We start from the raw sequence: 72,089 nt of genomic DNA on the forward strand, positions 1-72,089 counted from the left end.
AATTTTCCTCATTCATAAAATAGAAAGTGTATTTGTCCTTCCCAGTGCACATGTTGGTAAAGGAAAAAAGCATGTGATAATATTTGTAAACATAAAGCACTGCCTAAAACTAAGGTACTAAAGATTTGAAAAAAAAACTTTGTTTTGCTGTTATTTCAAATCAAAGATACATATGTCCAAATGGAAGTTCTATTTTTAAAAAGGACCATTTTGTGGAGAAGAAAAAAAAATTAAGGAATGGGATGCATGGTGTTATTAAAATATACATATATATGTGTGTATATATATATATATTTTTAATAAAAATTCAGAATATATGTATGTATTGTGAAATTAATAACCTAGCACTCTATTTTTCATCAAATAATTTTCTAACACAAATTCATTTTATTGTGGTTGAGATTTCAGTTAGATATTAATAGAAATGTTACATATCTACACTAATAAAAGAGAAACTTGCAAATTGGCGTCACTCCGCTACACCCACCAGCCGATCAGAGTGACTATGCAAATTAAGCCAACAAAGATGGTGGTAAATTTGCATATGCAGGCAGGGCAAAGACCGAAGGCTCTGGCCGGAGTGAAAACTGAAGACTGAAGACTGAAGATTAAAGACTGAAGACTGAAGAGGCTTGTCTTCTCCACTGTGGATGCAACAGAGAAGCCAAACCTCCCTGCAGCCGGACCGAAGGCTTGGGTCCCGAGCGCCAGAGAAAAACCGGTGCCAGCAGCCAGGGGAAGGAAGGCCTATTGCGCGAATCTTCACGCAATGGGCTTCTAGTATAAATATAATATTATACATAGAAATATTATATAGAGAGATATGCTATAATTTACAAATAGAAATATATTCTTTTCTATACATGAAATAATAACTTTTGCTAAATTGTTATTTCTTAACCCAAATAGCTCTTTGGATTTAGTTTTTCTCTTTATCAATTTTTTGAACTACAGAGAACAATTTTTTTTGATATAGTTGTGAAACTGGTCCCAAGGCATAACAATTATTATTCCATAAAGTTCTTTATTTGTCATAAAAATATAAATCTAATACAACAGAGTTATAGAGGCCTTTTTCTTTACAGTTGGTATAAATAAATATTTTCCTATAGGAATAAATGTAAAGAATGGAAATACATTATGGGAGTATATAATTTTTAAAACTATTGCAATGTACTTTTGTTATCTGTTTTATTATTTTTCACTCTATTATCTATATTTCTCAGTATATTTTCTGTTGAATTAACTACATAGTTGTTTTAATATTTTGATGGTGTTTTATCACTTTAAAAATTTTTAATCCTCATTAATTCTCTGAGTTTTAGAGAGAGAGGAAGGAGTGAGAAACATTGATTGGTTGCCTCCAGCCCTAAGGATCAAACCAGCCACCTGGGTATAATTCCTGATAAGGAATTGAACCTGCAACTTTTTAGAGTGCAGGATGATGTTCCAACCAACTGAGCCACCCAGCCAGGGCTGTTTAATCACTTTTAACACCTATTCCAAAATTTTATTTGGAAAAGTATATTTTAAGCTCTAGCACCACCACTTAGGAATATCTAGATGTAGTTTTGTTCAGATTATCTTTAATTGATTTTTTTTTTAGAGAGAGGGAGAGAGATAAATATTGATGTGATAGTAAAGCATCAACTGAGTGATCCTGCATGCCCAAGTCCATAACCTGGGCATGTGCCCTGACTGGGAATCAAACCTGCAACCTTTCGGTGCATGGAATGTCATTCAACCAACCCACCTACACAGGCCAAGGCTAGTTTCAATTTAAAAAACAACAAAACAAACCTTCAAATTATGGCAGCAGTGAACACTACAGTAGCAGTAGTCATGAGCATCACTCACAGAAGCCTTGGTGCAAGCACCAAGTGTACTGTGTACCTGTTGCTGGCACAATGGCAGTTCCTTATTAATAGCTAAGTTGTACAACCACAAAAACCATGGCATGACTTGACAGTCTTCAAGCCAGCTCAGTCCCAGTTTTAAATATCTGTGCATTTTGTTGTTTTTTATTTTATTTTAAGTGGGACTTTGTTATTATATTTATCTCAATCTTTTTCAAGTTTCCATACATGCAAATAGGCTACATTTTCTGCTTGAGGCATTTTTTAAATTTCTCTATTTATAGTCTTTCCTTCTTTAGTATGACTTTATTTGTGAACATTCTCTAAATTGGCAACTCAGATACTCCCTCTGTGTACAATAACTGCCCTCTACGGCCTATTGATTGGGAATCGGAATCTCAGGGGGAAGTCAGTTCTGTTTCAAGCTTTTCTAATTGTTGGAGTGAGTGCTTTATATCAGGACAAATGGTCTTCCCATAACCTTCATCCACTATGATGGATACAGTTCACAGGGGAAATAAACCAATCATTGTAATGGTTAGTAAGACGTATTTCCTCTTCAAAATATAAAAGTTTGCTTTGGGTTCTAAAAATAATGAATATGGTGTTCAGTTATCTCTTACTCTTTGCAAGGAAAATGTATGTTTCTTTCCTAGTAATTACTGATGCTATTCAAAATGTATTTAACTGTCGTGTATTAAGCAAAACAAAATAACACAAAAACAAAACAAAACAAAAATGTGACAGGATGATCTTTTCTTGGTATTTACTAGACCAGGAGGCAGGTAGGTATCCAGAGAGTGAGAAGCCCTATGTAAACTAGAAATAGAGAAACCTGCCTGTGTCACTCATCAGCTGTGAGAGCTTGAAGCTGTTTTGTCTTGTGTGTTTTTTTTTCATGTGAGGTTGCTCTAAATAATTCAATTTTTAAAAATTGTTTAAAATATTACATATGTCTCCTTTTTCCCCCGTTGACCCCTCCCTAGCCACTCTCACCCCCAGGACAGGCCCCCACCACCCCAGTGTCTGTGTCCATCAGTTATGCTAATATGCATGCATACAAGTCCTTTGATAGCTGGTTTTTTAAAATCTATTCTGAGCTCCTGTTTTCCCTCTGTATATTGGAGAGATTTGAAGCTGACTCGGGATGAATTCATTAAACAAGTTCTGGAAAAGGGCCAAGCACATTGATTGGCACAAGTGGGTATTCAAAAAATATAGTCTTTTCTTTAAAAATCTACAGCCAATATGTTAAAATAATATAACCCAAATATATGCATATGAGTCCTGTATTTCTGATGCAGTTTGATGCATGCCCTGATGAATTGGCCTATAATTTTGTAATACTAAATATGTACTCGGCTAAAGAGAATTCACTGTCAGCCTTACCACATGACTGCATAGGGAGAAACAAATGTCACACATTATTTTAATGGAAACTAATTAATATTAGATATTCTTTCATTATACTGTTATGAATAATTTTGTTTGGACAGTTTTTTAATTGGAAAATATCTATATCATTTTTTAAAACTGTAGGCTACAAACAAGGTCATTACATGGAATTTATTGTAATTATTTAGCATAAATTGATCTTTTGCTTTACTAATAAAATCTCTACTATGTGCTAAGCAAATGACATGGCAAGGAAAACCTGGGTTAGTCATTTGTGCATTTCAGAACCATAGTGAACTATATTTCTGGAAATGTACATTTTAAAGTATAAAGATTTTTAAATTTCTATCTTATTTTCAAAATCTATTTTTAGGTATGATGATATGAAATTTCTTTATAAATAATGGAATATATTTGTGAATGATCCTACGTCCCACATGGTTCAGGGTTCGGGATCTGGAGAAGGAGCCACATGCAAATGAAAGAGACGAGACAAGAAATAATAATTTGGAGATTGGGCGGCAGGCGGGCAAGCCCAATGCAAGAGAAAGGACTTCCACTGGTGCCCAGGCCTTGCCAATCTTTTATTCAATTTTGGATACACACCTAGCTCTTAGGCAGGTAATTGCAGTAACAGACAGACTGTCTGAAAGGTCAGTAAATATTAGAAGGTTTTACTCTGAGACTATTTGGTCAGGAAATAACTTGAGCCCCCATTGTCCGGACTAGACAATCAGCGCATAGCTCTGGCCCTTGCCACGGGCTCAAGATTCACCAGTGTTCAGGGATCCTTGTTTACACTTCTCTGATAGCAAAGACAAGGGTGCCTTCTTGCAATATTCTCCAAATTAAAAGCCTGATATCTATAGCTATTACCTATTTAATGAACATCCTATTTCAGATGAGGTAAATATCATCTGTAAAATTAACCTTATTAACCTAACATTTTTGAGCACCACCTATATGCATCCCATGTCACAGAATTTGCAGGAGAAAAATGAAAGGAGGGCTAGGTTTCAAGGATTGGGGAATATTTCTTTAGACACTATGCATTCCAAAGGCAAATAGGACCATATTATACTTAATAGCTTACTACATTACACACTCAATTAATATTTAAAGATTTCAAAGGATGTTTTGAGAAGGAAAAAAAAATTCTGTGTTATGTATATCCAAAAGATGCAATGTATGTTGTATAACATATCTGTATTGGTACATACTGATTCAAAGAGCTTAAATAGTGTATTGTTTAATAAAAATTTATTGGAAGCTATGTGGACACAGCTTATAAACTATGCTATTACCTCTTGCCATTACTTAACTGTGAAGCTAAGTAGTGCCAATAGGTATTTTCAACTGAAGATTAATAGCCATTAGATAAGTGAATACAGTAGAGTGTTTCACCGGGACTCACATAAAGCAGTTTACTTGCATAGGTAATTAACACTTCTGTCGTTCTTCTCATTATCATTTTGTTCCAATTGAAATGCTTGTTAGCAACCTATGCTGTAGAAGGAGCAGATAACTTATCATTACAATAGTTGACACAAGGCAGCCTTCAAGTATGTGACACTAATTAAATTAAAACTTCAAATTACAAATAGACTTCTTACAACTAATGATGAATGACCATCTTCACAAAACAACATTAACTTTTTTCAAGAGTCACAAATCCTGCTTTTAATGTTATATTCAATCAGAAAGAAATCCATTAACAAAGCTTTTATGACTGTCTTTCCAAAGGGAAAGAATATTAACATTTGAGCCTTTTCTGCAGACTAAGGGGTTTTCTTCTCTCTCTAATCACAATGACAAATGATTATGAATTTCTATCAGCATAACTAGGGATGTCACCCTTCCCAAGCAGCTAGATTATGATGCAATCTTTAGAGGCAACGCAATGTTCTAGAAGTTTGAAAATCAGTATTTTTAGGACAGCAGTTGGTGTATAGAGAGTGCCCAATAACTGGTATTGGTATATTATTATATACTGAACTAGAGGCCCAATGCACGAAATTCGTGCAAGGGGCCTGGCCCCCCGCTGCGGCTGCCTCTGCCTTGTCCCCGCCATGCTGCTTCATCCAAAAGGTCATCTGGAAGGACGTCCAGAAGGACATCTGTTCTAATTAGCATATTACACTTTTATTATTATAGATCTGTGGTTGGCAAACTGCGGCTCGCGAGCCACATGTGGCTCTTTGGCCCCTTGAGCGTGGCTCTTCCACAAAATACCAGGTGCGGGCACGCATGTACAGTGCGATTGAAACTTCGTGGCCCATGCGCAGAAGTCGGTATTTTGTGGAAGAGCCACACTCAAGGGGACAAAGAGCCTCATGTGGCTCGCGAGCCACGGTTTGCTGAGCCACAGTTTGCCGACCACTGTTATATATAGTCCTTGAAAGGGTGACCTGAGCCTTAGCAACCACAAGTGTGCTCTATGAACTGCAGTTAAACAGGGTCTAGGCACATACAAAGGATGCTCAGAGAACAGCACTGATGCTGTTAGAACATCCAGAGAATTAACCCACAGGACAGCCTTGAAAGAAATTGGTCTACAAAACAGAATGTTACTAATTCTCAAAAGACGAATACAGACTAAATTAGCTGATTAGCTCATATTTTCCACTTATAAAATTTACTTTATAACTAAAAAACTAAGATATAATTACAATATTGCTTGGTGAGGACAGAATATGAATTAAAATGAAGAATATGTGTTGAATAATTACAATGGCTCTTGTTATAAAGTTCTGAAGCCTATGGTAATATTTTTAATCAGTAGATTTAAATTCACACTTTTACTATAAACATTGCATGGTATGGGATCAACTTTAATCAATCTGTACAATGTATTTTTAGTGCATACAGGAACAAGCAAGTATGTACTGTTGCAGCAATGTATGTCAGAAGTATATTTGAGCTTAGCAGACACTAAAATATGTTTCTCACCCTAAGAAATAAGAGGGTTAACATAAGATCAGGATAAAAAAAACAAAACAGTTCCTAGGAGTATATACAAATGGTTAAAGGATTCAAAGGTAGTGCTTAAATAAAACTAAAATAATATGTGATAGCGACTAGAGCTTTTAAAGACCTGAGGGGCATTGTTTGTTATACTGCATTAGTATAATAATAGTGAGTGTATTTATGCTATCAATGGAGGAGAGTGAGAGTAAGAGACAGGAATTTATTCTTAAGCCTGACAATAATGATTGTATTATACACTATTGTGTCACAAATAAAAGTAATTTTAAACTTTTGATCTAATGCATCATTGTCCAATAAAGCTGTGTGATGAGGAAAATGTTCTGTGTCAGCCCTGTCCAATGTATTAACCCTTAGCCATATTTGGCTATTGATGAATTGAAATTTGGCTATTGAGGTTGAAGAACTAAGTCTTTAATTTTATTCCATTTTAATTAATTTATTTTAAATAGCTACATGTACCTAGGAGCTGCCATATTGGATTTCACAGGTCTGATGCATCCATCCACCTTCATGATGGAGATCAAATGTTATGTGTTCCAGAGTAATCTTGATCCACTGGTGAAAACAGTATGAACAGATTATTGATCTATGGGCACCCAATTTGTAGGTTCACAACCACCTCCCACCTACTGATACATTGTTTTGCAGACAAGGTGTAAAAAGTTAGCTTGGTTACTAACTTTGACTTGTAAGTTTGTCCCCTGGTTGGAATTCCTCTTTTCAAATGATCACCTGTGAGTTATTTATAAACATAAATGATGTCATCATTTAGTGTTTGGATATGTGTTTTATGGAGTCATTACTCACAGAGTAAACTTATCCCTTACTTTTATTGGGATCTAACTACCAGCCATAGTTGTAAATCAATTAGATTCTAAATAATAACTTACTGAATTCCTGTGTTAACATTTAGTGGTTGTTAAGTAGTTTACATCCTGTGCTATCACAGTGATTCAAAATGATTAAGCAGTGCCCCTGCCCTTGAGGAACTTGCAGTCTTTAAATGCCACAGCACTGTAAATAAGCCAATTACTTTTCCAAAGCAGGCTTAATTAATATGAGACCCCTGGGAAATTGTCAACAATAAATATGAGTTTGCCAACAAGCAGAAATTATTTAACATACAGTATCCTTCCTTTGGACATGCCAGTCACCAAGATCATTATTAAATTATTAGATACTATTTGGAGTTGGCAGAAATCCAATAGCCCAAATTATTTCCAATGTGGCTTTTGTAGCTAATGACCTGATTTAAAAATTTCTAATTGGTTCCAAAGTACACGTGAAGTAAAATGCTTAGTGTTAGGATGTGCCCGAATGCCTAAATATATTTAGCAGCACTGTATTTTGCTTATTAGTTTTCTCACTTTTCAAAAATCAACATGGCAAAGTTTGCCTTAAGCATTCTCTCTGTGTTTTCCTCCTTTTACATGCCCAGTTCTCCAATTCTGTGTGTTATTTGGAGGAATAAAAGCAAATAAGAGAAGTCATTCATATGGTGATAAGAGTTCTAGGGTGTTATATTTAAAAAGGTATGGAGTAAGGATCCCACTTTATAAGTATGGCAAGGGGTTAGGGAGCGAGAAGGCCTCCCTGGCACAATGCAAGTCATATACATGGAGAGGATAAAATACTGTGTGTTATTACTGCATTTAATGTACAGGTAGACTTTGCATGAGAAAATATTTGCATTATTATTATTTTAACTATCAATAATGTAGCAGATTTAAAATTAAACTTGGCAATCAATAGCTGAGTTTGAGATTTCTTATGTCACCAAGTGTTGGAAGTAAGTTGAACATCAGAAGTCGTTAAGGAAAACTTCATCAGTTGTGTCCAGATTTCCAGAATAGAGAAAAAATTATGTGTAGTATAGTAAAATTATTCATAGTAAAGTAAATTATTTTTTTCTCTTTGAGGTTAAAGCCATAATTGCTATTCTATTTATATGCATTTAAAGATTGGGGTTTAAGCAAATCATGGATGAGGTCCATCTCTCTTATGCTACTACCAATAAGATACAGAATAAACTTAAAGTTTAAAAAAGTGACTTTTAAATTAATTTGAACATAAAAATAAGCTTTGAAATTTCATTATTCTATCCATTATATTTTTAGTAATGTTGGTAAAACATTCCTCATAGGCTAAGTTTTCCTTGATAGTGATAATAGTGATGCTTTATACATTTATATAATCTATCTTACCTATTTTCACATTCCCATGAGAGTAACATATTCTTTTAAATCAAATAATATTTTTAGGTCTCATACATTCTGCAATATTTTGATAAAAAATAGAGGTTAAACTAGAAATATTAATGAAAATGCAAGCACCTAAAATTTGGGGGCATCCCCCAATTAGTTCACTGTAACCAGAATATTAGAACCTAAGCTTGATTTTATCAAATATGACAAAACTATTTGTCTTCCTCTTAGGGAGAATCAAGGCTTATGTAAGTCAGTTTATTGAGCTAAACAGATATTAAAATATGTTTCTACTTTATATTACTTTCTAAGTAAATTGATTCGTACAGAATATTTGGTGGAAAAACAAAATTGAAATATTTTCTGTAAAGATATGGACTATTTTAAAATCAATATCCCACCTGGGAAGATCTGCTACTTGACTAGTATAATTAAATCTTACATTTGGGGGAATATTTGGATACTAACAAGTATTTTATATCTGTTATTACATTTAATCACCATAGCTTAGACCCGTGGTCGGCAAACTGCGGCTCGCGAGCCACATGCGGCTCTTTGGCCCCTTGAGTGTGGCTCTTCCTAAGCCTTAGGAGTACGCTAATTAAGTTAATAACAATGTACCTACCTATATAGTTTAAGTTTAAAAAATTTGGCTCTCAAAAGAAATTTCAATCATTGTACTGTTGATATTTGGCTCTGTTGACTAATGAGTTTGCTTACCACTGGCTTAGACTATGAAGTTAGACTGGTGCCTGTCTCTGCCCCCAATTCACCAACATTTAACAGATGGTAAAATGAGCCTAGGTTGCTAAATGACTTTCTTAGATTCAGGTGCAGATTGCTAGTGTCAAGCCTTGGCATTTGACTCCAGGTCTATAACTATTTCTACCAGATCATAGATCAGAGAATATGTAAGTTTTAGGAACAGCTAAAACCTTTAAAAAATGGAAACTGATTATGTCACTCTGTACAATGCTTATTTCTTTTAGATCTTTGTCAAGACTACATCATGAATGTATCCATATGATTACTAACTATAGAGCATAGTTTCATTTGTGTATAGCAGCTGATTTCAAAGCTAAATTTGCAGAAAATCTTTTCCAAGTCACCAGGACTACAACCTCAACAATAATATCAAAAAGTTGTAACTTCCTTCCTCCAATTTAATTTGCAGGGCTCATTAACTTCAAAGTCTAAAATGAATTAATTGTACTGTAGCACTTTAAATATAAGCCAAAATTAATGACAACTGCTTGATTGGACACTGGAAGTTATTTACAGACCACTGCATTTTTTCATGTAATGTATTATGATTGTACCTCTCATGTACTCAGAATACACGAAAATAATATGTTATTGATATTGAGTTATACCATATGCACCTATTTTCTACCTTGAATTTATCAGTTCATATATAAATAAATAAAATATAGAAAACATAAAATTTATGAACTCCCCACATTTCATCAATGTCAAATAAGAAAGGTAGCAAAATGAATTGTTATCATTATTGGCCAACTTTGTGAGAAGCCATATTATGCTTAGGGGATTTATTAATAGGCATTTGACAATGAGAGTGATCTAAAATGATTAAACTAGTTTCCACAGTAAGAAATGAAAATAATGGCAAAGGTCAAACGATGTAAAAACCAAAGGGTACATAAAGAAAATAGAAGCTCTCAGAATCTTATTGCTGGTAGGAACTGTAATGCTCTTCTCCCTCATCTATAAAGCAATGGACCATCTTTAAGGATGACATCTCCTCTGCTGGAATTTGTCTAGAAAAATAAGTTCCTTTCCTCAGGAGACTACTTGTGCCCTTGTTATATAGCTGTAGTTATTCACAAGTCTCTTCTTATGTGGATCGAAAAGTACTTTCTTTAGAAATTCTGGAGGAAACACTGACCTAAAGCCTCTTTCATTGTGAAGTCTTCATATAATAATAACCTTCCTGACAATATTCTTCCTTCGCCGGCTTCTCTTCTCCAGGAAAATTGTTCTCAATTTTTCAACCATTGACTTAAAAGCATAATTCCAAGATTGCATTCACTTTATTTTCCTTTTATGAAATAAACATTTTTTGACATTTTCTAATGTTACCTAGTACTTTAAAGGTGTTCTGAAGAAAGGGGTAGCTTTAGCTCTTTTAGTAATAGAAAAACCAAAAGTATATAAAAATGCACATCTAATAGGACAGACAAATGGAGAATGCTAAAATATTCTTTCATATTTTATTTTTTTATTCCAAGTCAGAACTTTATATTATTATTTACTTTTTTCTGGTCAATCATTATAGCTTAAATATAACTTATTTTCATATCCCAAATATTAGCTGTTTTCCCAAGCTTTATTCATTTGTGAATTTAAAAAAAAGTGACATTTGAAACCTCATTTAAATTAATGATTATCATGATATGTTGCACAGAGACCAACCCAAAACCTTTCAGAACCTTCCATTTGTGCAAACAAGGATGGACTTTGAGGGCATTATGCTAAGTCAGACCCAGAAGAATAAATACTATATGATCTTACTTACATGTGGAATCTAAAAAAAACAAACTCATAGATCCAGAGAACAGCTTCGTGGTTGTCAGAAGTGGAGATCAGGGGTGGGGGAAATGGATGAAAGTGATGAAAAATAATAAGATGAGTCGATCCTGGAGATGTCAGGTGCAGCATAGTCACTATAGTTAACGATACTGTATTGTATACTTGAAAGTTGCTAAGAGAGTAAATCTTAAAAGTTCTCATAACAAGAAAATGTGTAAATGTATGATGGGACTGATGTTAACTAACTTGTAATTGTTTTGCTATATTTGTATATATACACATGTGTAAATCGTTCTGTTGTACCTAGTACAGTGTTTTATGTCGAGTCTATCTCAATAAAACTGGAAGAAAAAAGAACCTTCCAATGAGGAGAAGAAAGGGGGGGGGATTCAAGTAGGGTTTAAGAGATGATACAAAGGATACAAAGTCAAAAGAACCACAACAGGGGCAGTGTGAACAAATAGTTGGTGTAAGTATTACAGAAAAGGGCAGAGTCTCCTGTGCTAAATTAGTTAAATAGGCAGGAGATCATAGTGGGTAACTGTGTGGGCCCTAAAGCTGAAATGTCTGAGTTTGATTTCTGATTTCACAAAATAATAGGTGTGACTTTGTGTAAGATATTTAATTCCTGGGTCTCTGTTCCTGACTTTTAAAATGGGAATAGTAAGTGTGCCCCATAAGAATGATCACAAGGCTGAGCTGATTCCAAAGGGCTTTATTTATTTATTCATTTCAACAATAAAGATTTATTTTTAAAAAATTAATGTTTTGGGTTTCTTCAGATAAATTTCAGGAAGTGGAATCTTGGGTCATAATGCAGTTCCATTTTTAATTTTTTGAGCTAACTCCATACAGCTTTTCAAAATGGCTGCATTAATCTGCATACCCTCCAACTGTGCATGAGGGTTCTCCTTTATCCACACCTTCACCAGAATTTGTCTTTTGTTTACTTATTGATGGTAGCCATTGTGACAGGGGTGAGGGGATATCCCTTTGTGGTTTTACTTTACATTTCTCTAATGATTAGTGATGTTAAGGATCTTTTCATATGTCTAACGGCCATGTTTATCCTCTTTGGAGAGGTGTCTGTTCAGGTCCTTTGCTTATTTCTTAATTGGATTATTTGAAATTTGGTGTTGAGTTTTATAAGTCCTTTACAAATTTTGGATATTGTGGATACATCTGGTAAGAGATTCTAAGGGCTTTAGAACACTGCCTGATATATGGGTAGTTTTCTATTAAATGTTAGCTAAATCATCATCGAAGGAAAGCATCTCTTCTGAATTAACAGAATCTCCTCTTCTCTCATTTCTCAGAGCAGAGTTGAGACAGAGTAGAGACAGGAAGCCATAAAAGGAGACATTGCTGACAAGGGAACCTTTGACTGTTTTGCTCAGGTCCTGAGGAAATGAGAGCCTGCATGACCCAGGTCGGGGGTTGGCATTTGCTTATCTAAGCCAAGGCCAACTCTGTAGAAGCTATAATTAAATTTGAGGGATATTTACAGCAAAATCACACACAGTCTTTCCTATTCAAAGGCAGGCATCACTCAGAATGTCTGTAGTAATCACTAGCCACATACCTGTGGGAACTGGTTAACTTTGGAGTGGCTTGGAGATATTGTTTCTCTCCACCGTGCCTTCCCTGGGATGACTAGAAAATGTATGGGCCATTATGTAGCTGTTCAGAGAGCGAGCCAGCCAGGAAGCTGCTCTTCTGCAGGGTCGAGCGTGGGGGTGAGGAACATGAATTTGACTTGTTTTGAGGGACTGAGTCTTTCGTAAAATTTATTTTCTCAGCAGTTTCACTGATGCCATAATAGATAGTGAAAGATATAAAGGGATACCATTGTGAAAAGTTATTTTACCATGTAGGAAACTTGCAAGAGGATTTATATTTCAGAATGACAGTGACCTAAAGCTCACATCAAAAAATGTCTTGAAGAAAAAAGGTCCAGAATGGTAGCCTATGAAACTATATTACTCAGAATCTTACCCAACTGAATAAAAGCTTTTAAACACCTGGGACATTTACTCCTCAGTAGGACTGCCTACAGAGAACAAGTTGCTAAAGTGCTATAGATGAAGACATTCATTTCAGGCTAACAAAATCTCCCTATTAAAAAAAAGAATTGCACGTTATACTACTATTCCTTTTCAGCAATGCAAGCCATTTAATGGTTATGTTTATTAAGGTCATAAATTATGCCTTTAGCTTATGCACTTTATAGTATTTTAGCATCAAAAACTAGTGTCATAGAGGTTTGTCTGGTTATGAGACATTCAAATGTTCCTATTTTATATGAAAAACCAAACATTTCAAGCATTTAGAGGTATACTTTTGAAAAGTCATCCTACATAATAACAATCTTTGAGTAATTCTACATTTTGTTGTACTACTGCATTAGGTTACTTTTACTTTTAGAGTCATTTCTTTAAAAATTCAGAACAAATTTACCTCCTAAATATTAATTTATATTTTATTATTTTATAAAGTTATGATTAAAGTTAAATACCTTAAATGTAGAATAACTTATAACTATGCATTGTCAAAACAAACAGTTAATGGACTTTTTCTTTCTTAAATGTTTTGCAGTTTGCAGTTTGTTAAGTAGACTTGCAGGTGTGGGTTTCTCTGTTACAAGATCTGTATAATGCACCCTGTGCCAGTCACCAAAGTCAAATCTTCTCCCATCACCATATACTATTAGGACCCCCTTCACCCCCTACCCCCTTCCCTCTGGCAACCACCACACTGCTGTTTGTGTTCACAAGTTTCATTATTTATAGCCCACATATGAGAGAAATCATATGGTTCTTAGCTTTTTCTGTCTAACTTATTTCACTTAGCATAATATTCTCAAGATCCATCAATGTTGTTGCACATGGCAATATTTCATCCTTTCTTATGGCTGAGTCGTACTCCATTGTGTATATGTGCCACATCTTCTTTATCCAGTCCTCTATTGCAGGACACTTTGGTTGTTTCCATGTCTTGGCCACTGTGAATAATGCTCCAGTGAGCATAGGGGTGCATATACCTTTGCAAATAAATGATATTGAGTTTTTTGGGTATATACCAAGGAGATGGATTGCTGGGTCATATGGTAGCTCTATTCTTTATTTTTTGAGGACTCACCAGAACTTTCTTTAAGCATTTTTGGTACTTTGGGCTTAGGTAAAAGTAAAGAGCAGTGTGAGTAAACAAATCATCCCACAGTGCTTATATCATCTCCTGCCCTCACTTCTTACTAATACATGGCTAAGAGCAAACTCTCAAACCTTCTTAGTTAGTTAGTCTAGGTCTTTTATAATTTAAACAGGACACCAGGTGAATCCAGACTAGTTTACTCTAACAACTTAATTAAATATTGAAGAAAGCAATTAGTGCATGCAGTGGTACGGGGAAAGCAATTGCAGGGAGTCGGCCAGAGAAGGTAGTTGGTCTAAATTAAGTATTGGAAACAGCCTTGGTTTCTGTTTCCCTGACACATAGACCGGCCATTTAACTTGCCCAGAAGTAAATTTTGAGAAATTATGGGAGGAAGTCGAGGTAGGATGCAGAAGGAAAAAAAGCAGGGATTTTAATATATATATATATATATATATATATATATATATATGTATGTATGTATATATATATATATATATATATATATATATATATATATATATATATGTATATATATCCTATCTAATAAAAGAGAAACATGGTAATTGGCGTATGACCGATACCCTTTTCATTGGCTAATCAGCGAGATATGCAAATTAACTGTCAGCCAAGATGGCGGCCGGCAGCCAGGCAGCTTGAAACTAACATGAGGCTTGGTTGCCTCAGTGACGGAGGAAACCAACGTTCCCCGCCTGCGGCTGCAGGCCTCTGAGCTGGCAGTTTAAGAAACATTGTAACAAATACGCCCAACTTCAGCCAGCAGATTGGCAACATTGTAAGCAAAGGCCAGAAACCTACTTTCAGCCAGAGGCCTAAGAGCTGGAGCCAAGCCTCAAGCTAAAGCTGGCCCAGAATTAAAAAAAAAAAAAGGAAAAAAAGGAAAAAAGGAGCGTTTGGGAGTTCAGTCACCCCCAGCCTGAAAACAGCCCTCAGCCCCTCACCCAGGCTGGCCAGGCACCCCAGTGGGGACCCCCACCCTGATCCAGGACACCCTTCAGGGCAAACCAGCCGGCCCCACCCATGCACCAGGCCTCTACCCTATATAGTAAAAGAGTAATATGCCTCCCGGCACCGGGATCAGCAGAGCCGTGAGGCCTCCCGGCACTGGAATCAGCGTGACAGGGGGCAGCACCCAAACCCCCTGATCGCCCTGCGGCTCTGTGTGTGACAGGGGGCGGGGCCACAACCTCCCTATCCACCCTGCTCTGTGCCTGACAGGGGGGAGCTCCCCCTCCCCCCACGGGCCCTGCTCTGTGTGTGACGGGGTAGAGCCATAACCTCCCCATCAGCCCTGCCATGAGTGTGAGAGTGGCGGCGCCCCAATCCCCTGATCCGCCCTGCTCTGTGGGTGATAGAGGGCAGCACCCCAACCCCCTGATGGGCCCTGCTCTGTGCGTGACAGGGTACAGAGCCCCAACCCCCCTGATGGGCCCTGCTCTGTGTGTGACGGGGGTTGCTCCACAACCTCCCCATCGACCCTGCCTTGAGTGTGACAGGGGGTGGCGCCCCAACTCCCCAATCGGCCCTGCTCTGAGCCCGACCAGGGGCTGCACCTAGGGATTGGGCCTGCCCTCTGCCACCCGGGAGCAGGCCTAAGCCAGCAGGTCGTTATCTCCCGAGGGGTCCCAGACTGCTAGAGGGCACAGGCCAGGCTGAGGGACCACCCTCCCCCCCCGAGTGCACAAATTTTTGTGCACTGGGCCTCTAGTATATATATATATATATTCATACATATTTATAGTAAGCATAGAACTTGCAAATAAAATGGAAGCTGATCTTCAGCCTTAGTATTTCTCAGTGTGGAGTGAGGACTTACAGCTGTTAAGGCTGCTCATCCTTGACTTATCATACGCAGTCAATTGAGAAGTGACTAATAGAATTTTAACCGAGCTGTCAGATCTGACATCATATGATCGGTTCTTCATTTGTACTTTCATATTATCCATTCTCAGTTTCTAAAAACAAATAACAAGAACCCTGAACTTTTTGCATAATTTCTCACATTTCAGATCTGATACCCTTTTCTGTAACTCATGACTCTTTTATCTTTTTTTTTTCTTTGACAACATAAGATCCTTGGGTAACGTTTGGGAGATTTGCATTAGGGTGTGACTGCATATGCTGTCCCAAAGACAAAATTGTTCATAAGAATTTGCTGCAGATGACCATTTCTAGAATATGTCAATATATTAATATTAATAAATGTTTAAAGTGATGTGCTTCTGGCCTCTCTTAAGTGACCTTTTGCTTAATTTGTGGTTAAACAAAACATGTGCTCCATTTTAGGCTCCATTGCAGTGGAAGCATTTTCAGAACATGGGCCCTGGATTTCAAATTTGTTTTTGGGATATTAGAACTTTGCTACCCACAGTGTGGTCTGCGAAGCAGCAGCACTGGCATCCCCTGGCAGCTGAAAGAAATGCAGAATTTCAGCTTCAACCAAGAGCTACTAAACCAAAATTTGTACTTCAAGTAGATCCCTGGGTGATTCACCTGTTCATTCAAGTTTAGGCAGCATTGTCTTAGGATATATAGTAGGACACTGAATGTGCTGTTGACCAAATGCTTAATATGAAATGTGGGGAAATGTTCATGAGAGACATGATCCATGAAAATGAGAACAGAGCAGCAAAATGGTGAAATATGTTGAATACCATCAAAGAAAATGGAATCCTTCCTGCACTCCAGCATAAAATGCTACATAATAAAAGGGTAATATGCAAATAGACCAAACGGCAGAACAACCAAACAACCAATTAAAGCATAATATGCTAATGATATGCTAAGGCTGCTCAACAGCTAACTATGATGTGCACTGACCACCAGGGGGAAGACAGTCAACTGGTCAACCATTCACTTGGTGTGCACTGACCACCAGGGAGCAGATGCTCCGACAGGTAGGTTAACTTCCTGCTGGGGTCCTGCTGATCGGGACTGAGCGAGATGGGCCGGACATGCCCTGGAGCCCTCCTGCAGTCCCTCTCCAGCCCAATCGTGCACTGGTGGGGTCCCTTAGGCTGGCCTGTGCCCTCTAGCAATCTGAAACCCTTCAGGGGATGTCAGAGAGCAGGTTTCAGCCTGATCCCACAGGCCACTTCCCTTGGGAGGGTGCCAGATGCAGGGCTCATGGCTGGCAAGCGCTGCTGTGGCAGCGCGAGCCTCTCCTGATCAAGACTGATTGGGAGCAAGCTTGCAGCAGGCAGAGTGGGGCCGGGATGAGTGGAAGCGGCAGGTAGGAGCTGCAGGCAGCGTTGGACTGCGCTTTTGGCTCGATCCCTGCAGGCCACCCAGAGGGACCCCACCCGTGCACAAATTCGTGCACCGGGCCTCCAGTATAAAAATGTTATGCTATGCTGGGGTCACTTTTTATCGTATTTATATGTTAGGAAGCTTTTAGGTATCTATTGTTTAAAATAAAACACTCTAATAAAACAGCATTTCCATAACAACTTTACATATAAATGAGGCATTCTTAATGAAATTCTGCAGCTTACTCTTTCTATCTTAAATACTGTGCTATTTTACCTTAATTGTGGTCATTAATCAACTTCATCAGAGAAGACCATAAGAAGAACATAAGTGAAGTCGAAAGGAAATGCTGCAGTAAAGAATTTCTATTTCCCCAAACTGACAGATACAGGATGGGGAAAAAGTAGGTGTATAGTTGTGCATATGGAAAATAATACAATAATTAATAAATGATTATATAAGAATAAACTCTATTTCATGTACTCACAACTATAAACCTACTTTTGACCCACCATGTATATATAGTTTTGCTTGCAGAATGTCATTTCTATTTTACCAAATATGTGTGTGTGAGTGTGTGTGTCTGTGTGTGTGTGCTTAAACATACGTGCACACAGTCTGTAAAGGTCCATCTTCAATAGGGTTTCATCCACTTACATGTGGTAAAGGTATTGAACTAATGAAGGACTGTTTAAAATGTACTTACAGAATAAATAAGAATTACCCTTAAAAATGTGCTTTTGGGAATAATTAATTTTCATGTACCTGTTCAAAGTTATGTAGCAAAGGCCAACTTCAAAAGCCACATGATGCATTTAGGGTGAGATTAAAAACTGGGTCAGTTCTGTTACCCGATGTCTGATTTTCCATTCTGCGCATTTCTGTTGACCTTTTCCGTCCCTCATCCTTCCTGTTTCAGGTCCAGTTGACCATTTTTCTGTTCATTACCATGAGCGTAAAAGGTCAGGAAGGGCAGATGCAACAAGAACACACCAGTGGTTTTCTTTATAAATATATCTGACAAAAAAGATTTGGTGGAAGAGGTGAGACTCACTAAAATTATGCTACAATGCTATTTACTGTAGATCAAAATTTACTGTAAAGCTGACCGGCCTTGGAGTTCCTCAGGCAGAATAAAGTGAGGCAGTAAAATAGCCAACCTGGGCATTTGGTTGATATATGAGTTCCATTTATTTTTCCATCTTTTATCATCCTCAACATGGATAATCAGAAAATTCCTTTTATTGTTGTTCTTTTGCTCTGGTTTTTTCCCCCAAGCCAAGAAATTTTGAAGAGGGTATTGCAATTTTATGAATCATAAGAATTGCCCATCAATGTAAGGAATTTCTCCCTAGAATCTAAATAACAATTATGACCAGTTCATCACTTTTTCAGCCCATTCAGATATCATTTAGTGGATTAATTTCATTTGCATTATTAATACTGTTACAATTCTGTGTGTTAATGTTTGTGCGTTTCAGTCTCAATCTCATTTTTTTCTGTATTCTCTTTTTTATTCAGCATCAACATCTAAATCCAGCAGTATGCTGGGAAAAGAGTAGCTGCTTTATAAAATTTTGAGAAGAGTAGCTACTGCCAATAGATGATGTCCATGAGGAAAGATAAACTTCTTTTGCTGATTCACTATTTAGCAAATACTGTTTATTTAGCGGTTGTTTTAATTGTCCGCATAAACTGGAGGAATTCAGCTCTGTTTAAAACAGGAGAGCCGAGGTGTTATTTAATGAACTGGAGCAGTTACATGAGCGCACTCGAAGGCCCTGTAGTGCTTTCGTACAGTCTCCCAGGGAGAGTCTGGCTAAGTGTTTACTGCTGGCACATTGAACTCAAACTTAAACCTGGCTAAGGCTCTGGCTTTTAAAATATGCAATTGAATCATAAGTGGTATCAGTTCTTCCTGTTAGGGATTTGTTTTGCTTCAAAGATCCTGACTTGCCCTGTGTTAGCTCTAGCATGAAGAGGGTATATGAGTGGCAGATGTTAAGTTGTAAAATCTGTGTCTGAAAAACAGAAAGGCAGATAATTGTACCATATGGTATTTGAACCTGTGATGTTGGCATCCTTCATGCTGGGCTCCAATCTGCCAAGAAAACCAGACCCTGAAGCTTTGCCAAGTAGCAGAAGTAGCAGCACTTTACCAAGAAGAGATAGCAACTGGTATGTGGCGGGTCTGCTTGATCTAGAAGATGCCCCACCACGCAGAAATAAACCCGTGGTGAGAGACTCATTTAACTGATTAAAGGAATGGTTTAGTGCTATGGTTCCATTGGTTGATCATCAGAAAACTTTGGCTTTGCCTTAGCAATGCATGCCATTGGAAACTTGTTTGTATTTACTGAGAACAACCTAGATAACACCATGAGTAAGTATTGTGTCTTCAAGGCAAAGCATGTGGGAACCATGTGCATAGTGAGAATGTGATGGAAATAGACCATTTTAAGTACAACTGATTGTAGAAGTTGTGTTCTGTAAAGTGCATTTCACCTGTTGTTAAAAATTGGGTATTCCCCTTGACCATAAGAGCTGTTTAAGTATCGGGTTAGCATGGTTTTACAACCTTGACTTTTAACATTATTTTCTTCCCTCTTCCTCAAGATCCTTCTGTAATCTACTTCAGAAAGAGAGAGAGGGGGAGAGAGAGAGAGAGAGAGAGAGAGAGAGAGAGAGAGAGAGAGAGACAGAGAGAGAGAGAGAGAGAGAGCAGACAGATAGAAGGAGACATATAATTAGGCTTTATTGCCTTGTTTGTTTCTTTGGTACACACGATTGAGATTGTAGTACAATGGATATAGCAGCATATCAAATTATAGCAGGTTTTAAGATATGAGACCTAAATTCAAATAATAAGATTATAACTCTGTGACCTTGAAGAAGGTATTTATCCTCTGCAATCTTCAATTCCCTCAACTATATAATAGCAATTATAATACCTAATTCAGAATGTTCTTGTAAGGATTTAATAAGATAATGGGTATTATATATGCTTACCACAGAGCCTGGAACATAAAAAGTACTCAATAATCAGCACTTATACTATTAATGCAATGCTACTTTTATAGAATTCAATAAAAACTTTGTTTTAATTAAAACTATCATAAAATAATTTTTAGAGTTAACATCATTTTGAATGTCATGAAAAAATTAAATATTTAAAAATATTTTTCATCAATAACATTTTAATTTTGGTCTGAAATATACAATGTATACACTCTGCAGATGACTCAAGGCTGTTATGTTTAAGAATGTCTGTACCAACCTCTGGCCTTTCAATTGAGCTGTTTAACATTCTATCTTTTTCTCAAGTACCAATTGATTTATACAAGCATCACCATGTCTCCCAACATGGTCCTTCCAGTGAAAGATGATTAACTACACTTGCACTACCCTGCCCCTCTCACTGGGAAACCATGTGTATGCTAATCAGGCTTTTCAAACATTGTTTATTTGTTTCACATACAACATAGAATTCTTTTTTTCAAAATGTGATGCAGTGCTTCAAGGCATATATTTACTCTTCTCTCTTCTCCAGTTTTCTGGTATCCATTCCTTCCAAGCAAATATCAGAGGGTTTTTTTTGTTTGTTGGTTGGTTTGTTTTTTCCCAAATGACATAAAAAAAAGAATAACTCCTATTAACTAACTTTTATTTTGGTAAATGCACCAATGGAATCAGAAAATATCATTCCACTCATTGTTTACATATATCACAGTTTATCCATGTTGTTTGACCAAGAGTCATGGAATAAATTTCTCTCTAAATCAGACATTTTTTGTTGTTGTTGTTTTTTAAGTCAGTAATATTGTCTTAGGTGAGTCCTACAAAATAAAATAAGCTCGTTCTCTACTTTGTATGGATTTGTTTTCATCTTGTCTAAAGTTTGGTGAAGAATTAATTGCATGAGAAATGAAGTTTATCACCAGGCCTGCATGGCTCAGTGCTTGAGTATCGACCTATAAACCAGGAGGTCACAGTTTGATTCCCAGTCAGGGCACATGCCTGGGTTGCAGGCTCAATCTCCAATGTGGGACATGCAGGAGACAGCCAATCAATGATTCTCTCTCATCATTGATGTTTCTATCTCCCTCTCCCTCCCCATTCCTCTCTGAAATCTATAAAACAAATGAAGCTTGTCATTTAGTATATCCTCAAAGTAGCTCTTCTTCTTTGTTCTGAGGACAGGAACTACAGAGACATGTGTTTACTAGTTTTGGTTTCTAACATACTTAGTTGTCAAATGTTGGCTTTGTTACCATTTTTTGAGGGAAAATTAAATAATACTTTTCAAGTGTTTTAGCAATAATTTACATACTTAGAATTCCTTTGACCTGTGACTTACATCAGTTGGGCAACATACCACCAAAGTCCTCTCTTTCATTAATCACCTGACATTATCCTTTCCTTGGTTTTTAGGTCTTATCCTGGGATCTGTATCTAATCATTTATTATTTTAGCCGATAGGGTAAGAGACTGAAAAAATAATCCTCTTCTTCCTTTACAGATTTCTCAAAAAAAAAAAAAAATCCCTCTTAAGAGTGGCAACAACAATGCCTCCATGTGCACAGCCTGGCTCAGAAGCAATTTCTAATACATTTGTGGAATCAAAGATCAGCTGACTCTCAGCTGTCCTGACATGTGGACGAGCCAGTAGGCTGCTCTTCCTCACTGCCCCTTGGTGGCAGTAAAACCCCCTTTCTCTGGGAGATGTGTGAATCATCTGAGCTTGGCTTGTCTTTTTCCATTAGGCACCAGTCTTTTAACGTGCTTCCTACCAGGGGTCATATCTGCTTCCAGTTGGGTATGCTTTCCACACAGCCCTGAGCCTCACACTGCAATCAGGAGCTGCCCCTGGGTTACAGTAAAGTAACCCCCCAGAAGGAGAGGAAAACACATTGCCTTTAGAGCTGAAGCACTTATCGTCTATCCTGTATTTCGGTATAAGATAGTCCCAGATGGAACATTGCACCTTCTGCTTCCTTAGTCATTTTATCTGCAAATTGGGTAAATCTTTTCCTTGCAGAGGAATTTTATGAAATGACTAGTGCATGTGTTTTACCTCTTGAGAATGCAATAGGATTTTTGCACATGGAAAAATAGGCATCTTCTTTCTGGTTCATTGATTTAATACATCACTATTTATTTAAAAAGAGTTGAGAGCCAACTTTAGAAATTAGCACAATTGCCACCAAGAAGTGTGCCATCGGTATCAATGAAGTGCCCCTTTCTCTGAAACAAAAATGCCTTTGTCTTTTCACTAAAATTTCTGTCTTTATAGTTAATACATTGTTTGTGTAAGAATCTTACTTAAATGCAAATACATTAACACCTAGAGCTTCAAGTTGGCTAGCAAAAAGGAGGAGTGTTTAAAAAAGCATACAGGTGGAAGAAGAGATAGAGAGAGTAGGGTAATCGAGCAAGCAAGTAGCATATGATGGATACATGCAGAGGGATAAAGGTGCATTTAAAACATCTAAATAACATCATTTTTTAAATCATCCAAGCTGAGTTTCATCCATTTGCAAGGTTTAATGAATGGCAGTGTTGCAATGGCAGTCACTCATAAAACAGTGATTTTATTTATTTTCTTATCAATTTGCCCTTAAATGGAAGTTCAGGAAGCAAGACAGTTCATGGGCCTGATAAAGTTTTTATTTCTAAAGCTATAGTTTAATAACAACAATACTTTTGCAATGTACATATGATGAATTTTATTTGCAAGTTCTGACTGTATTCTAAATGTTTAAAATTTCTGTGGAGGAGAATGTTATTATTTAACCTACATTTGTTCGATTCAGATGCTGATAGTCAATTAAATGGACTAAAAAATCACTTGATATATTCTAAAGTTAGCAGAAAACATACACAAACACACACAGAGATGAATGTATGCCTCTCCATTTTAACATAATTTTTCCTGATGTGATCTAGAAAGCTTTTAAGTAAAGGACTCTTAACTAACCAGCCACTTATTTATACTCTTAGTATGAGACACAATAGTGACTTTGGGTATAGCAGAATTGCTTTAATATGGCATAATCTTTCTTAGGAAACCAGGCGTGCTTTTCATATATTAAATGCATAAATAAAGCTCTATATGTTGGATGCAAGGAATTTTCGTACACTGAGATTTCTGAAGAGAAAGGGCTAATGATAAAGGATTTTTAAACCTTGGAACCAGTTGTCAAACTGAGAAATCTCCTTCCCTGGGGGTCTTGAAAAATAGGACAGATGTCACAGATGGCTTAAGGGTAGTGCAGCTGGACAAAATCATCACTTTTACATCTCTCTCCATTCTTGAGGCTTCGCAACATCCACTTGAAATATGTAAACACAGCCATTGCTAGAACCAGTTTTACACAGAAATTATTTCATCTGAGTGAGTTACTATTCGATTGAATGTACATGTCTCTTTAGAAATTGTTAGTCATGTCCCTGTATCCTCAAGTATAATCATCCAGATTAAGAAATGATTTAAATTAATATTGTGTTATTTAAAAGTTGAAACTCATAAATCCAATTTTAATTTTCAGTGAAATACTATAAATTTCTTTCACTTTTTTTTCCATTTAATTAAAATAGTTCGGTGAAATAGCTCACATGTAAAACTAAATTGTGCTTGAAAATAAGAACTGGGCCTTATAAAATAAAGACAGTCTAGGGAAGTTGTATTATGTTTGCAAATGTATTATGTGATCCAGTGTTATCTTTAATATTAATCAGGTACATGATATTAAGTCTCTTTATGTTACATACTAATTTTCCCAAACAACATGCAGTAATTAATGGGTTTCATATATTTCACAGTTTTCATAAGAGGCATACATTGATGTGATCATTTTGACTTCTCAGCTGTGAAAATTATAATAGATATTATAATGCAATATTCCCATATACTTAATTACATAATAATTATCTTTCCCTTTAAAAGATGATTGTCCATATTTCCAAGAAACTGCATCTGATTGTATGGAAATGATTCTTTCAAAAAGGATATAAACATAAAGATAGAAAAATCAAGCACTTGCAATTAAGTTAATGATGTTCCCAGAATCATAATGTATTACTTAGTTATAATATACTAAAATAATGTTTTTAACTTACTTAAGGAGAGTTAATTTTGAAGTTAATTTTTAGAAATTCTTAGAATTTATGGGATCTGCAATTGAGAAAATAGAAAATGTCCACAGGAGACAATATTCAAAAACTAAATATTGTAAGGTATTATGTCAATAGAAATAGTCTTTATGTTCCTGGGCATTTTTAAAAACCAGGACTAAGCTTTTCTAGAAGCTAAGTTTTAAATAAATTTTCAAATTATAACCAAATCTCAGTCTTTCTTTGTGAATTGACAGGTACAATCAAATGAAATCCCAAACTGCATAATTTATAATGTTTGAATTTTGAAAGCATTTCAAAATTCAGTATCTATTTATTTCCACCCTCTGCTTTATAGCGAAGGCTAAGAAAAGCAGATGAGCTTGCAGGCCAAGAACTTAGAGCCAAAGAAAAGCACAGTGTAACCAAGCAGCCCATCTTGATAAGATACAACTTAACATGAGCGATGTGATAGAGTTGATGTGATAGAGTTAAGGTGGAACGGTTAACTTTGGAGGATGAGGATTGATGCTGGTTCTGCTAAGATACAATGATATAGTGACAAGTGGAGATCTTTTACTATACCTGCCATTACAGAAGAAAAATGGCCACTCCTTCACAAAATGTACTATCTCAGTTTTCTTTCATCAGAAAAGATTTGATAAGCTTATGTCTGCCTTTACTACATCTTTACTGAACAAAGTAAGATATTTACTCTATGTGTAAAAAATAATTTAAACATTTAAAATGTACAGATGAATCACATTACCTTTGCCTTATCCTAGAAGGCTGGTTTGCAAAAAGTTTTAGTTTAAAAATTAATCCTAATTCAACTAATTGGGTAAGGCTTACAAAAATTAATAGATAATTATAGATAGATAGATAGATAGGTGGATATAGGCATATACATATACTATGCTCCTTTATTGATGGAGTTTTAAATTTCCCAATGAAGATTTTCTTTCTTCAGTGAATTACTATATGTCAAATTCTTCTACCTTTCTCAGGTCACCTAAAATTAGATTCTAGGGACTGGAAATATTTTCTGAGTAGGCATTCCTGAAAATGGAAGTGATATTTTCTCTAGGACTATGGTATTGTTAAAATTTTGAATTATTTCTAGTATTTTGAAATTTCTCACATGCTGCCTGCCCCTCTCCTAGATCCCCCCATGTCCACATGATTTAGCAATTAAAGAAGTAATTCCAGGTATATGAGGGAGCCTCCGACCCTGCTCCTTGATATGTTCCGATTATGATTTCTGATTTTCAAATGTTCTGAATGCCTAAACGTCTTCATGGGGTGATCATTTATGCAATATTGGCACGTTCTCAGGAATTCCTGCAAGCTCCATTATAACACGGTTCTCCATAGTACACAAGTAAAGGGTTAAAAGCAGTGAACAGATTGTATCATCTCTCCATTTACAGGATAGATTAAAGGAGCCCCATGAGAAAGTATAAGTCTTTGCTTCACAAATAATATTTGGGAATTAAGAGTGGATAGTTCCTCAAAGCAATAAATACTTTTATTGTCTGGCTTCTGGGAGATTTTAGTTGAAGCAGTCATTACTATTTCTCTACCCACCTCTATTTCCATTTTCAAGAAAGAACAACAAAATACTGGTTTGAGCTGAGTTTTCCAACTGAAGAGTCCTAGCACTGGTCAAAGGGGTTTAAGAAATTGATTCTCTAATTTTGAGGTTAATTCCTAAGACCTGGGCCAGCCTCTACAACTAATTTCTGCTATTTATTCAGTGTAACTTACAAATACCATCATTGCCTTATGTGCTTTAATATGAAGATTTGGGGAGGATGCCTTAAGGTACAATTCATGAAACCATGGCCCAGCTATCTTATTGGTTTATCCAGTGATGATGAAAACCAAGATGAAAGAATATTAAAGATGGCCCTGAGTAGTTTGGCTAAGTTGGTTGGGTGTCGTCCCATGCACCAAACAGTTGCCAGTTTGATTCCTGGTCAGGGCACATGCTGGGGTTGCAGGCTGGATCCCAGTAGGGGGCGTGCAGGAGGCACCCCTTGATGTTTTTTTCTCTTTCTCCCTCTCCCCTCGGTCTCTCTAAAATTAATTTTTAAAAATATTTAAAAAATACCAAAGATGGAAAAGACTATAGTGGTTAGTCCATAAAGAAACCAATTATCTGTTTTATTCTTTCAAACAAACTTCTCTTATTTCCCAAATTCTTAGCCCTGGAACAATTTAATAGATCTATAGTGCCCCTGAGAAATCCCAATATTTTTTCCTGTTTTCTCAAAAAATGTAAGTAGCTGAGCCTTTCTTCTGAAGACCAGATGTGCATTTCATTCCTTCTGTCATACTCATCACTTACCTGACAGTCTTAATGAAAAATCACACTTTTATTGGTGCCAACATATGTACCACTTTTTTTTTAAGTACTATTGAGCCACTTTTGTTCTCTAACCATAAAACCTCTAAAATTTCTCAGGTTTGTGAAGTATTCTTTGTGTGGGTTATCTTGTTTTGTTTTCAAAGATCTCAATATATCTGGCTTAAGTACTATTTGACATTTATGCAAAGATGAATGTTTTTAAAGTTTTAGGAATCAGCCAATAAATTTTAAGAAGTATTTTGTGAATATTGGTCATAGAAGTTTATACCTTGTCAAAACTAATTCATGTTGTTTAATTTTATTTTTAAAATGGATTAATGTTGCCCAGCCGGCATGGCTCAGTGGTTGAGCGTCAACTTATTAACCAGGAAATTATGGTTTGATTCCCGGTCAGGGCACAAGTCCAGGTTGATTCCCAGTATGGGGTGTGCAGCAGACAGCCGATCAATGATTTTCTCTTATCGTTGATGTTTCCATCTCTCTCCCTCTCCATTCCTCTCTGAAATCAATAAAAATATATTTAAAAATAAATAAATAAAATGGATTTATGTTAATCTTATAAATACAAGTTTCAGTAGCTAAAAATTCTCAGTGAAAACAGTGTCACATTTTGCCCTGGCTAGTGTGGGTCAGAGGTTAGAACATCATCCAAAGAGTGGTAGGTTCAATTCCCAGTCAGGGCACATACCCATATTGTGGGTTTGATCCTCTGGTCCGGTCAGGGCATGCTCATGATGTTTCCCTTTCACATTGATGTTTCTCTTTCTTTCCCTCCCTCTCCCTCCCTCTCTCTCTAAAATCTATAAATACATATCCTCAGGTGAGGATTAAAATGCAAAGAAAAGAGTTTCACTTTTCTTCTTATAAATTGGATTTAATTTGTGTTTTTGTAATTAGTCGTATATGGAAACAAATGATTATATTTTAAGATATTGATACTCAAGTTATAGAGACCTGTTACAGTAAAACGAGTTGTGCATGTGTGGAAGCAGGTGTTGGACAAAACTAGCAGCCTTTTATGGCAACAATTGTATCAATATAGATGAAACAATAGAGAGGTGTCTGTTAGTGGCAACGCTTCAGCTAGTGAAGCTCCTTCATAAAAATTGTTTACATCCTCAAACACAAAACGTTGAAAACTTTCTTACCATCAAACAAAATCACGTATACCTGTAATGCATATTTGATAAGGCATTTCAAAAAAAGACATCTTACTTTTCGCAATTCCAGCTTATATTATTTTTCTTGTGTAGTACTTTTGTATTTCTTTTTTCTTCATTTTCTAATTATTCTGAAATTCTCATAACTTTGCATATCCTAGATAGTATGATAGATAGGTCTTTTTATTACTTCTGAGCTGTTTTTTTTTTTTCTTTTTTCTTTTGGGGCTTGCAACAGAAAAAAAAAAAACACAGTTATGAGATACAAGTGTTTACAAAAGACAACTCATCTTCTTGGAACATTCTTAATTTAACTATGATAATAACAAGCGCTTAGTGATTGCCAGGAAAAGTACTAAGAGCTTTTGATAGAATCCTTCCAACACCCTGCTGAAGCACAGAGAGGGTATATATGTTGCTCAAGTTACTCAGTTTGCAAGTGATGGGACCAGGAATTGGATCCAGGAATCTGGCTCCAGTCTGTTAATCACTCCAGGATACTGCATTTATTTACATGATTAACACATATTGAATTTGAATTCCTACTCTGAGCCTGCATCTCACAGTGCTCAGTGCTTTGCTATCAATAACTTTTGACATTCATAACAACCCCACAAAGTAGACTCAGTTGATAGTTCCATTTACATATGAGAAACCTAATGCTTAGTTGATTAAATTAATGGCCCATGGGTATTGCTACAACTGTATGCAGTTAAAGCTTAAATGGGTCTGACTATAGAATGAGCTGTTGCCATAATCAGTGTCAGATTAATGCATAATTGTAGTCATTTTGATATGACTGCACTTCGGATTTGAGAGAGCTGAGCAAGATTAAGGATCATTATGGGGAGTTTGGGGAGTGCCTACAGAAGAAGTATAGATAGGACTTGGGAATTAGACACAACAATAAACCTAAGACTTGGATGTTTGATGAAGATTTGGAATTGGCAACCTTCGAGGAAAGACTCTGTGTTCTGACTTTAGTTTGTCTTTAAAAGCACAAAGGGTGATTATACAAAACGCAGTTACCAACAGCAGGTGAACTCAGGAGTATGCCCTGCTCATCATTGCCTCCTCATTCTTCAGCAAATTCTATTGTGTTATAGTTGCTCAGTGATTTATTTAAACAAAATAATCCATATGTAAATAAGCATATAACTAGCTAGTCTTCATATTCCAGATGAAAAACAAAATCACATTTAGGTTGTCACAAATTCATTTAAATTCCACAAATTTGTTTTTGTTCATGTTACTTGATATAATTTTAACAAGACCCCTGTCAAGAAGTTGCCATTCTGTGTATTTCACAGTTTAGGGAATTGAGATTTACAGGATTTGAGTGCCTTGTACGCCTGTCTAAGGACAAGAGAACAATGACTCAACGCAACCCACAGGTTTCAATTCATGCTACTTTGAGGGTTGAAAGAATATTTGTGTTTTTAATACATTCTTTGAAAACAAAACTCAAATCTGTATTTCCTCTGCAGCTTTTTAAAATTAGGTTTTTAAGCACTTAGGCTAATGCCAATGCCTGTCAGAATTAGAGCTGTTCTCCAGTACTATTTCCATAGTTTTGTTTTGTAAATTAATTCTAGTAATTTTTTTGTTTTTAACAATTTTAGTGTTTTTTTAAAAAAAGCAAAGCTAATCAACATCAATCTGACCCTTTTTACATTGTTTTCAGGTCCCGAAGAAGTAGAAATCAAGTGCCCCCTGAATCACATCGCTTGCCCTGGTGCCCACAAATGTGTTCACTTGTCCCAGCTGTGCGACGGCGCCTTGGACTGCTCAGATGGGTACGATGAAGGAGCGCATTGCCGGGGTGAGTCCTTGTGCAATTGCAGTACTAAATTTTTCATAGTTTTAATGAAAGTTCAAAGAAAACCTGCCTTTTATTTTCAACCATAACCATATCAGTTATTGAGAAAGCATAACTGTTATTGCCAGACACACTCACTATGCATTTCAAAGCTGTATATATTGTGTTTTACTGAAAAGTGCCATTAGGGGCAAAACCACACTTAGACTTTGAAGTCGGGCTCTTAAATGATTATGTATTTCATGGAAAAGAATACTTTTGAGCAAAGGGCAGATAGGAAGTCTCTGTCACAATACAATGATACTGTAGCATGGTGCATGCTTCTTTCTCTGAACCTTTGCTTAAATAAAGAGTATTTGAAGCAAATCCTCTGCAACAAATGGATCACTAGCATGTGTTCATGGGATATTTTCCCTGAATATTATTTCTCTGAAGTTATACCAACTTTCTTGTAATTAAAAAATAAATAAACATCTAAGTTCTACAGCAGTAAAAGGTTTGTCGATACTAGTATATTAATGATAGGAGGGAGAAGTAATAAAAAATCTCAAAGTTAATGAAAAGTAATGCAAATTGCAAATGGCACATTCTAGTAACATTGGTTAGGGAGAGGGCATGCAATGTGAGAGGAGGAAAAGCAAAAGTCCCGGATTAAAGATCTGGAAACAGAATCAAGGTATTCATCAAGGGAATCAGGCCCCTAGAGGGAGCCAGGAAAGACATCACTGACACACAAGTCTCAACAGTTTCTCACTGGCTGGGGGTAACACAGAGGTTATCTATTGGAGCCCATGTCAAAGCGAAACCTGCCTTTCATGCTGAGGGGAGTCCAACGGTAAGGAAAAGAAGGACCTGGAGAAACCTGGAGAGGCACGCCTGGCTGTGGACAGATTCACACAAGCTAGTACTTGCTGCCGTGAAAAAAGGTCAGAGGTCACCAAAAGTTCCAATTTTTCAGCAGGACCTCCATTTCTGCGCGTGTTTAAAGTGTTCAAAGTCAGCTACTGCTTTTTAAAACATTGTACAGTCCACAATGTACAGGCCTGGCAGGTCTTACTGGCTACCAGTCCCCCAACTCTGGACTGAAGGAGACTGAATTCAAGATCAGGGAGGGAGAGCTGCATCGGTAAGAGAGTAAATATTGGAAAGGTATCCAATGTGCTGAGGATGCTGGGAGACCATAGATCCACTGGGGCACCCGGTCTTTTCCTCTTCCCAAAGGGACATCCAATTACTCTGTTCTGTGGACAGATTCATACTGAGAAGTTAAAGGCCTTCCTTCTTTGACCCAGTTTCCTTTCCTAGCCTTGTACTCTGACATAGTCCCATAAGGAGCCAGCAGATTCCTAGTTTCAGTTATGAACACATATGTAATAATAATTAATAAGATTTTATTTTTATTTAAAGGGTTTGTGACATCTATTCTTTTTTATAATTGTATATTAATAAGAATTATATTAACGGAAAGTAAAGTACTGAATTACAAAGTAATAGGTGTAAAAGAGTTTAATTTTATTTTCAGAAATTAATTGTATTTTCTAGAGCTTAATTCTATCTACTTCAGTTATAATCCCAGCTTCTTATTATATTAAAAAAAAAATATTTCAGGCAGACATGTGTGACTAAGTGTCTAACAGTGAAATCATGACATTGCCAAATACCCCCCTGGAGGTGGTTACACAAATTTGAATATCTTAAACATGTTCAGTGCTGTGGATTATACGGAAATATATCTGAGTTCTCTAATGAAATCTATGGTTGTTATCTAATCAATCTACTTAGATATCTCTAATAAATGACATGCTAATGGTAAACCAGGGAATTCAACAAAAATATAATGCATTTGAACGGAAATTAAATGATATCAAATTTATCTTGATTTTTGAAAAGATCAGCATATACTCCAAACTGAGAAAGAATTAGAGTAGATGCTGTAGTTGTTTATATTTCAAACTTTTTTCCTCTTCCAATTTACATTTTGTAATTGTTCCAAGTTTCCTATCTTTATCACAAATGACAGTCTTTTTCTTTTATAATTTACCACTAGGAATCTGACTATACTAGTACTACTCTTGCCTTTAAAGTCAGCTAATTTATTCACCAAATAAAGTGTTTTGAAACACCTAAATAATATGTTATAAACTGTGACGAACTTAAAAATAACAAGAATAGTGTAAAAAAAAAGAAAAAAGAAAAGAAATAACATAAAGTATATTTGGATTTCTACATGTATTTACCAAAGGATTTTTCACCTAATTCTTGGGACTGGTACAATTAGAGTGGTAAAATCCAGATTACTGAATAGATATAGTCATTTCAGACTTAGTGGTTTAATGAACTATTTCTGCATTGAGGAAAGAAAATTAGAAATATGTTTGCTTCCTGGCATGAAAGAGTGCTCCTAACACTTGGACAAAAAATGAAAAAAAAAATATTTTTGGCCACCACCAGATTTATCACATGTATATGGTTTGTGTTTAAATGAAGGAAGATGACTGATTATAGACAAAAGTATATCATAGGATTTGAATCCACTTTCCCACCTGCAATTTTCCTTCTAATTTTGGATCACTCCTAATGAAAAAATGTTGTTGTTGTTGTTTTAAACATAATTAGGCATGAGCCTATCAAGTTTCTGAGGAACTTTCTCACCTACTATCTATAATAATAAAAGAATAATGTGCTAATTAGACCAGACAGCCGAACGACCTTCCAGCCATCATTCTGGATGTCCTTTGGATGAATCCGAGGCAGCAGGGGCCAAGGCAGAGGCAGTTAGTGGCAATCAGGCAGGCAGACAGAGTAGTTAGGGGTGATCAGGCAGGCAGGCAGAGTGATTAGGAGGCGATTAGGCAGGTGAGCAGTTAGGAGCCAGTAGTCCTGAATTGTGAGAGGGTGCAGGCCTAACTGAGTGACCCCTCCCCTCCCGTGAATGAATTTCATGCACCAGGCCTCTAATAGACATCTAATAAAGAAACAAAATAGATTAATTCAAACGGTGCATCAATCTTTAGAAATGTGTTTCCTTTGCAGAATCTTTCTGTCTGAATCACTTTTCTTTCCATTGCTTCCTTTTTATTTTGTTCTAAATACAGACTCTAAGTTATTATACATGAAGTCTAAGATATGATTCAAAGATTGACATATTTTTCTAATAAAGGATTTACATTTTCTTGTATCTCTTTATCCTTTAAGAAAATTAATAAGGAGAAATGTTTAACATTGTGGAGGTGATATTCTAGTCTTGGGAATGCTTTCTTAGCAACAGAATTGTTTTCTGAATGTTTCCTAGAAAAATCAATTTCTCCCTGGTGAAAGTAATAAAATATATCTATTATTAATGATTTTCTATAGCACTGATATTTTAATCTCCATAATTTAACTCCACTTGAGGAAAAAAAATTGATTTTTTTATATGGGTATACGTATATATAGGAATGTGCTTATAAAATTTTTACAATAAGAATGTTCAAAATCACCATATTATATTTTAGAAAATTGTATCGCTTCCTACACTGTATTTTATATTGGTTGTAATATCACTATATCTAAATTTCATGAGCAATGAAAACACATTTTATGCAGCACAAAGTTCCTTAACACAGAATAGTTCCACAAAAATTCTTACATCCATACAAAGAATGCTGAACAAATTCAACTAACAGAGACTAGATTGACTGAGATGTATCAAGACGCTATTTTAAAAGTTTATATTTGTAAGATAATTCATTATGTCAGCATGTAAAGTGGCTGTGAGCAAGAGAATCCCTTTTTTTATTCACAACCTTACTTTGATCCATTTGTAGTAGAAAATGGTCCTGCAAGGGAACGCCAGTCTCTAGTATTGTCTGCTAAAAAAATATGGGGACTCTTAGGGTGCCTGCAAAAGGGATTCTATCTCCTGTCTCTAGAAACAATGATTGCACAATCTTATGTGATTAATTTCCAGCAATAATACCAAAGTCCTTGTGAATATAAATGGATAACATGTGTGAAGAGTTCCCTAAGACTGATCAGGGAATAGCACTTTCTGACATCTGAGAAGCTTACTACCCATGTGCACAGATATACACAAGCATACATAGATACTGGTCTTTTATGATTTCTCTCTTTTCTATTCTGAGTCTATTCCTAAGTACTTCTGAGTGTATAATATATCTAACTGGTATATTTGATAAGAAACTTAAAGAAAAATAAGATTCTCAGATATGTCATCCAACTCCAGGAAATAATGGATAGTAAGAATTTTTAAAATTACACTTGATTATTTTACTTTACCTGCCAGTTGGGATATACATATTTATATGTTACCCGCATTCTACCACTAGCCTATAAAAAACATATTAATACGTGTCCCACACTCTACTACACTGGTAGAACGTATAAATACGTAAAACGTATAAATATGTTTCCTGCATACAATGTGTTAATGCTTCTCAGAAGCAAAGTCACAATTCCTAGAGAGAATAGATCTTCTGTAACTGTATCACCCCTTTGCAAGGCTATTACAGATATTGTTTATGTTAACAAGTGACACCTATATGAAATTAGGATAGTTTTGTACTTGAAATACATACATACACATATATATATATATATATATATATATATATATATATATATGTATGTATATGTATATATATGTATATATATATAGAGAGAGAGAGGGGGGGCTGGTGCACGAATTTGTGCATGGGGGGGGGTCCCTCAGCCTGCCTGGTGATCAAGGCTGAATGGGGCTTCTTGCCCAGTCCTAATTGGGGCTGGCTGAGGGGAGGGACTGCAGGAGTTTGGCAGTGGAGGCACACTGACCACCAGGGAGCAGCTTCTGCGTGGAGCATCTGTCCCCTGGTGGTCAGTGTGCATCATAGCGACCAGTCGACTGATCATAACGGTCGCTTAGGCTTTTATATTATAGAATATCCTATCTAATAAAAGAGAAAAATGGTAATTGGCGTACGACGATACCCTTTTCATTGGCTAATCAGGGCTATATGCAAATTAACTGCCAACTAAGATTGGCAGTTAACTGCCAACAAGATGGCGGTTAATTTGCATATGTAGGCACAATGCAGGGAGGCGAAAGGGAAAGCAGGAAGAAGCCCCCTGCCACTGACAGTGATCGGAAACCCAGGGGGGAGCCAAGAGCTGGGGGGCAGGGCAAAGGTGGCCCTGGGGCCGCCTTTGCCCTGCCCCCCAGCCATGATCAGAGAATCAGGTGCCTTTGCCGCCCTGGCCAGTGATAGCAGGAAGTAGGGGTGGAGCCAGCGATGGGAGCTGGGCACGGTCGAAGCTGGCAGTCCCGGGAGCTAGGGGTCCCTTGCCTGGGCCTAAAGCGGAGCCCACAATCGCGGGGCGCTGCAGCTGCGGGTCCCCACTGCCCGAGCCGGACGCCTCAGCCAGAGGCGTTAGGCCTGGGAAGGGGCGGAGCCTGCAACCGCGGGGAGCTGGGGGTCCCCTGCCCAGGCATGACACCTCTGCCGGAGGCCTCAGGCCTGGTCAAGGGGCCGATCCAGTGATTGGTGATCGGAGGGTGATGAGGGTCAACTCCTCTGGCTGAGGCATCAGGCCTGGGTGGGGGGTGGAGCCGGGGATTGGGGGGATATGATGGTCCCCTTGCCCAGGCCTGAAGCCTGGGTCAGAGGCATCAGGCTTGGGCGGGGGGTGGAGCAAGCGATCAGAGGGAGATGGGGGTCCCCTGCCCAGGCATGATTCCTGGGCCAGAGGCCTCAGGCCTGGGCGGGGGCCAGAGCCAGTGATCGGGGGGAGATGGGGGTCCCCTGTCCAAGCCTGACACCTCTGGTGGAGGCGTCAGGCCTGGGCAAGGGGCCAATCAGGCGATCGGAGGGTGATGGGGGGTCTACGCCTCTGGCCGAGGCATCAGGCCTGGACAAGGGGCCAATCCTGCGATTGGAGGGTGATGGGGGTCAATGCCTGAGGGCTCCCAGTATGTGAGAGGGGGCAGGCTGGGCTGAGGGACACTCCCCTCCCCACACACACCCAGTGCACGAATTTCGTGCACCGGTCCCCTAGTGTGTGTGTATATATATATATATATATATATATATATATATATATACATACACACACACATATATATATATATATATATATATATACACACACATATATATGTGTACATATGCATCATACATATACATACATAAATAACTACATATATTCATTTTTCAATCTTAGATTTATAAATTCTGTGTAATTAGAAATATGATCTTGTAAAGATATCTGATTTCTTAACACTGATCTATCAGATATAATTGCTAAACTAATTCTGCTAAGGAGACTTGGAGTTTAGGTTTCAAACATTTGTTTGACTATATTGACTTATAGAAACAGTTAATTAACTTAATACCCATGGGAAAAGAATGACAAAGTAATTTGGCTCTATATCATAGCTGAGCATTGAAAGGATAATCTAAAGTAGTTTGTTATTTATTAGAATTTAATATTTTTGTACTGGATTTACATCTTTTATTAATGTTAATGTCTTATATTAATTAGTCTTCTTTGGTCCCAATATAATTATTTTGAAGAATAACTGTAGAAACAAGAAAATTTTGTAAATTCAAAGAATGTTGTATAGACACACTAGTAGATTAAACACTGAAGGATCTCACTCAAGAAAAGAGATATTCTTTGTTAAAACGCCATCTCTATTCTATATCTACCTCTCTTTTCAGCAGTTTCTAGCTTATACTACTTTCATATATATTTGTTGTTGTTATTAATCCTCACCTGAGTATATTTTTCCCATTGATTTTTAGAGAGAGTGGGAGGGAAGAAGGGGAAGGCGGGGGGGGGGGGGGGAGCTAGGGAGAGAGAGAAAGAGAGAAACAACAATGTGAGAGACACATTGACTGGTTTCCTCCTGTACGTGTCCCTGGGGGGTGGGGAGCAAACCTGCAACCAAGGTACCTGCCCTTGACTGAAAATTGAACCCAGGAACCTTTGCTATGCAGGATGAGGCTCTAACCATTTAGCAGCACTGGCCTGAGCTCTATATTTTTTCAGTTACTCTTTTCTGTGGTGAGAATCCTGGTGCATTATGCATCTTCAGTTTTTGCTGAACTGTACCCTCTTGTCAGTTGACTTTGATTTTTAAATAGATGCAAGTCAAAAACTTAGATCCACAGTTCATACCCCAAGAAAATATTCTGTCTAACATCTATAGGAGAAGAGCAATTGTTTTGATATAAGAGCTTCATTCCTTGGTTCAAACAACTCCTGTTATACTTGTTCCTCAAACATGCCAAGCTCTTAGGTAGAGAACTCAGAGCCCCCACCCCCAGTAATATCTTCTTTACATAAGAGACTTGCAAATAGCTCTACCACTCTTGGTATTGTTCATTTATTTCAACATTCGTGGGCACTAGACTCGTCATGTATCTGGATCATTTCCTCACCTTCCTCTTCCTGAGGAAAAACAAAGAAGAGTTTGTAAGAAATAATAACACGTAGGCAACCAAAATGATTTTTTAAATGTGGCAATAGAAACACAATAAAGTTTCTCTATATTAAATTCATTCATTAACTTCAGTAAACTTTTATTGAGCACTGACAGAGTTCCAGACACTTACCTAAGCACTGGAGATGTAGAAAATCCTATTTTCTGACTTAGTGAAATCCACATGTCATAATGGATGTAGGTAAAAATTGCTAAGGAAGAATAAAATAAAGAGCATATAATTCTGCTTGAGGGAATGCAGAAAAATTTCCCAAGATAGCTTCCAGTTAATATAAGTCTCACTCTAAGAGTTGGTAGGCAAATGAGAGAAGGAAGAACATTTCAAAAATAGGGAACTAGAAGCACAAGTGCATAAGAAAACATTGTATGCTTGCCCTAGCCCGTTTGGCTCAGTGCACAGAGTGTCGGCCTATGAACTGAAAGGCCCCAGGTTTGATTCTAGTCAAGGGCACATGCCTGGGTTCTGGGCTCGATCCCCAATAGGAGGCGTGCAGGAGGCAACAGATCAATGATTCTCTCTCATTGATGTTTCTATCTCTCTATTCCTCTCCCTTCCTCTCTAAAATCAGTAAAAAATATATTTACAAAAAAAAAAAAAAACATGGTATGCTCAAGAAAGCTCTGAACTCTTTGGCAATGTTGAAGAGTTCTGAATAGAGAGAGATCAGTTTGGAGCTGCAAAACACACACACACACACACACACACACACACACACAACTTGGTATTACACCTAGAGTTGTTACATTAGAATAAGGATGTAGTATGACCCCCTTAAAATGCATTGCAAAAAAACAACAACTATAAAGAGAGGGAAAATGATACTAGGATATTTCTTTATTATAGGGGTATTATGTGACATTGTTTTACCATTAAGCATAAGAAGACTAGAATTGCTGCATGTAGCAGGTTTTGTGATTTATTCTTAGGAGATAAAATCATGCATTATTATAATCATAAGGCTTTGAACTAAATAGTCATCTGTTCTTTCACATTGATCACCTCCCACAGCAAAGCGTGTTGGGTATTATCCTCTAATATATCATTTGAATGTAGTTCATGCAAGTGAATGTCAGAGTAGATGACATGGAAAGCCAGATTAAGTAAATTCCATTTCAGAGGAATCCTAGGAGTTTGGAAGGTGTATTTACTACTTTATTTATTAAATTTATTGAGATGGTTTTAAGCAACCAGAATCCCATCTTTAGCAAGCTACTAAAGTGCCACCTCTCTTGATGCCTAAGTTTTGACCTCTTGTATTTTAACTTTGAAAAACATATGACTGCTTCAATATTTTTCAAAAGTATGCATTCATAACAAACTGTCACTCAGCTCTCTACTCAGCCTCAGATGTTGATTCATTATTTGGGTTTTGACACAAGCAGCTTGATATATAAAAACAGAGGGAATTAAAGCCAGTAGCTGAGGTTAACAGAATCCCCAGGAGTCGCACAAAAATGCAGTTTGAGAGTAAGGTTTAAACACAGTGACCTTGAGTTTTCATTTGCCAGTTTTGACTACTGGGCCTTCCCGTAGCATATCAGAGAAGTGCAAAACACTATCGTGCTTCAGCCATCCTTTCTGGCCCATTCTTAAAGCAGCCAGATGGCTTGTAGACAATCAACTGAAGAACATTTTTAAATAAATCTAGGTTCCCTGCCAGTTTTATGAATTGATTGAGCAGCAAGAATGTGCTGAGTGAACAACAAACTAGAAAACTATATAACAAACTTGGAGAATAATCTATTAATTCTGTCCTCTTGGAAAAAAATTAGCATTTTCATTTGATGAGGAAGAAAATGGAGTTTATTTTAACTCTTTGGAATAAATCTGTACTACTAACAATAGAAAACTGAAGAAAAAAAAAGATTCACCCTTTATAATGGGATCTGGAAGAAATAAGGAAATACTTCTCAATAACATTCAATGGAGAAAGTTTAAATTTTGAAAAAACCCACATAGAACACAATCCCATTCTAATGAGAAGTAATCATATATAGATGGAAGACAAGTTTTTTTTCAACTCAATCTGGAATTCTGTTAAGTCTTACAGAACTCTAAGAAACTCATTAAATGTTAATCTTCGAGGGGAAATATACCATCCAGTTATGTTTACCTTAGCTGAAGATTTGCATCGTAAGTTTGAGTTAACAGAAAATGTAAAATCACATAGTTGCCCTCTCTATGCCCCCGGGATCATACAACCATTCCAGACAACCCACTGTGGTTGTGGAAACCCTAAGTTGCCAAGCAAAGTGAGATCACTCTGCTCCCAGAACTGCTTCTGAAATAGGCCGGTGATACTGTGAGCCAAGGTTTGAGTGTCAGACACAAGAAGAATGGGAAGTACAAGCCCACAGAGCACTTTTCAGTTCCATTAGCTGAAACGTGTGCTGTGTTCTCATTCAGGCTACAGGTACGAAACCAAGAGTGCCAAGAAAAAAATCTATTCAATTCAATAAGTGGCTCAGAGAACGATGAGTAGAATCACTAAGAACCTGAATTGTCCAATTTTTATTTAGGTCAATTAGATATTACTAAAGAGGTCTCAAAGAAGGTTGGAGAGAAATTAATAGGTATAAAATGCTCTTCAATCTAAATAGTCTATATCAAATTTCTAAATAGTTATTACATGTAAATTATATATAACATGTATTATATGAAAATGTATAGCCCTAACTGATTTGGCTCATTGGATAGAGCATCGGCCTGTGGATTCAAGGGTCCCAGGTTCAATTCCAGTCAAGGGCATGTACCTTGGTTGTGGGCACATACCCAGTAGGGAGTGTGCAGGAGGCAGCTGATTGATATTTCTCTCTCATGTATGTTTCTACTCTCTATCCCTCTCGCTTCCTCTCTGTAAAAGACCAATAAAATATATTTTTAAAAATAAGAAAATGTATATATAGAAATTTGTGTGCATGTATTATATTAGATTTTCCTGCTGTATATCCAGCTGAAATGATTATTTCAAGAAATTAAAAAAAAAACCACATATTTTTAGGCCTTCACCTCTGTTTTGGTTTATTTGTTCCTGCTTTCAAAACCAGTATAAGTTGCTATTTCTACTAGTTATGTTCTTATTTTGAGTGCTATGACTATTCCCAGACAGATGGCTTCTAGTTCCTTTTCCATAAATCAGGTTTGTATCTTACCCATGTAAGTTATTTACTCAAAACAAAATGTGCACAACTGAGAAAAATACGTTTGGGTCAAAGCCTACTCATCTCTCACCCAATATAGTATAACTTCTGTATTGAGGTGAACTTTTCAATACAAATGCACCTTGGTCTAGTAGTTCATTCTTTCTCTTCCTCTGTGCACATCTCATAACACTGATAGATTGGAAAAAACCCCCAAAACCCTCACATTCAACTTCTACCTCAATCACTTCACTACAAGGACTCAATCAACTAGGTAAGGAGGACAAGCACACAGGAAGCAGAGTGCTACAGTGCAAAGTGCATGGGACTCTCCTAGAGTAACTCACTGGGTAAAGTGTGCCACACTGTATGCGGGGATTATTGTCCACACAATGTGCGTGTGTCAGGAAGACTCACTCCTGCATTTTACCTAAAGCGATTTGCTCCTTTAAGTTTTGTTTCTTCTTGTTTACAAAGAGAGAATCCGCAATAACGTTCTCTCAGTCAGAAACAGAACTGTAGAATAATAGGGCCAGAAGGGACTTGGAGAGGTTACCCCGTCCATCCATCTGCCTGGAGGCTGGACTGAACCCAAACTTGCCTAGACAGATTGCTATCTACACAATTTGGAAGGCCTCCAGGGAGAGAAATCCTAACAACAACTTTTAGTAAGGGAATCAGTGCTTAGCAATTTGCATTCTGAGCAAATGCTTGCATATTGTATTATAAAATTCTCCATGCCCTATCGGTTTTTAGCTTTTTTCCTCCAACAGATTCCGTGTTCCAGTAGCTGAATCATGTCGTTCTTTCACTTTCCCAGATAGCCTTACATTTTCAAATCTCAAAAGTTATAAACCATCCCTTCCAACTGAAATGCAGGTTAATGGTGGGACTAGTATCCACTGTAATCAGCTGCCCCAGCTCCTGACTGACAGGCTTCCTCTGTGGATATTTTCTTACACCTTAGCATTGTCTTGTTCACTCAGGGTATATCAATTAGAAATTATCTTTGGGCATGAATAATGAAGATCTTTAAAAGAATTTAAAAAATAGAAGTTTATTTTTTCTCTCATGTAAAAAATGTCCAGGGATAGATAGACATTCCAAGGCAGGTAAGGTGATTTCATGATGATTTAACTACTCATATTTTTGTTTTGCCATCTTGTTACTTATTTTGCATCCTCTAGGTAGGCTCTTGGTCAGATGGCCCCTGCAGCTAAGAATATCAGGTTCCCATTCCAAGAGGATGGAAAAGGAATAAAATGTCCTTACTAAGCAAGTCAACCTCTTTCTTAAGGTACTTTCCAGAAGCCTGATTCCAAAATTTGCATCACCATGCCATTGGCCAGGATTTTAACACAGAGGCACCACTCTCATTTGCATGAAAGGCTGGGAGATGTAGTTTTTTGTTTTTGTTTTTAAATATATTTTATTGATTTTTTACAGAGAGGAAGGGAGAGGGATAGAGAGTTAGGAACATGGATGAGCGAGAAACATTGATCAACTGCCTCCTGCACACTCCCCACTGGGGATGTGCCCGCAACCAAGGTACATGCCCTTGATTGGAATCGAACCTGGGACCCCTCAGTCCGCAGGCCGACGCTCTATCCAATGAGCCAAACCAGCCAGGGCAAGATCTAGTTTTTTAAGTATATAAACACTGTTTCAATGAAAGCAGACTTGGAAGAGGGGGTAATGAATACTTGGGAGGAACTAGAAGTTTATTCTTTATATGCTTTAATAGAATAATTAAACCGTTGATTGTGCGCCAGATAGATGTTGCAGTTGTGCTATGTTTGATAAACGATATAAAAGGATTCTGAAGGATAGAGAGAGCTGACCATTCAATAACTCCATGGCTTTGAAAATCAGCAAAATGAGATGTTTGGACAATACGCTAAGCTTCATTCCAGATATAAAGTTGTATAAATTTAAATAAAGATGCAGTACACCTAGTAAGTATAACAAAAAGGTCAAGTTGTGCTCTAGCAAAGAGTTACCAAATTTCCAGAGTTAATGTCCATAGAGGATCGTTCCTGGGGGCCAGAAAGGGCTGGCTGCTGCCTAAGAAAATAAACATATAGATGTGGTTTCTCTCTTTTTCCCTTCCTTCCTCCTATTCTGTCCTATTCCCTTTTTCACCTTTTTCCCCCCATTTTTTTCTTTCTTCCTCTATTGCTATCCTCACTCCCTGCCCCATATCTCATACTTTTTCAGCCTTTATTTTAAAATTTTATCCCTTCAAAATTAGGCTTAATCTTGAGACTTTTTAATAGCTGTGTGAATTTCAAAATCTTTGTTATTAGTTTACATCTGTGGTCAGCCAACCATATTTTATCATTTATTTTTATTATATGGTTTGTCATCATGTATAAATATTTGTTGTTTAATTTAATATTTTGAGAAAGCTAAATCATGCTACATTGCTTTCTTATCTTATTCTCTCTCTGATGGTAAAATTGTTTTGTTTTGTTTTACTTTCCTAAAACTACCAATAATCTCCAACCAATCAAATATACACCAAATATTTTATTTTATTGCTGTTGACTGTTATTTTGAAGGATCCTTTAATTAGTTTTCCTTTGAATTACAAACTTTATCAGAATTAATTCTACTACTTTTTATACCCACAAATAAATTTACATCTGTGAAATATTATTTAAAAAAGCCATTTTTAACACATAGTTCTAGAGACTAAGTAGGCATTTTGTAGACAGTGGAGCCAAAACAACATATTGGATAATTCTAAATATATACAGTATTATATACGTACATATATATATATATATATATATATATATATAGAGAGAGAGAGAGAGAGAGAGAGAGAGAATACATAGTATAATATCATTTGATACCCATTCCAATTAGTTCTAAAATTAAAATTTTTGATGTCTAAGTACGAGAAGAGTAAGATGAAGAAATCTATATGCTTTGCTGAGAAGAATGAAAGTCAGAGGAAAATGTTAGTTATTGTACCAAATTCACTATATGCATAACTCATCCATTTTTTCTTCTCGTTTTTAACGCTGGGTAAATCCACATTAGTACGGCCATGTGCTTCTCTTTCACTGGGCAGGTTAGGGGCCAGGAACCTTTTGGGATGAAACTAATGGTCTCTTTTACCAGCCACTATGTTAGGAAGATCTGTGTGGATCAGCAGCCAGGACTGTAGCTTTCCTGGTATTAACAATTCATGTCTTTTAGGAGCCTGCAGTTGAGACAAATGTTAATCAAATTGCAGTCAACAATATCTGCCAAACGAGATTTACCGTATTTCTACTTTATACATCGCACTGGATTGCACAGCCCCTAAGGTCAGAAATAAAAAAACCCACAAAAACTTGAAACACACATATCAAAACATGGATTTTTAAATTGTTAATATATAAATATATTTTTTCTGAAATAGAAATAATTATTATGGAAGAAAGAAATAGAAGTCTTACTTTAACAAAATCTAGATACAGAGGTATTTTTATTATTGTCAAAGACTTTTGTTTTGTCCTGGGCTAAAGTATCTGTGTTGAAATCCAATTTTTTCCCCTATTTGTCTGTTGAAATTTTCTTTCAAAGGTTAGTTCATCGATGTATAGTTCCCTTTCTCTTCAATATTTTTTTTCTATCTTCTTGTGTCATTGTTTCATTTTGGACATGAGTAATATTTTCCAAAGCAAATATAAATATTTCCAACATACTAAATTACAATATTTTTGTTATTTAGATACATATGGAATATATAATAACTTTTTGATGAGGCAATTAGCACTTAATTCAGTGATGGGTTTGTATGATTTTTTTGGTTGTTTGTTTCATTTTATTACATGCAACCAATGTACTACATATCTACAAAGGACCAATACTAATCTAAACAAGAAATGCCCAAGCGTTTTCAGTGTAAGTTTATGACTAAAGAATATTAAAGGGTCATCTGTCATCTAATTATTTTTATGAGGCCAAGGAAAGGTTGCTTAAGTATAGCCGGTGATTCAGCTCTACTCACATCTAAATAAATTCACATTTGGAAAATTGTGTCAGAAGGGTTTCCTACCTCTTTAAAAAGAAATTACAACATATGCTTCCGTCATAGATGCAAATTGCTATGGAGATTTAGGGTCGTATTTCATGCTGTAATAACTATTTAAAAATACATTTTTAAGAAATATGTTTTTATTGATTTTATAGAGAAAGGGTGGAAGAGGGAGAGAGAGAAACATTGGTGCATCACTGTCAATCAGCTGCCTCCTATACTCCCCCTGCTGGGGATTGAGCTGAAACCAGAGCATGTGCCCTGACTGGGAATCAAACCAGCGACATTCTTGGTGAATGGGTTGGCATTCAACCTAAGAGCCACACCGGCTGGTCAACCCTCAATATTTTCAATTGTATTAGTTGTTTGTTCACTTTTCATAGGACAAATGATTTGATATTTGATGGCTTTAAACAACTGGTTACTGCTAATATAGTAACAAGCAAGTTATGAAATAAAAACTTAAGCTTTTTAAAATATATATATATATATATATATATATATATATATATATATATGTGTGTGTGTGTGTGTGTGTGTGGGTGTGTGTTAGGAACTACTTTACTTAAGGAATATAAGGAGAGGACAGAGTATTTCCTTTTGCTCTTACTGTAAAATACATTTGAACTAAGAATAAATATGAAGCCTTTATTGAACCAATATGTTTAAAGATCAAATAAGTGTTCAGCATTAGGCACAGTTAGAATTAAACTGTAATTACTTTAAAATACCTTTGTGGAGGTATAATTTAGTAATATGGAGCAGACTAGGTACCACTAATGCAATCACAATTGATAAAATAGACAAGGAACTAAAATGAAATATGTATAAATGGATGATCTAACAAATAAAAGACAAAACATCATATGTCTGAGGGAAGGCTTTTGGGGGGATTGAGTTATACAAACTTATTAAAACAGATTGGAAACCTGATTCATTGGTCCTGGAAACTATGAAGTTTCAGTGAGGTTAACAGCCAAATGGCAGGAAAATGGTATAAAATGAACATTTTGTTTTTGTATGTGCATGCAGTGGATTAAGCTATAGTAAGTAAATAAAAAATAGTTTTATAAGGGGTAATTTCCAAAGTTGACTTGATGTCAGTTATTTTGTAGGATGACAAAGAAGTATTCACTTTAATATTATCATCTTTGTAGTTAGATGGTGGAAACCTGTCTTACATTGAAATGAACTAAATCAGGTACGGGAAAGGTAGGATTATGCCTTCCCAAAGCGGGGGCTTAGGGGATGGTGAGACATAGAAGAAATACATTATTTGAAAAGAAACATATTTTATTTAAAAGCATGCTCAACAACTGTTGCTTAGGTTGGGTACCGCTGAAGGTAGCTTTCTTCTTGGCCACTAGTGTTTCAGAGACCTGTTATCTTCAGTTACATACTCTATTTATGCTAGTTTCTTATTTTTATAATTTATTATTTACTGAGCAGCTATAATGCATTTGGCCATGTGCTGGGTGTTGAAGATTCAAAATGAAATGATGTTGTCTCTGATCTCAAATGTTCATAGGAAAGGAGAAAATAGACCTATAACCAAACAATTGCAGAGCAACATGAACAATTTTGCAATGCTGCATTTGCAACTGTGTGATGTGGTATGAAGACTGTTGGCATATCAATGAGAATCCATACAGAATGCCAGAAAGCGCTCAGTGCTTAAACAGAGGGAACTTGAGGCAGGAAGCCCTCATATAGTTGGTAGAGAGCACAAGTCAGCGATGGACGGTGAGGCAACCGAGAAATAAGCAATATGGGAGGCCCCTATCATCTCCAGGGTGGAGAGAAAAAGGGAAGATTCTGTAGTATTGGCCCCAGTTTGTCCTAGGACAGCCATAGCCAAAGAGGAGATGCAGCTGATGCTAGAGATATGAAGTAAGGGAGAGAGGGAAAGGAAAACCCATCTCTCCTCGCATTGTAGTCGCTGCTTTCCACTGCTGAGCTCATTCAGAAACCAGCAGATACAGGAGTTATGGAAATGCAGCTTTGAGCCTTGATTTTCTCATTTATTATATGGAACTCTAAGGCCTACCTTGATGAGCTAATGTGATAATTAGTGATAATGTATATAAAATAGCTTTATAGTGCACTGGAGAAAATAGTATTCTCTGAGTGAATAATATCTTTATCAATTTTCATATATTCAAATTTAAATAACAACAAGGTTTTAAAAGTGGGTATTTATCAGTTTGCCTCATTGCCTTTCTACTCATACTCAGCAGAGTATCTAGAAGATAATTCTCATTCAAATTTATTATTAATGTGTTTCATATATTCAACATCACTTGTGGCTGTGTGTGCTAAGTTAGATGCTAAGGATGCACAATGCCCTCTTGCTCCATGATTCAGTGGGTCTATGTAGATTTCATGATGGAAGATTCCCTGCTCCAACTCTTACCCCCACCCCAACTATTTAGTAGTCTTTTTGGGGCTGCATTCGAAAACAAAAGAAAACTGAATGTCACTATAAATTTAAGTACTTGCTGTGCCTGTTGTTCCTGCACAGACCCAAGTTTTCCTGGCTAGGACACTTCAGGCTGAACTCTGAGAAGATGCTGACTGCTGAATATTCAGCTAAGAGAAGAACTCTGGGCCACTGGGCATGATGTACTCCATCTATTAAAGCAGGAGAAGAAAAACTTTGGAAATCAGTTCTTAGGGAGATATGTAAATTGAATCTTCTTCCATTGGTTTTCTAATAGTGCAGCAGTTCTCAACCTGTGGGTCGCGATCCCTTTGGGGGTCGAACGACCCTTTCACAAGGGTCGCCTAAGACCATCGGAAAACACATATATAATTACAATTTGTTTTTGTGATTAATCACTATGCTTTAATTATGTTCAATTTGTAACAATGAAAATGCATCCTGCATATCAGATATTTACATTATGATTCATAACAGTAGCAAAATTACAGTTATGAAGTAGCAACAAAAATAATTTTATGTTGGGAATCACCACAACATGAGGAACTGTATTAAAGGGTCGTGGCATTACAAGGTTGAGAACCACTGTAACAGTGCCTTTGAGATATTCAAATGGGTAGCTATCAGCTAGCTATATATATTGAAAGCCAGTGACTGTAATGTTAAAAATGACCAGATGACCAGTCGCTGTGTCCCCCACTGTGGCCAGCGATCCCAGCCCCTCTCCCTGACTGGCCCCACCCCTGCTCAGCCTCTCCCACCCCGATTGAGGACAGGACGGCTGGCCAACCCTCCTGTGGCCCCTTGCCCAGGCTGGCTCCACCCCCAATCAGGGGTCTGGTCCCTCACCCAGGCCAGCTCTGCCCCTAGTGGGGACCCCAGCCCCAAACGGGGGGGGGGCAGGGTACAAACCACCCATGGCCCCTTGCTCAGGCCCACCCTGCCCCCCAGTTTGGACCCTCTCACTCAGATCGGGGGTCCCCATTAGGGCAGACCAGCTGGCCCCCACCCATGCACCAGGCCTCTATCCTATATAATAAAAGGGTAATATGCAAATTGACCCTAAAGGCGAAACAATCAGAACAACCTCTGGACTAGTCACTATGAAGTGCACTGACCACCTCTTGGTTCCTTTCCCTGGCCGGCAGGCTCCGACTGCCTGATGGCAAATGGGAAACCTGGACTGGGTGGCGGGGTATGTGTGCCAGGCCAGGCCAACGCCATTGCCCCCCTCGGTTGCCCCACACACAGAGGGCAACCTGCGGTGGGGGCAGGGTGGGCAAGCGAGTGGTAACAGCCTACCTCTCAGTCCCTTCCTCCGGCTGCGAGGCACTGATCACACACCAGGCACTGATCACACACCAGGCACTGATCACCCTTTGGCGAAAGGGGAACTGGGGGTGGGTGGTGGCGGGGGGCAGGGTAGGCTGTGCGCAGCCAGGGAAGATGGCCCTGATCATAGGCCAGGCCTTGGGACTGTACCTGTGCATGATTTTCATGTGCTGAGCCTCTAGTCTCCTATAATTGATTAAATGAATCAATCTTTTAAAAGGTTTTTGACCAGACATCAGGTATTTCCCAGAATGGATTAAATGAATCAATCTTTTAAAAGGTTTTAAAATGGCACATAAGCATTTTCTTCCCTCAAATAAAAGCCAGTTTAAGTTCATATTTTCCAAAGTATTGGCAACTGCAATTCTGCAATATATGATACAATGATCTGTTATATCCTGAGTCCAGTGACAGTGTAAAAGAAAGATATGATCAACTGACTATGGTATCCCCAGCCCTCTTCCTCTTGAGAAATTGCATAAATCGGGGCCCCAGATGAGCGTATCCTCTCCTTTCTGGGAGGTACTGGGGAACTATAGGTAGGCCATCGGAATGAGCAATTATGGAATCTCCTGGCCTGTGTTTCCTGAGAGCTCCTCCGTAGCCTCTAGAAGTGTGATAAATATGAAGCCTGCCTCTAAGGCTGAAGCTCCAGGACAAGTAAGTAGGCCTTTTTCACAGGAAGATGGAGGGGTCGAGGGGGCGGGTGTTAGGTTCAGGGGTGCAAACTGGTGTCTATTTTGTGCCCTGCCAAGAGCTGTCTATCCAATTGTTTCAGTCCCTTGGGAGACATAAGAGCAAGCCCACTAGCCACCAATGCCTGGGACTCAAGGGGCCCTGTGAGGACAGGGCACACCTTCCGGCTTCATTCAGCATGGCCATGGAGGAGTCCAGAGTCCCCGCAAGCCCTCTGGCTTCAGTGGGGCCACTGGAGAACCCCATCTGTGGCAAGCCCATCAGCTGCAGAAGAGCTGCAGGAGTGTGTGGGGTCAGGCCAAGCCCTCCAGTGCTTGCCTGGTAGTGTGGGCACAAAAATAGTGCCCACCAGTGCCAGCATTAGCAAGTTTGAGAGCACACCTCTGTCCTCAGAGAAAGCCCAAGCAGGCCCCTGTGCCTCTGCCAGACACTTGAAGAATTAGCCAATGAATCTTCGTCATGTATGGCCTAGGCCGCTTTTTATACCTCTGGGTTTGTGCTGGGTCCCCTGGTGAGTGAGCCTGTGCCTCAGCCCAGGAGGAGCAGATTTTTCCTTCCCCACCACTCTTTTGGTCTCCCAGACAGACTTCCCCTTGGTTTTCAAAGTCTGACTTCTTGGAGTCTCATCTCTCCAGTGCAGGTCTCAAAGTGAGGAATGCCTGATACAGGCATGGACCCCAACCCCTCCTGAGAGAAGCTTCATGTTTGTGAGGTGTCTTCTGACTGTTGTCATGCCAGGGGTGGGGTGTTTGGTGAAACTGTCTCTGCTCTCCTGCATATCTCCATGTGGTCCTTTTTATCTTTGTTGTGGAGGAGCTGTTCATTTAGTTTGTAGGTCTTTTTTCAGTGAGAATTGTTCCCTATTATGTGTGGATTTGGTGTGTCCATGGACCAAGGTGAGTGCTGGATCACCTATGCTACCATCTTGAAGTACCTCATCTAAAGGTTCTATTTTATTTACTTATTTTTTAAATATTTATTGTTGAGAGTATTACATAAGTCTCCTATTATTCCCCATTGACCCCCGGCCCCCCAGCTTTCACCACACTATTATCTGAGTCCATAGGTTATGCATATATGCATACAATTCCTTTGGTTGATCTCTTCCTACCCATCTACCCAATCTTGCCTTTCCTCTAAAATTAAAGGTTCTATTTTAAATGGAAGAAAAATGATCCAAATAACAGTCTTAAGATGCAAGAGGAGCGGTGAGCAAATATATTAGTACATATGTAGGTAAATCTACAACAATATTATATTAAATATTAATGAGGTTTCAATTTAGGCCTAAAATAATAAATGTCAATGTAAGTCATGGTAGAAGGGTGCTTGGAGATAAAGTCTGGTTAGTTTGCACAAACTATTTAAATGGTTCCACAGTCGTGGTCCCCATAGGGCAGTGGGCACCAGGTCTTAAATAGAGGTTGGAAGTTCCTGCTGGCACATTCCTTGTTTTACTCTTACCAAGAAACATCTCTTTCACACACTTATGAAACTCTGTGTAATCTCTACACTTTAATATAAATATATTTTTCACGAAAGCACATGGCTAAAAGAATATTTTTTGGCAGCAGAGTCTGGGGAGGTGCAGTTCATTATAAACAGGTCACTTTTAGTTGACTGATTTACAAAATTATATTTTGATTTAGAGATAGCTTGAGTACTTTAAATCATGTTTATTTTTCTTGCATGGAACAAAGTTTCATGCCAAATGTCCATTTTTAAGTTTTTTTCCCCCTAAGTAAGCATTTTAAATACATACTTGGAGACAAGATTATGAGGAAATGAAATGAAATATAGTACGTGATTCTTATATTTAATAAATTACCTTAAACAGGTAATAAGATTATATATACTAGAAAGAATAAATACCAATATGACTTTTAATATACGATTTAAAAATAATTATGGAAGGAATTTCATAAGATGATATAAAAGTATTTACTGCTATACATATTAGATATATCACCTTAGCACAGAACCTGGTAACAGCACCTCAATACGCATTTGTTTCATGGCATGTACAACAATTATTATTAGAGTTTGGATAAAGTGAAAATGGAAATTGGATGACTATGGAAGACTAATAGTAAAGGAATTTCAGTTGAGAAATGGGATTAAAATTTGTTTTTGAATAAGGGGAGGAAAGCAAAGACAAAACATTCTAGATTGATGAAATTGTCGGAATAAAATCAGAGAAACAGGAAAGTAAATTCAAATCCTTATCCTTTTGACTCCAGCACTCAGATTCAGGATAGCATGGTATTTTGAAGGAGGACATATACATAGCAGGCCTTTCATAAATAATATATTCATTCAGTGTTAGCATGAGAAAGTATAAGTGTCAGAGTGGTTACATCCAGGAGTTATAAGAATGTGAGATAAGAAAAATAGGTTACCTCCTGAGAAAGAAATTACCTCTTAGAAGAACCAGCAAGTGTTCATTGGTATAGCACCAAAAGATTAGACTTGGTTTATCTGCCAGAGATGAAGAGGAAGAGCCACAGGCAAGCAAATAGATTCTAGCATGGTGACAAATATAACAGACAACATTGCAGCTACCTGGGAAACTTCCTTACTGAGAAGGATTAGAGATGATTGGGCCTTCCTCCAATATCGCAGATTGCTACGTGGTAAATGTTTTGTTTTTTGAAGAAAATCATGCTAATGAAGATGCATCTAGCCTTTGCTCTGGAGTTTAGAGAAAACAGTGTAGAATTAAGCATTGAGGGAATTGGTCAAATTGAAGGGAAAATGAAGATATGAATTTGTAGACTAATTGATAACAAATGCAGTCTATTCTAGTTCCAAGAAACACAAGAATTTCCATTAAAAATGCCTTTGATCAGATATTACCAATATTCTAAATTAGACCCAGTTGCCCCAGTACAATATTATTTGTTCCCAAATTTGGAGGATGCTCATTCCAGGGCTTGTGTTGTAATTATAGGCATTTTTCTTTGTTCACTTCCAATTTGGAGATGTATTCGGTGGTTTTCTACTACTCTTATTTACCCTTTCTTTCAATCCTCCTTAATTCAAGATATTTAGAGAATGTTGTACAGTTAACGCACTCCAAGTAAATTCTTTTTCCCTCCTTAAGTCATCTTAATGAGTTAGCTATTTATGGGAAAAAAAAAGTTAATATCATCTTAATGAGTTAGCTAGTTATGGAAAAAAAAGTTTCCTCTTTCCCATGACTATTATTTAAATAGCCACAACAGAGACATTTAATAAATATTTGTTGAAGGGATAAATGAAAGGTAAATACTTCAGTCTAACTTGGTTAATTTACTCAAAACGGTCAGCTAAGGAAAATTTGGCTCATTGCCTTTCTTTGTGTTCTTGCCCTTTCTGCAACAATTTTACATGAGATTACTTTGGATTTTTGAATTTATTGAGTTGTAGTTTCAAAACTAATACTGGCAAAATACTCTGGGATGAAAATTTTCTTTTGACAAAAGTTCTAGGTTGAATAATTAATTTCTTAAATATCTGCAAGAGGAGATAATGGAAGATCTCAAGTGTATGTTTTGTATATGAGAATACTTCTTTGAGATGCCTTTTTCAAAGCTTGTAATTTCTTCTATGAGGAAAATAAAATAGATAAGTCACCCAATAGGTATAATTTTATAGGTGAATCCACAAGACAAGTTTGTTGTTGTTGTTCAATGAATCAGCCCGGAGTACTGATGCACAGTAGGCATTCGACATCTGTTTTCTCAATTAATCCTCTCTAATAATAGACAAAGACGGTAATCAACCGGACCTTCGCTACGCCTTCTATTGGCCGATCAGCGTGGTATGCAAATTAGCCGCCAACAAAGATGGCAGCTAATTTGCATACTGCAGGCAAGGCCGGAAGCGGAGCCGCCATCCGGGCCCTGTGTGCAGCCCCGCCCCCAGTCGGGACCCCCGTGTGCCGCCTAAGCCCCACCCGCAGCCGGACCCCATGTGCCGCCTAATACCTGTGCTGCCTAAGCCCCGCTCCCTACCGGACCCCGTGTGTCATCTAATTCCAGCGATCAGTGAGCAGGAAAGTGCAGCTTGTAGGCAGCACCCAGCAAGGCCCGCTGCTGGGTCACCATGGCGATCCCAGAGCAGGAAAGAGCGGCCTGCAGGCAGCCCCCGTGTGCACCTGCTCCTGGGTCGCCATGGCGATCTGTGAGCAGGAAAGCACAGCTTGCAATCAGCACCCCACCCTGGCCACAGCTCAAGGGAGAGTACCACACGCAGTGGAGGCCAGGAGCCTGAGAGATCAACAGAGAGGGGTACCTGCTCCAAGCCTCCACGGTGTGGCTTGGGGCAGGCCCCCAGCACACACACACACGCACACACACACACACACGCACACACACACACACACGCGAGCGTGCGCACACAGCAGCTGCTCCGAGCCTATGTGGCGTGGCTGGGGGCAGGCCCCATCCTGCTCCGAGCCTCTGCTGCCAGACTGTGGCCATCAGTAGGACATCCACTGAGGGCTCCTGGACTGAGGGGCAGGCTGTGCTAAGGGAACCCCACCCCCCAGTGCACGAATTTCGTGTACCGGGCCTCTAGTATCTATATAACTGTCTAGGTAGCTTTGTAATTATTAGTGTGGATTACTCTGCAATTTAAGTAATCTGTGTATGTTCAAAGTATAAATATGTTGAGTTTTTAATGTGATGTTACTGGTTCACTAAGAATAAAAACTCAAAGCTATGTATTGGTGAATATTGCTTGAATTTAAAGTTTACAAAGTGTATTCTGTGTAAGGTAAACATGGCTGGGTTAAGGCTTCAAACACATACCCACTCTACTAGCACAAAATTCATACTGGAGAGTATTCAGATTATTTTAGCTTAGAAGTGCATTTGCACATATTGTGGAGATCAAGTAAACAGTTGTACTAGTAAAGCATTTTTACACTGATCCCTATTAGTAGAAATGTGTTTTGTTGAACTAGGGAATAGTTTGTAAACACTTTAATACTTTAAACCTACACCATTACTCTTACTGCTTTAAACTTTTTAGTTGAAGGTCTGAGTCCTTAGAATTAATAAATACATGACCAAAAATATAAAAATAAAAACCATCTTAGCTTTGAAAAGTGTACTTTAAAAAGTAGACCAAATTAAAGTTTTATACTACCCCCCAACAGATCAGTTCAAAGTAATTGAATATTTACTTATGTGAATAAACGTTCTTAAAACAAATTAATGTTATGGATCTGCTAAAGTAAATACATTTTTATTCTTAGGGAAATTTGGAAAACATTAATATGTCATCATTTTAACGTTCTTCCTAGTATTATATAGTTATTTTTAAGATACAACATCCTCATTTTTAAAAATAGGATTTTGATTAATTTGTGATGACAAAGTTGATGATATATAAGAAAATTTTGTTTAATGTGCATCTTACTAAGTACTTTATCTCTCTCTCTCTCTCTCTCTCTCTCTCTATATATATATATATATATATATATATATATATATACACACACATATATACATATATTTGTATACACATATATACATATATACATATTATATATATACACATACACATATATACATATATATGTATATACATATATACATATATATTTATATATATATGCATTATGTACCAATACTATTATAATTTACATACAAATGAGAATTAGAGAGGTTAAATACATTTTTCAAAATCAAAGTGTTACAAAACAGACATATACTGGAATTGGAATCTGATCCTTAGCTGAACTCTAGAATCCATGCTCTAATTCACAATTAACTTGTTGAATATCAGAATGAATTAAATGTGTGTTAGGTAAGAACTGTTACAAATGAAAGCAGTGATGGTAAGATTTTTCTCTCTGTGTGTGTCTCTCTCCCCACCTCTCCTTTCCTCCCTTCCTCCTTTCCTTCCTCCCTTCCTTCCTTCCTTCCTTCCTTCTTTCCTTCCTTCTTTCTTTCTTTCTTCTTCTTTTTTTCCCCCCATCTCTCCCCTCTCCTTATACTTTGTATCCAAATAGTTCTGTTTAAACTAATGGTTCTTAACTAGGTGATTTTGCCACCCAAAGAATATTTGGCAATATCTGGATACATTTTTGGTTGTCTTATCTTTGAAGCTGCAATTGACATCTAACATCTACTGGATAGAGAACAGGGAAGCTGTTAAATATCTCATACTATATAGGACAACACTGGTTTAAACTAGGAACAACATTTCCCATAGTTTTGTTAATTACCATCTCAGAAAAAAAGTGTATATCTATCTATATCTTCATAGCAAATATTACTATTCTGTACATCATGATAGAAAATACATGTTTTTGACCAAAACCAATTCTATATGTGTGATATTTAAGAATCAATGCAGGTCTATCTGCTTAAATTAACTCCTTTCCTCTCTTTGTCTTTTTTATATATCTTGATCAAAAGGATCTATGCTATTTCTGATCACTCCAGCCAGTGCAATGGGCACAATATATTGAGGGTAAAGTAGAATTATGGAGAGACTGGGGAGAAAGAAACCAAATGCCAATGGAATTAGAGATACAAAATCATGTAAAATTTAATGGAGTCTCTGGGCTTCATCAAACACCAATTTCAAAGAATGTTTTTTCTTACAGTAAAATATTTAAATAAATCCATGTAGTCTAAAAATTATTCACATTGGCATGTAGCCTTCCAAATGTCAATTTCAATAGTCATAACATTGTAATTAAAATTACATGCTGGAAAATGTCATAAATGTTCTATGCAATGGTGCACTTTATATAATAATCAAGCAGAAATGCAGAATTTATAGAGAAGGTTAGTTTTAATAAAGTTTTGTTTATCTTTCTGTCTGGAAAAAAAGAGTACCTTGCTAAGTAATATATTACTTGATTTATCAAACAACAATAAAAGGTAATGGGTATTAAAATCAAGGAAAGGAAGATTTCTCCTAGTTTTGTTAATTACCATGTAAATGTTACCTGTGATATGTCATTTAAAGCCAGAAATCTTCATTAACAAAGGCTCTGTAGTAAGCATATTGCTCTAAAGAAAGTTTAGCAGCTTTGTTTGGTAAATTGGATAGCTGTCAAAATTTAGAACAGCTTAAAGACCCCAAAAGATTTTTTTTTTCAAAATATGAAGATTAAAACTTCTTTAAAATGTATGAAGATTAAACATACAGCAGTTTCAGTATATTTTCTATTATTGTTCTTCATATGAATTTTCATTATTTTTATCTACTGTGCTGTAAAAATAAATTATTTTTAAAGTAAAATATATGAAAAACCTTAATTTTATTTTCACATAACTGTATTTTGCTGACTATATGGTATATTTATGAAATATGGACTATGTCACATATACTTTTATATAATGCACTGGTGCATGAATTCGTACACTGGTGGGGTCTAGTCAGCCCACCCCAATGGGAGCCGATAGGGGGCAGGGCTGGCCGGGGCGAGGGGCCACTGTTGTTCCAGTCATTCCAGTTGTTCTGCGATTTGGTTGCTGGGCTTTTATTATATAAGATTAGTCAGCTCAGACAGCCATAACAAAATATCATAAATTGGTATGGCTTAAACAACAGAAATGTATTTTTCTCACAGTTCTGGAGGCTGGAATTTGGGGTCAGGGTACTTGCATAGCTTCGTTCCATACATCAGGAAGTGGTAGGTCAATTGCCAGTCAGGGCACATGTCCAGGTTGCAGATTCAATGCCCAGTCTAGTGAGTGCAGAAAACAATGGAACCATGTTTCTCTCTCTTTTCTCTCTCTCTCTCTCTCTCTCTCTCTCTCTCTCTCTCTCTCTCTCTCTCTCTCTTCTTCTCTCTCTCTCTCTCTCTCTCTCTCTTCTCTCTCTCTCTCTCTCTCTCTCTCTCTCTCTCTCTCTCTCTCTCTCTCTTTCCCTCTCTCCCTTCCTCTCTCTGAGGTCAATTATATGAATGATAAATAAATAATGTTCTCTAAGTATGGTTTTAACAGGAAAGACATTAGTGATCTATGAAGTGAAAAACTCGTTATAACACATATATACAGCATGACCCCATTTAAAAAATATTTATTGATTTCAGAGGAAGGGAGGAGAGATAGATAGACACATCAATGATGAGACTCATCGATCAGCTGCTTCCTGCACACCCCTACTGAGGATCAAGCCTAAAACCTGACCGGAAATCATATCTTGACCTCCTGGTTCATAGATCGATGCTCAACAACTGAGCCCCACCAGCTGGGCCCCATTTTTATCAATACCAGGCACATGAGGTACATTGGCAAGATCTCACTCCTAGATGAAAGTCTGAAATTGCCCAAACTCCTTTGCAGCTAGGTTTCTGGGTATGAATTTGTTTCTGCTGATGGGATGTGCTTGCACAGTATTTTGAAGGCAGAGGTGGGACAGAGGCATCTTCCCACAGTTCGGGCTGTTTGCTGCTGGTGATCATGTTTGCAGAGACATGGAGGATTTCTGCAGCGGAATCCAGGCTGTGCACAGGCATTGTGGCAGAGGCAGTGCCCAGTGACCTGTCTTTTGGGTGCTGGAGGGCACTTGCGGGGGCAGCAGTTTCCCGATCCCTGGGTGACAGCTGTGCCAGACTGTCCTAGAATTCAGTTGTGGCTGAGGGGGCAGCGCCTCTCTCTGTCCAGGGAGTCTTTCCTGGGGGACCAGCCTAATACCCACTCCTCCAGCTCTCCGATGATTTCCCAAGCACCAGCTCCCTGTGCCAAATTCTTTCCTGCCTAAAATAGCAAAGATCTGAAAACATTTTGGATCTTCTACTTTTAATGAGAACAGTGCTGCACAGGGTCAGGTCTGAGAAGTGGTGAGGTGTTGTGGAAGGCTCCCTTCTTTGAGTCTCAGCTTCCTCTTCTGTAGAACGGAGGCCAAAGATGATCTGCTCATAGTTACTGAAGACTGTGGCAGCTGTGTTTCCTGAAGATGGCCACATTTCCCATCCCTTCCTGTGGCCCTGCCTACTTTCTACCACATCCTCTCTCTTGAAGTGGGGCTGATGCGCAGGTAGCCAGTACACCTGCAGAATTCCAAAGCCAAGGGTGAAAAGGCGCTGGCCTGCAGCCCCGCCCACTCCACCAGGGTTTCCAGCTCCAGCCCCGCCCACGCCGCTTGGGGCTCTGGCGGGCACTGGGCCTTGCCCTCCTGGCTTGCTTCCCCTCTGGTAGTGGGGCCAGCACCTCGCTGTACACCGTGGCCCCCCTGCTGGTGCTGCTGGGCCCAGTGGGTGGGGTAAGAGCCCAGGTTGGGCCTCGCGCCTCCTAGCTGCTGTGTGCCACTGCCCCCTGAGCCTTGTGGCCCCTATTCCTGCCACTGCTCCAACCGGGGCCAGACACCCGGTGCTGTGCGCAGGCCACAGGGACTGCTGTGGCCACCAGGAAAACCTTCCCAACCCATCTCTGACTCTGGCCCTGATCCTGGGTCCACTTCTGCCAAAGGAGAGCTTTGCCTGCACAGCTGCCTGAGACTGAGCACCTCCAAGGTCCTTGGACCCCAAATTTCTGCCAGCCAGGGCGGTTGGCCGGCTGGCCCCACCTTGATTAGGGTGTTGGGGGGATCCGGCCCGGATCCGGCTGGTTGGCTGCCACCGTGCGTGTCATAGCCACCTGTTGTTCTGGTCGTCCTGATCATTCCGCTGTAACGGTCGCTGGGTTTTTATATATATAGATTATATTAGAGAATGTTGCAATCAGCTTTCAAATCTCAGTTTTATAAAGTGTACAATTTGAAAATAGGAAAAGAAAAGCATTTCCAGTCTTTTAATAAAAGTTATTTTAAAAACTAACAATAGTAAAGGATTTTATCATGTCTTTTTCCAAAGATTTTTCAAATTTTGATAGACTCCCATGTATCTGCAAAGGTGGTGTAATTACCCCTGCATGATGTTTTAAGAGCTCTTTTGAAACTATCATCTTTACTTATGTTGAGGTAACATTTATGGATTAAAATTCATAGGAAGTAATTGAAAACCTTGATTAACTGGAATTGGATGCTCTGACAAATTGATTTTTCTGGTTAACACACTGTTACCTGAAAAAAGTCTCGTTTGTTTCAACTTGCATTATCAAACACTTTCTAGACTGTAATGTTCAATATTCTTGTTTCCATAATTAGACCACATTGTTAAAAGTGCCTCTCTCCTTGTGAACTGATTTTCTTGAATCGTCCCAGGGTACTTATTCTATACATCAGTTCCCACTAGAGAAGGTTGCAGATGTAGAATGTCTAAAGGCTAGGAATGATTACGCATTGGACTACTTCTTAAACCAAAATTGCTGAAGTGAGCTTTTTAAAACCTCATTTGTTTTGTAATTTTATTTTATTTTGTTTATTATTATTATTTTTTTAATACACTCCCAAGGACATTGTTTTTTTTGTGTGTGTGTGAGTTTTTTTAATTGTTTTTTTTTTTTTTTTTTAAGGGAGAGAGAAAGGGAGAGGGAGAGAGAGAGAGAAAGGCATCCATTGGTTGTGTCCTGTATGTAACCTGATGGGGACTGAACTTGAAACCTAGGCATGTGCCCTGACTAAAAATCAAATGGGTGACCTCTCAGTGCTTGGGATGATGCTCAACCAACTGAGCCACACCAGCCAAGGGCTCAATATATTTTTGAGGGGTTTTTGTTTGTTTGTTTGTTTATTCACTTTGAATCATACATCCCTTGATTTATTTGCAAAGGACTGAACACAGAAAAATAATTAACTGGTAACTCCTTACACTGATTAACTCTACCTACATTGCAGGCTGAGTTTGAACAACAAATTGTACACATTTCTATTGACCTATTGTGCACTGACATTGATTTAAAGTGAGCCATGTAGTTAGCTGCATAATTAGAGAAAAATGTATAATTACACAGAGCAATAGTTGTGGCTTTATGTGTCATTAAATGTAGTTATAGTATAAAAGTATTGTAAATTGGTTATTTTTTAGAAGTTACTAATTTGCTTTAATTATATTACAGTTATTGCTTTTAGTTCTAAAGTGGAAACTTAAAAGATATCTGCCAGAGTTTTAGAGAAAAATTACCTTCACTTCAAAAACAAGTGGGCTTAAAACTTCCTTCTTGTTTTTGTGTGTTTGTTTGTTTTTTATTTCAGAGAGGAAGGGAGAGGGAGAGAGAGATAGAAACATCAATGATAGGAGAGAATCACTAATCGGGTGCTGCCATGCCCCCTGCTGGAGAATAAGCTTAAAACCCAGGCATGTGCCCTTGACCAGAATCCAGCCCAGGACCCTTCAGTGACGCTCTGTCCATTGAGCCAAACCAGCTAGGGCAAAACTTCCTTCATGTTACCTTTGGTAAACATTGCAAGAAAACTGAAAAAAAAAAATGCAGACTACTTAGAACTCATACCATTTTTTTATTTTTTTAAATGTTATTTTATTATTTTTTTTCTTTATTGATTAAGGTATTACATATGTGTCTTTATCCCCCCATTGCTCCCTCCACCTCCCCACTCATTGCCCTCACCCCCCCTAGTGTCTGTGTCCATTGGTTATACGTATAAGACGGGAAACCATAAAAATCTTAGAAGAATCCACAGGCAGCAGAATCTCAGACATATGCCAAAGCAATATCTTCACTGATACAGCTCCTAGGGCAATGGAAACTAAAGAGAAAATAAACAAATGGGACTACATCAAAATAAAAAGCTTCTGCACAGCAAAAGAAACCATCAATAAAACAACAAGAAAACCCTACTGCATGGGAGAACATATTTGCCAATTTTATATCCAGTAAGTGTTTAATTTCCAACATTTACGGGGAACGCATACAACTTAACAAAAGGGAGATAAACAACCCAAACAAAAAATGGGCAATGGACCTAAATAGATACTTTTTGAAAGAGGACATACAGAAGGCCAAGAGACATATGAAAACATGCTCAAAGTCACTAATCATCCGAGAGATGCAAATAAAAAAATAAAACAATGAGGTACCATCTTACATTTCAGAATTGCTATCATCAACATATCAACAAATGACAAGTGCTGGAGAGGATGTGGAGAGAAAGGAACCCTCATGCACTGCTGGTGGGAATGCAAACAGGTGCAGCCACTGTGGAGAACAGTATGGAGTTTCCTCAAAAAACTAAAAATGGAACTCCCATTTGACCCAGTGATCCCACTTCTAGGACTATATCCCAAGAAACTAGAAACACCAGTCAGAAAGGACATATGCACCCCTATGTTCATAGCAGCACAATTCACCATAGCTAAGATTTGGAAACAGCCTAAATGCTCATCAGCAGATGAGTGGATTGAAAAACTGTGGTACATCTACACAATGGAATACTATGAAGGAACTCCTACCATTTGCAACAGCATGGATGGAACTGGACAGCACTATGCTATGTGAAATAAGCCAGTCAGAGATAGATGAATATCACATGATCTCACTTACTTGTGGAATATGATAAAAACAAAAAACAAAAAAAACAAAAAAAAAACAGATTCAGAGACAGAAAAGCATCGATCAGACCATCAAACCTCTCAGGGAAGGCAGGGGAGGTTGGGGAGAAGGGGGAGAGATCAACCAAAGAACTCACAACATTTTAAAATTAGACTGTTTTGCTGTTTGGTTTGATTTTTCAAGTTTGTAGAATTTTATAAAGATTTTATTTAAATGGTTGAAATTCTAAATACCATGCTTCTAAATATTCTAAAATCACTATTTTATTTCTACAATTGAACGTAAATGATTGAAATGATTTTAGCACAATTTCAGGAAGGTCTTGTTAAATCCTATCCTTCATCCTAAGATATGGTCTTTCTAAGATATGTAACACGTTCAAAAGTTCTTGACTAGGCCCTTTGCTTGTCTATGCAACTAAAATCTTAGCTCTCATTTTTAATTGCTCCCTAAGACCAACTCTAGTTCCTTTTACTCTTAACTCGGTATAAGTCCTTGGCTTCCCTTTGTGTGCAGGGCTGATTTCCCATGGTGATCTCACTGCTTTGTCTGGTCCTCAGCCTGGAATAGATCCTTTCTCTTATTTCTGAGGTTTCAGTGTTCCTGGTTGAACCCTGAATTCTTATTCTGTACTAAATTTTGAACCCACCACCACATGAGATGTGTCATCCAGTCCCCTTTCTGCTATTCTCCCCTAATCCAAAGCTCTCTTCTAGGAACACTTCCATGGGAAGGTTGAAGAACATAGGAGGCACGGAGGTCATGTTAACAAGGGGTAGGCATTTCTGTAATTAGGAATAAATAAATGTGTATGTAATAACTATGGATCTGGAGGTAAATACAGGACAACCCAAGTTAGATTTATTCAGGTATTTATCCATCTATTTATTCATTTATTCACTTTAATACATACTGGATGCTGTTATGTTCCAAACACATAAGCACACAATACACACACACACACACACACACACACACACACACACACACACACACACGTACACTGTAGTACAATCCATAGACAAAAGAAACTATGGTAGCATAGATGAAGGGACTCTGAAGGTGACCTAAAATATCAACCATCTTGATCTATTTAAACCATCCACAAAATTTACCACATACAGAGAAAGAAGTCACTAGCTCAATTAAATAACTTCATTTAAATGTTGATTTAAAAATGTATTTATCTGTGGGAAATAGTTTAATTTAGATGCTTCCCTCCCAAATGTTACAAAATCAATGCACCCCTGCCATTCAGAATCCATATGATGAGAATTTGTATGTATGATATATAAAAGTCAGAGAATACTCTATAATAAGCAAATAATTACTGGCGTTTTAAATACAAAATTTTTAAGTATAGTTAATGTAAACAAGTATTCAGCTGGCCATATGCTAGCTCCAGTAGCTTGCTTATCAAAATTTGTAAAGGAATTGTTCAGGATTTTGACTGTGCCTGGCATTGGCATATTCCCCTCCCTCTTCTGCTTAAATTCTTTGTGACTATGAAAACAGCATACACTGTATTAAGATGTTAAGATGACAATGCTGATTTTGTTTCTCATGACATTCTCAACATCAGTGTGTTCTGCTCAATATTGTAGACCTAAGGTGTTTCCCTAGAATATAATTTTTAACATTAGGCTCATGTTATTGATAACAAGTTGCACTAAATTTTTACATTTGGAAATCTATTGAGAACAGTGGCTAAAAGGATCTAAAAGTAAACATAAAATCATGGTCAAATAAACAAACAATGATGACCAAAATGCAATAACAAGATGATTCAAACTCTTCACATGTGATTCATATGTACCATGAGGGAGATATTTGAGCCATAGAACATTTTAAGCTCCTCTCTTTGTTCCCTTTCTCCCATTCAGGCAGCTGGTCCCTTAGTATTCTCTACAAAATTACCCTCAAAACTTCTTCCACTTCTCTAGATGCAGGTCCTTTGTCTACCAGACCAAAAATTTCTCCTGATTCCAAGATACAAACCTCTCTGAGAGAAACCCTTTTATAAGCCTTCTTTTGCAGAAAGGGTTGGGGCAGTGAGCATATTCATACACTCGCAATTTGCTTCTGTTGCCATATGTACATCAGTGAGCTTTGATTTATGACAATATGCAGTTCTTATGCTTAGCCAGGGGAGAAGGGTTTAAATAGCTTGGGTGTGCTTTAGAGATCGAGTATTAGTTTATTTAGTCTCAGTAAAATGGAGGTCATGGCTGCATCTATTTCATTAATGGGAGTTAGCAACTGCTGCATATATCTCATAATTAGATTTACAAAAGTGCCAAGATGAGAAACCCAGTGATGCAGCACAATATATTATCCTCATCCAAAGGTGCTTTTTGTCTGAAGAGGCAGATGCCATGTTCTGATAAAAACTATGTGTATTATCTTTAGTTACTAATGCAAATTACTCAATATTAAATGTTGCCAATAGAAGTGGTGTACTTTTTTTTTTTTTTTTCTGAGCAGGAACTGTTGCTTTAAAAAGCTAAAGCATTTATCTGAAAGACTCTATTTCTGAACATATCCCATACAGTAATAATATCTACTATGAATTTGTAAGGTGAGTTTAGAATCCAAGGAAAATACAGTGGATAAAAAAATGAACAAATAAAAACACAAACAAACAAACAAAAAAAACCCTACACCAAGGGAAGGAAGTACTTCTGGAATTTGGCAGACCCTTTTCACAGGAAAGCAACAATTTAACTGATGGGGGGAAATATATATATATATATATAATCTTAGTATCCAGTAATTTTAAGTATCTGGAAATTGCCCTATGGGCATTCAGCAAATGAAGAAATATTCATTAAAGAAAATCTACTCAGTTCCTGACACAACAGCAAGAGGCTAGCATGTAAGCCCATACTGCCTCCCCACTCTTCCAGCTCATGTTATGGAAGCTATATGATGGGTTTGTGCAGCCCAGGAGATGGGGCCCTTCTTCTTCTGTCTTCCAGTCTAGGGGTACAGTTTTACTCAGAAGGGGCAGGCTGTTAGTATTTCCCACTCCACCCAGTTAGCACATGTTTCAGAAGCTCCATTCCTGGCAGATTTGGCCAAGAGATGTAGTTATTTCTTCCACCTAGCTCCCACTCATAGCATGAAAGCTCTACCTGAAGCACAGAAGGCCAAGAATATCAGAGGCCTGATCTCCCTGCCAGGCTTCTTTATAGGGTGGGAGTTCCAAACTATTATGGCTAAACTAAGAAGACCAGGGTATGCCAGCCATTTAGTGCCCTGTACCCGCTCATAGACTGAGAGCGGCCCTCAGTGAAAAGGAAGGCCCTGCTCCCAGCCTTGGTGCAGAGCTGGGAGGAGTCCACCCCAGGGGAAAAGCAGGGCATAAAATGAGGAGGTCTGCAGCTCTAATTGTGGGGCTTGGCTTTAGTTGGAACAGAGTGAAGAGAAATCCATGCCCCAAGAATTTTTCAAGAACAATCATCAATAATAATAAAAGCATAATATGCTAATTTGACCAGATGTCCTTGCAGACAACCTTCCAGACAAAGCCGGCACTGTGAGGGAAGCCCGGGTCCCAGGTGCCAGAGGGAAGCCGGAGTTGGCAGCTGGGGGAAGGAAGGCCTAGTCTTGCATGAATTTAGTGCATCGGGCATCTAGTCTTATCAAATAAAGAGGGAATATGCAAATTGACTGTCACACCTTAATGATCAGGATGGCTGCACCCTCAGTGGAGGCCGAGTTCCTATAATGAGCCTTAACAAGCAATCAGGGACCTGAGGCTGTGCCCCCCGCCTGGTGGAGCTTGACAGGGGCCTCAGGTTGTGCCCCCTGCCCTGGCACTGGGCTGGGGGACCTCAGGCCATGCCCTTTGCTCAGATGGGGCTTGATAGGAACCTCAAGGCATGCCCTCTGTCCTGGCCCGGGCCGGGGGACCTCAGGTCACGCCCCCCGCCTGGCGGGGCTTGACAGGGGTGGGGCTAGCCTGGTCTGGGTCTCCTGCACGTGGGTGGGTGGGGACTTGACTCTGGTTCCTGTGGCGAGCCCCAGACTCTGAAAGGAGAAAGATTTTCATATGCATTTTACTAATTTTCTTTCATCTCTGACACTTCTATTATAGAGAAAGGGCAAATATCAATATTAAAATATTTCCTCTAATTAATTCCCTTTTAAATGTGCACAAATTTCATGCACTGGGTCACCAGTAGATTATAATAGCCAAAATATAGAAATAACCTATATGCCCAATGGATAAAGAAGCTGTGGTATACCACAATAGAATACTGTTCAGCATAAAAGGGAATAAAATCTTGCTATTTGCACCAACATGGATGGACCTCAAGGGCATTATATGAAGTGAAATAAGTCAGGTAGAGAAAGACAAACACTGTATGATCTCACTTACATATGGGGAATAAAAAAATAAGCAGAGAACACGTTGGTGGTTGGCAAAGGTGAGAGGGTGAGCAAAATGGGTAAAAAGGGTCAAAAGGTACAAACTTCCAGTCATGGGGATAAGTCATGGGGATGGAATGTACAGCATGGTGATATAGTTAATAATGCTGTATTGCATATTTGACTTACTAAGAGTAAATCACAAAAGTTCTCAACATAACAAAGGAAAAGGAGCAATGGAGACCTAGATAGAGAACAATTAAAAGGAACCTGATAGCTTCAAGATCAAGTGAAATAGCAGAGCAGCCATAATTTTATTAATAGAGAGAAGCTGGTAAATAGATATTGCATGAAGAGTTCCCTGTGGTAACAGCAGACTCTTGGAGTTGGGAAGGTGGTGAATATGCATTGGGTTGCACTCAGGAACAATCAGATCTGGAATTGAAAGCATTACCTAAGCCACACACAGATCCATCAATACAGGATGGATCCTGCATTGCCACAAGGGCCTTAAACACAACTTTTGGACACACATTGACTAAACAATAAGCTACTCTGACCCAGAGATGACCCTGAGGAAGTCAGGCTTCAAGGTAAAATAATGCTTGGCAGTCTCTAAAACAGCATGCATGTTTAAGGCTACACCCTCTCAGGAGTGATCCAAGAGGAAACCCCAAGCTACTAGTGACTGGCTGAATGTGTGGAAAAACTCAATGATGTGTGATAGCAGCTGTGAGCTGATATATATTCACTAATGCTGTGTAGAAATCTATCTGCCAGAGGGGCCAAAAGCATGACCTTTAATCAATAAGTGGCTTGTGCTGACCCAGGGGTAACCCCTAGGTAGCCAGACTAAAAAACTAAAATAAATGAGAGGAAAAATCTGAGCACAGACATCAGAGGTTGCACAATTTAGGAATAGACTTTGTAGAATTAGTTCAGCCACATCACTAAACAAACAAATGAAGAAAAGAACAACATTAATAACTCACCCCTCCACCTGATCAATTAGGCAAGAAAAAGAAATAAAAGTCATCCAGATTGGAAAGGAAGAAGTAAAATTATCTCTATTTCCATATGACATGATGTTATATACAGGCATATCTCAGGGATATTGTGAGTGTGGTTCTAGATTACCACAATAAAGGGAATCACACTTTTCCTTTGGTTTCCCAGTGCAAATAAATGTTATGTTTACACTATATTGTAATCTATAAAGTGTGCAAGAGTATTATATCTAAAAAAACAATGTACATATCTTAATTAAAAATAATTTATTGCTCAAAACTCTTTCATCTGAGCCTGTTGGAAAAAGGGTGCCAATTTGTGAAAAATGCAGTATCTGTGAAGTGTGATAAAATGAAGCCATAAAATAAGATATGCCTGTATAAAATATCCTAATGAATCCACAAAAATCCTATTAGAACTTGTAGGGGATTTCAGTAACTTTGTAGGACCCAAGATCTATTAATATTAAAAATAAAAGTATTTTTTAATTGATTTTTTACAGAGAGGAAGGGGGAGAGATAGAGAGTTAGAAACATTGATGAGAGAGAAACATCGATCAACTGCCTCCTGCACACTCCCTACTGTGGATGTGCCCACAACCAAGGTACATGCCTTTGACCGGAATCGAACCCTGGACCCTTGAGTCCGCAGGCCGATGCTCTACCCACTGAGCCAAACCAGTTAGGGCTAAAAGTTGTATTTTTATCTATTGGCAATTAACATTCTTAAAATGAAATTAAAATAACTCAATAATCAATAGCTCTAACAATATTTTATTGAATAAATTTAATAAAAGGCTGAATAAATTTAATGAAAGACTTGAAAAATTTCTACACCATAAACTACGGCATATTGTTGAAAGAAATTTAAAAAGACTAAAGTAAATGGAATATTCCAGGTTAACAGGCTGGAAAATTAATATTGTTAGGTATTATTAAGTACTAGAGGCCCGGTACACAAAAATTTGTGCACTCGGGGGGAAGGGGAGGTCCCTCAGCCCGGCCTGTGCCCTCTTGCAGTCTGGGACCCCTCAGGAGATAATGCCCTGCTGGCTTAGGCCTGCTTCCCAGTGGCAGAGGGCAGGCCCAATCCCTAGGTGCAGCCCCTGGTTGGGCTCAGAGCAGGGCCGATTGAAGGGTTGGGGCACCGCCCCCAGTCACACACAGAGCAGGGCTGATCAGGGGGTTGGGGCGCCGCCACTCTCACACTCAGGGCAGGGCCGATGGGGAGGTTATGGCTCTACACCATCACACACAGAGCAGGACCCGTGGGGTGAGGGGGTTGGGGCGCCGCACTCTGTTACACACAGAACCGCAGGGTGATCAGGGGTTTGGGGAGCTCCCCCCTATCAGGCACAGAGCAGGGCTGATCAGGAGGTTGGGGCACCTTCCCCTGTCAGGAACAGAGCAGGGTGGATAGGGAGGTTGTGGCCCCGCCCCCTGTCACACACAGAGCCGCAGGGCAATCAGGGGGTTTGGGCGCTGCCCCCTGTCACACTGATCCCGGTGCCAGGAGGCCTCTCAGCTCCGCTGATCCCAGTGCTGGGAGGCATATTACCCTTTTACTATATAGAATAGAGGCCTGGTGCATGGGTGGGGGCTGGCTGGTTTGCCCTGAAGGGTGTCCTGGATCAGGGTGGGGGTCCCCACTGGGGAGCCTGGCCAGCCTGGATGAGGGGATGATGGCTGTTTGCAGCTGGTCACACACCCTTCAGGGTGAGGGTCCCCACTGGGGTGCCTGGCCAGTCTGGGTGAGGGGCTGAGGGCTGTTTTCAGGCTGGGACTGAAGCTCCCAACTGCTTCTTTTTACTTTTTTTTTTTTTTTAATTCTGGGCCAGCTTTAGCTCTGAGGCTCCAGCTCTTAGTCCTCCGCTCCTGAAAGCAGGTATCTGGTTTGTTTAGGTTCTATAATCGAAACTCTGTATCAACTCCAGCTCTGAGATCCCAGCCAGCTGAAAGCTGGTTTCTGGGGTTTTGTTTAGCGTCTATATTTGTTACAATGTTTGAAACTGCAGGCTCAGAGGCCGGCAAGGCAGGCAGGGAACATTGGAGTCCTCCGTCACTGAAGCAAGCAAGCCTCATGTTAGTTTCAAGCTGCCTGGCTGCCTGCCGCCATCTTGGCTGGCCATTAATTTGCATATCATGCTGATTAGCCAATGGGAAGGGTAGCGGTCGTATGCCAATTACCATGTTTCTCTTTTATTAGATAGGATTAAGTATTGGAGGTATTGAAATTTGTACATATTTTCAGTCTGTCCAATTTATAGAGAATATACGTCGGTCATTTTATAAGGTCTAGCCAAATATAGAGTAACTAGGGGCCCGGTGCACGAAATTCGTGCACTGGGTGTGTGTGGGGGGGGAGTGTCCCTCAGCCCAGCCTGCCCCCTCTCACATACTGGGAGCCCTCAGGCGTAGACCCCCATCACCCTCCGATCGCCTGATCGGCCCCTTGCCCAGGCCTGATGCCTCTGACAGAGGTGTCAGGCTTGGACAGGGGACCCCCATCTCCCCCCGATCACTGGCTCTGGCCCCCACCCAGGCCTGAGGCCTCTGGCCCAGGAATCATGCCTGGGCAGGGGACCCCCATCTCCCTCTGATCGCTTGCTCCACCCCCCGCCCAAGCCTGACGCCTCTGACCCAGGCTTCAGGCCTGGGCAAGGGGACCATCATATCCCCCCAATCCCCGGCTCCGCCCCCTACCCAGGCCTGATGCCTTGGCCAGAGGAGTTGACCCTCATCACCCTCCGATCACCAATCACCGGATCGGCCCCTTGACCAGGCCTGAGGCCTCTGGCCTAGGTGTCCGGCCCGGGCAGCGGGGACCCGCAGCGGCAGCGGCCCCGCGATCATGGGCTCCGCTTTAGGCCCAGGCAAGGGACCCCTAGCTCCCGGGACTGCCAGCTTCGACCGTGCCCAGCTCCCATCGCTGGCTCCACCCCTACTTCCTGCTATCACTGGCCAGGGCAGCAAAGGCGCCTGATTCTCTGATCATGGCTGGGGGGGCCGCCTTTGCCCTGCCCCCCAGCTCTTAGCTCCCCCCTGGGTTTCCGATCACTGTCAGTGGCAGGGGGCTTCTTCCTGCTTTCCCTTTCGCCTCCCTGCATTGTGCCTACATATGCAAATTAACCGCCATCTTGTTGGTAGTTAACTGCCAATCTTAGTTGGCAGTTAACTGTCAATCATAGTTGGCAGTTAACTGCCAATCATAGTTGGCAGTTAATTTGCATATAGCCCTGATTAGCCAATGAAAAGGGTATCGTCGTACGCCAATTACCATTTTTCTCTTTTATTAGATAGGATATCCCTAGTTGTCCTGGCTGTTACTTGATAATTGCTTTTGATTTGTTACAGACCATTATTGTTTTTAAATTAGATGTCTCTTTTTATTTTGGTTATTTTTATATTTCAATTCTTGATGGTAAATAGTGTCTTAATTTCACAAGAAATCTTAAACATTAGTTAGAAATTTAGCATCTAATACAGAACTAGTAAGACAAGACTGAAGTTTACATTAAAATGTAAATGTTTAACAAGCTCTAGGGTAATTTTTAACAAAATGTCATAGTTCAAATGACATTTAAAATATATATATCTTTATTGATGTCATAAAGAAAGGGAGAGTGAGAGAGAGATAGAAACATAAATGATGAAAGAGAATTATTGATTGGCTACCTCCTGCATTCCCCACACTGAAGATCAAGCCTGCAACCCAGACATGTGCCCTGACCAGGAATCAAACCATGACCTCCTGGTTCATAGGTCGATGCTGAACCACTAAGCAACACTGGCCAGGCAGATGACATTTACTTTAGGAACCTGTGATAGACACTCCATGGGTAGTATTTTATTTTCTTTGTCTCCCTTTTTATATACTTTGCATGTTTATTTTCTTGATTTTAGATATGAACATTTTAGGTGGGGTGGTGGGAAGTAGGCTTATACACAGTAAAACATAATCTTCAAAGAAAGAAAGAATAAAGCAAATATGAAAAGTGAAGCAGAAGTCAAAGACTAAAGGGTCTTAAACAGACTGATAAGGTAGCTGCCCAAGTTCTGCCATTTATTTTGATAATCCTACATTCTTTTAAGAAATTCCACAATTTTACTTAACTCCGTAGGTACAGGCTTCTGTCACTTTCCCCTTATGAAAACTTAACTAAGATAAGTCCTTCCCCCAAAATGATCAAACTAGATTTTGTTAACTTCTGGTAAAATACATAAAATAGCATTCAAAAATCACTTGATATTTAATCCTACAATTGTTTTGTCTTTTATTGACTTGATTACTTTTGAGTGCCAGTAGAAAATAGTATGTGTAGATTAAAAAGGGTAAATGTTTCTGAATCATAAGTGAAAACTAATGGGCTTGCATTTTTCAGTGGAAATTTAATTTTTAAGGGCCTGATTGTTTTCAGTTGCTTAAGGAAGCAGAAACCATTCGGCAGAAATAGCCAGGGAGGCTGCCCATCCAACCGTCTGGCCCTTCCTCATTCTACCCAAATCATCTGGATTGTCTAAGAATTGTTCTCACATGTCTCCATAGTGAATTTTCTTCTGTTTGCTGAACTAACCAATCCCTTAGATATAGGAGTGAATGCTAATCAAGTATGTCATAAATAGCACGGGTCATCTGTCATCTCTGCTGAGAGATCCCTGATCAACACAGAGGTCATAAATTAGAAACTGTACCCATAATCTAAATATAAAAGCAGTAGTTCAAGTAGCATAAAGCAAGCTCTAATCCAACCAAGGCAGTGTGTCATATATGAATTCTTTTGGAAGAGGGTAGTGTACATTTTTTTAACATTTTGTGTAGAGGCAGTTCTAAGCATACTAATAATCAGAAGCGATGAGAAATTAAATAAAAGTTAATAGTGACTGGCAAAAACCATAAGAGACGTTCATGTCCATACCTGCTGGTAGAGTGTGTCCCATCAATATTTCTGTCTGTATATACAGAACAGTGAGGGGAGTTGATTCTGGGAGAACCTTGTGCATCTCAGGAACTAAGCTATAAGACCTATGGTGGAATGGGCTCAGCATTGGGTCTTAAAAGACATTCTAACACTGTTAATGTGTCAGTTTGTCCAAGGGAATGGTCAGTCTAGGAGATAAATAATAATATTGACTTTGTGAAATTGCCAATGCATTGCACCGCATCAAACTGAAGGGATCACTCTTTACAATTCAGTCAGAAAGCTATAAAGGAAAGGGATTCAACTACTAATAAGATGTTTAATTTACTTAACATGTTGAAGCAAGGAATCATTTCGATGATTATCAATGAAAAACAAAACCAGATACAAATG

The sequence above is a fragment of the Myotis daubentonii genome, chromosome 7 (assembly GCF_963259705.1).
Source record: "Myotis daubentonii chromosome 7, mMyoDau2.1, whole genome shotgun sequence".
NCBI classification, from domain to species: Eukaryota; Metazoa; Chordata; class Mammalia; order Chiroptera; family Vespertilionidae; genus Myotis; species Myotis daubentonii.